Source organism: Bidens hawaiensis, unplaced genomic scaffold, assembly GCF_021521415.1.
Source record: "Bidens hawaiensis isolate Kalapana, Puna unplaced genomic scaffold, B.hawaiensis_p1.1 tig00000905_1, whole genome shotgun sequence".
NCBI classification, from domain to species: domain Eukaryota; kingdom Viridiplantae; phylum Streptophyta; class Magnoliopsida; order Asterales; family Asteraceae; genus Bidens; species Bidens hawaiensis.
In genome coordinates, this window is record NW_027491053.1 from 2,949,148 (window position 1) to 3,021,236 (window position 72,089).

Genomic DNA, 72,089 nt, shown 5'->3' on the forward strand with positions numbered 1-72,089 from the left:
GTGGAGAGGACCTTACTTACCCGTACTAGTTATAGGTATTTAAGTCTTTAATTAATTGTTTTTTAGTAGGCTGCAACAACCTACGTCAAAATGGCGCCGTTGCCGGGGACTCAACGCGCTTAGTGTTAGTTTAGTTTAGTTTAACTTAGCATAATTTAGCTTAATTTAGTTTAGTTTTAGTTTTCTTTTCTTCGTTGATTTTACACGGGATGTGTTTGTTTGGTGTGTGCAGTTAATCTTTTAGGTTGATGCATACGAGATTTGCTCGAGACAAGGAAGTGTTGCAGTTTGATCCCGAGATTGAGAAAGCCGCGAGAAGAAACCAAGCAAAACAAAGGGGCAAAACTTCGAGACCGAAAGTAGAAGATATGAGTCGTCAAGAACACAACCCGTACCCGATACCACCGGTGTTTCAACCTGATGATCTTAACCCACCGCACAATCAAGAACAACCCATTCCACATAACATTCCACAAAACCCACCACTCGATGACTTACCACCGAACCCACCACTTCACCAAAACCAAAACCGTAGAGCTCATAGACAGTACAATATGAGAGATGATCGGTCTATACGGTCTGAACCGCCAAACAACCGGTTTGATTTTGAATTTGAAAAGGTAGCTAATCGGCGGAGACTATTCGACGAATTTGATGAGTTTGAGGATGAGGAAAAGATGGAGGATGCTCAAGGGGGTCGGTACTATAGAAGACAACAACAACCCCCTCGAAACCGAACACCCGAACCTGTTCAACAGCCGAGAAACCGTCGAGAAAAAAGAAGACAAGATCCCCCCGAGCCACAGTTTCCCGAGTTTGAATATGACGATGGAGTCCCGAGGACATTCATTCCACCGCCCGCTCGGGGGGTTCAAAGCCACTTCATTCCACAAGTGGCCACGAATCCGCTTCCCATTATGATCCCGGTTAGAGAAGGAAGAACGTTTTCAGTAAGGCAAAGTAACTTGACCGGGATGCCTACTTTTCATAGGAAAGCATCTGAAGAGCCATATCTACACTTGAGCGAGTTTAATGCGATTTGTGCCACCATCTCGAGTCAAGGGTTTACTGCTAATGAAGTCAAGCTAGTTGTGTTTCAGTTCAGCCTTAAAGATCTAGCAAAGCAGTGGTTCTTATCTTTATCGTCAGCGAGTATCTATATGTGGCAAGACCTAGCTCAGCAATTCTTAAACGAGTATTACACACCGCAAAGAACGTCTGAAGCCCGAACCTCCATCAGAAATTTTCAGCAAGGATCGGGTGAGACTTTTCATGAAGCTTTTACGAGATTCAAGAGGTTATTGAGAACTTGTCCACATCACGGGATTGCACTGTGGGAGTTGATAAAAGCATTTCATGACGGGTTATCGAGTGATGATGTGCGTGATCTTCAGTCGACCACAAATGGGTCGTTTTTGACTAATGACGAGAATGAAGATTGGCAACATTTGGAAAGACATGCAATGAACTCGAAAAGGGCGGTTGTCAAAGCCGTGGATAGTGGTTAGTTGGATGATCGAATGGCTAGGTTGGAGAAAAAGTTGGATCAGTTGATGGGTGTGGGAGTGAAAGATAAAGGCAAGTCAGGAAAGGCATATCTAGTTTGTGAGGGTTGTGGTGGAACAGGCCATGTGGTGGCGACATGTGGAGTTGTGATGGAAAACGAAGAAGAGGAAGAAGAGGAGGTGAACTTTGTTCAGGGTGAGAAGAAATACAATAATAATATGAATTCAAACACCTATCACCCAGGCCTCCGAAACCACCCCAACTTCAGTTATGGAAACCCGAACACGCAACAAAACCCGAACTTTCAAGGTAATTCCCAAAAAGCAAATTATCAGTCAAATCAGCGTCAATATGGGAACGAGAAGGGTAGCAGTCAAGGCGGGTATAATCAAAAGGAGTTGGGGGTAATAACAAGAATTATCAGAAGAGTTATCAGCAGGGTCAGCAAAGTCAAGGGGCGGCTCAAGGTCAAAGTTCTTCGCAAGATTCGGAAATCCTAACATTACTAAAAGATTTGAGACAAAGAATGGAGATTCAATAAAAAGCGAATGCCGCAAAAGATAAGCAAATGAGTCAATTGGCAGAGGAGATGGCCACCTTGAAGAAAGACCCGAAAAAGCTAACAAGTGACACCTTGAAAAATCCGAGCCATCAGAGTAGTAGTTCATCAAATGGTACAAACTTACACGTGAGTGCGATCACTATTGAAGATCATGGGGTGAACGACACGGTTGAAGAATTTGAAACAGGGGCACCACTTATTCCCATTCAAATTGGCGAGTTCAAAACCACTAAGGCGTTAGTTGATTATGGTGCGAGTGTAAGTGTTCAACCGGGGAGTGTTTATGACCGGTTTGAGTTTGGACCTTTACAAGAAGTTGACACCACATTGGTGTTAGCTGATTTCACTCGAAGACGGCCCCGAGGGAAGTTGATTGGAGTTGCAGTAAAGGTTGGTGATTTTTACTATCCCGAAGATTTTCTTGTTCTAGATTATGAGCCGGTAGAGAATGAAGAAGAGCCGAGAGTGATATTGGGTAGACCGTTTTTGGCAACATCAAATGCTCAAATCAATTGCCGAGACGAAAAAATGTGCATTGCCTTTGGTAATCGTAAGTTAGTTTTGCATATCTTTTCAAATTCATTTGATTATTCTTGTGAAAATAAATCTTTTAGGTCATGTGCTACTAACATGTGTCTTCCTCATGTAAGTGAGGATGACACCAAAGAAGAAAGTTTTGTGTTTGATAGGTCGAAGCCGGAGAGAGAAAAAGAGGAGCTAAATGCGGTAGAGATACGTGTTGTAGAGGTGGCAAAGTCAGGTGATGATTTCAAACATGCAAGAAAAAAGGTGGTTCATGATGAGACAGGTAAGATAAGTAAGGAGAAATCGCCAAAGAAGGAGAATGTGAGGAAGCCACGGGGGTTTGAAAATGAACAAAGAAGATTGGCATGCTTCGGGCCAAGATGGAGTGTCATGGACAGTGTACCACTATGTTGGAGGAGTAAGAAGAACGAGGTGGAGGAAGGTAAGCATTCCATTAGACCACCATAACCGCCAAATCAGGTAATGGTCCGGCTGAAGACCTTAACAAAAACTTAGCGCTAACCGGGAGGCAACCCGGCCTTGTATTTAGGTACATGTATATTTTGTAGTTGAACTTTGTGGGTGTAGTTCACTATAAACCCTCACGAGACCATACTCGTCCACCCGGGCTACCGGGGGTTTTAAAGGGCTTGTTGCATACGCTAAATACAATCGTGATTCCTACGAAAGTGAGTTAGGTCTTTAAACATTTTTACTCGTTTAACAAATTTGGTTATGAAATTAATTAATATTGGTTGGTAGTTTAACATTAATGGTTTTGCAAACGGTTTAAAAGGCCTATATTTTTAACAATTATGAGAAGCTTGCTTCTACATGTTTGAGAGTTTGCAGATTTTATTTTGAGAGTTGAGGAGGTAAGTTCACCGAGAGATCACCGAGGGCACGAGAGTTGCATATGAGAGTTATATTTTCTATCAGGTGATTTCGTTTTCATAACCTTCTTTGTTTTATTAGTTTTTGTGTTGAAAGTGTAATTGTATAAATGTATAACCACCATCACATTAAGCCCGATTTTTAATTGTCAAAATGAATTTAACCCTGTCCCTATTTTTATGTCTTAAATTTTAAACATTGAGGACAATGTTTGCCTCAAGTGTGAGGATGGGAGAGAAATTGTAAAGTTTAAGATTTTTTGCATAATATGGAAAATGATAGAAAAATTGGGGGTTATTTTTCAAAATTATTATATAATATGAGATAAATAAAAACGGGAACACACGTAATTTGAGATGTATTGGTAGACTCAGCCTTGAAAATGAAAGGATAATTTGGTTGTAGACTTAATTGAACTTTAAATGCTTGATTTTTAGTGGGAAACGCATTCAGAGTTTTGTTTGTTTAGCTAAGCCTGTGTAAGGACTGGAATGAAAGATTAGGCCATACTCAAGCCTTACTATTAGATTTGATCACCAAAAATATATTTTAATATGAATAGTCTATGTACAATGGTTGGATAGGCTTAACATTAGAGTATGCTAAATGACTTGTGATATAAACATAAATGCAAAAAACTGCTAGTTAAGTGGCTAACATTTCATAGGCATATGGTTTTATGGCCTTAAATCCTGTATTGATGGGATGCCCCGGGAACGGAGACCATGGGTCGGTATGCGGTTTATCATCTGGTATGCGTAAATCCTAAGTGGATTTATTCATATTAAAAAGCTTAAAAAGAGCAAACCTGCAGTTTATCTGCCAATTTATAAGTCAATAAACATGATCACAAAAAGTGCTTTAAAAGTACAAATTACTACTGACTTGATCATCTACGCTCTTAGTCATATGGGGTCCCCGTGCTCGCGTCTCATTACCATTAAGAAACAGACCACACGGGACACATCATAGTAAGCCCTACAGATGAATTCGTGCCTACTCACGTATGGTGATGGACTTCGGGGTATTGCTTGATAACAGGGGTATGTCATGTAGTGGGGGCTATTTACTAGTTGGTTACCTAATTGTACTTTAATCATATCTAATGGCCATTTTGGTAAACTTTAATGCTTGAGTTTAGGTTTTGGTTCGATAAAAATATCCAAGATTGTCTTAGCTATTACATATGAGCTTGAAAATTTGTACAAATGTGTAAAATTTTAATCATCTAATTTTAAGGTTTAAGTCAAATTGGGGTGGTCTGGTACGGTAAAACTATAATGAAGCATGGTAAGGCGGCTTCAGGGCTTTGAGGTGAGGGTTCCATTTTAATCATATGAACTAATAAAACTGTCGCACCTTATTTTTCCCGGTAAGTATTAAGGTATGGGTTTAAGTGGACAACAATATCGGCAATCGTGGTTTTTGTGTTCTTTGCGCTTAATTAAGATAATCTATGAAGTATTTTGAGAATGATCTCTGATTCTGATTCCATTGTAAAGTCTTTTTCAGGACGAAAAAGGATAAGTGTGGGGATGTGATGGTTAGGTAAAAGTTAGTTAATTTTATATATTAATTAGTTATATTTAGGTAAATAAATGAATGAACATTGGTACTTCAAGCATTGCTATGTGCTTTCAGGACATTGGAAGTTAAGGAGCTTAAACGAGCTAATTCAGAGTCATCCAGATGAAGATTAAGCAAGCCTCGAGAAGATGGAAGCATGGGGAAACATGTATTGAGGGTTAAGAAAGATTCGGGAAAGGATTGGATGAGAAACCTGAAGCCGAAGTGAAAACAGAACAACATGGGTTACCAAGAAAGTGTGTTTTAGTAAAACGGGTGTATTTTGGCCTAAAAAATGAGTTACGGAATCCATAATATATGAATTTCATGTTTCTCGATGAGAAAAATTCGAATATGAAGTTAGTTGCATCTTTGCGTATCGCGAAGATACAGGACATGCAACTTCGCGATACGCGAAGATGCTCAATGTCGGCAAAAATTAGGGTTTTTCACTATATAAACGATTTTTCGACCCTTTTCGGCATATTACGACTTCCAGATGCAGAAGACGTGTTCTAGGACGATTTTCAGCCATCCTGAAGCTTCCGGTTCTGTCATTGATCATATGTTCATCAAGATAAGTGCTTTAACGATTATGTCGATGTCCGGCTAGTCGTGTGTTTTCGTTCTAGGCTAAGGTTTTGTGTGAAATATTGTTATGATCAGATTCCTATGCTTAATGAATATAGCTTGATTGATTTTATATGAATTAGTTATTTGGTTGATTAAGGCTTGTATTTGCGATTATTGATTCATGTAACGTTTGTTTAGTTGTTCATCAACATTTAGGGTTAAGCTATTGTGTCATTGGACTAGAATCATCAAACCTTATCATTGAGTTAGTTGTCCTAGACATAGATTTGACAATTGTGGAGTTCGGGTTCATTTGTGTCAACAATTCGGTTATGGTATCGTTTGTCATTATAAATCAAATCATAGGACTAGCAATTATTATAAAACCAAAGACTAAAGAATCTGTGATTGACGTATGGAACACATAACCCGAACCTAGAATGAATGTTTTTTAATTAATATTTTTTACAAATCTTTTTAAGTAATAATTAGTTTTAATTAAGTCTTTTTATAAAAACCGTTTGACATCGTGTGTCCGCTTAGATTAAATAATTAATTATAAATTAAATAAACTTGCACTTTCTTTGAATCTCTGTGAAGACGACTTTACTTACCCGTACTAGTTATAGGTATTTAAGTCTTTAATTAATTGTTTTTTAGTAGACCGCGACAACCTACGTCAGTGGTGCCAACTGCCAACAATGGTGGTGGTGGTGGTACAATCTACCACTTAAGCATGACTTCGTGACATATATACCATATATAAGTTTTTTACAAGTAAGCATACCACGTCATCAAAAACCTATCAGCGTTAGGATTCCATTAGGTTGGGATTGTTTGACCAAAACTTCATTGGAGATATTAACCGAAATGGGATCGAATTGTAACACTCTCAAAAGAGTACCAGTTCACCATGGTCAACCGAGCCCTTTTCAGTTTGTAGCCGAAATAATTTAACAATGACCGACTCTAAAATCTAGAAACAAAACATCAGTTGTGCATTTGGTCTTTAATGGATCTGGTCCATGGTCACTCCTATACTGGAAACATAACAGTTAAAAATTATTAACAATTTCGTACCGACTACCGAGGCAGTATCAGCAATTGTAACCCTAACCCATTTCCAAAAATTAAATGTTAAACCCCTGGTTGAAAAGTTAAATAAAAACTACACAATAACACCTAATTCAATAAGTAAATTGTATAGACCAATGTGTTCTTTCATGACAACTGTCTGTATATACAAATATTAACCTAGACCACAAAATCTGTGATGCAATGAATGCCTGAATCCGTGTTTACTCTTTCGAAACATCTGTTTCAATCGGAAACGGACTTAAAATCCCAAGTTTAATGCAGAAATCCAAACCAACAGCAGCAAACAAAAAAATTAAAAGATTCTCTGATACATAAACCGCACCCGTGAAAGCATGAGACGATACACTACCAACTTCCAATACCATAGGCGGCCCCCCTCCCAGAGTAGCAAGGCCTGCATTACAAATCAAAACTAAAATATGCTAGCGCGTGCATTTCCATGCTGTAATAATCAGATAATCAATTGTTCCGGTGTTTTTACAGTTCTAATTATTTCAGAAGCTAATACATAAAATGTGACGAAAATAAACATTTTGTGAGAAACAGAAGATGTGTCTTGTGACTTGTGAGACGAGTAGAAGCATTAATTCAGGAATGTTTTCATAATCAGGCCGAATACATAACCGATCTAGTCTATTTGAATCAGCCAAGGAACCAGACGGGGTGATCAGATAGGATTCCAAAATTTTTATCATTATTTTTTGTTTTTGTCCTTCCAGAATCTTGTAAATGACCCCTCGTGACCCACTCAAGATCGGCTCGCTAAAAGCTCAAATCGAGCTGAGCTTGAACGACCTTGAGCCAAAAGTTAAGCTTGTTTACTAAAAAGCCCGAGACAAAGCTTCAATTATCGAGTTCAGGTCAGCTCGCGAGCCTATCGAGACTATTATTTATATAGCTTTTAATTTAATACATTAAATATATATTTATTATAACGATCAGTATAGATAAAATGAAGATAAAAATAACCAAGTATATATATGATGTTATATATAAAATTTATTTTAAATGTATAAAAGTAATAAATAAACAATAAAGGAGCAGAGCCCAAGCTCTCGTAAGTTAAACAAGCTCGGGCTCAGCTCGTTTACACCCCAATCACGCTCCATATCGTGTATGTTTACGGCTTCATATTTTAGCAACGTTGCAAATCCACTCCAAAAGACAAAGCAGATCCATATTAGTCATACTTTATATTATTTATAAACTCATCCAGTTTTTGAAACTAGACTGACAGTGAACCCGAAACAGTAAAGTCATCCGGATAGATGACCGGTCCAGTTATAAAAACATTGCAAACTAGGCTAAATAACAAGATAATCAGAAGCAGAAACTATTTATACCTTTGACAAAGCCAAAAGCAGCCGAAGTTCCATTTTTCAGCTGAAAATTATCCAAATCACGGCGAACAGCATAACGGAAGGTGACACCAAACAAGGCACAGCTAATGAGTGTGATCGCTGAAGGGAGTATTAACTGGGAAGTATTGGCGGCCTGAGCTAAGGAAATAGGTAGGCCCGCCAAAGTGCCCACAATGGCGGAGATAGAAGCCGCCTTTATTGACTCAAATCTCTCTTTGTTTTTGTACATTTCTTCTCTTTCTGTTTCGGTCAACGTTGACTTTTTGTCTTCGACTTCATCTTCGAGAGATCGTTCGGCTTGTTCAACCAGTGCTCTTGCTTCTGATATCTCCTTCTGGCATTCCTCAATCTTTAACATACAAAAAATGTATATCTGTTAGTGACATATATAAAGAAACATGATTTGCAAATCCAATTAATCGGCCCTTTTAGATATGAGCAAAAGCATGGATAATCGAATCCATTTAAGTTTAAACAAGATGTTAAAAATCAACAGGAACAAGAAAGAGGAAATACTATGCATTTATAAATGAGAAAGAAGTCTGACACCTTAGGTAAATCCTACATCGTCCTGTCCACACGAGAGATACCGTCCTACTGAGTTATAAGGAATGCTAGACCTTAAAGTCCCTAGGAGTGTAAACGAACTAAGCCGTTCGTAAGCTACTTGAGCCCGCATCGCTGAAATTGTTTGATAACCCAGCCCAAGCCCCAACTTCACTTATTGAGCTTGAGCCGACTCATGAGATTAAAAGAGCTTATTATATATAAACTTTTATTCAATATATTAAATATATAGTTCTATAACAATTCTTATTATATATAAATTATGATAAAATAACTAAATAACTAAAAATATACAGAAGTTCATTATTAAATAACAAACTAGCCACTCTCAAGCAGGGGTGGATCCAGAGTGTAAATGGGTGGTTCCTCGGAAACACCCGAGTTTCAAAATAATAATGTGCCGATATATATAAAATATTTGAGGAACCACCTTATAACTTAGGAAGGAACCACTCTATTCCACTACAAGAGCTAGACTAGCTGGTAAATTGCTGGTTTTGTAAACAGAAGGTCATGGGTTTGATTCTGCGCAGCAAGCTTTTTTTTTTTTTTTTATTTAAGTTGCTGGCTCTCCCCCTTCCTCATACTCACCTTTGCTACTATTCCTAGAATTCTCCCACTGTAAAGGTAAGTTTAGATTCACTTGTTAGATATTTAATTGTTCTTGATGTTGTTAATTATTAAGTTACTAGCTTTAGAAACCCGTGTATTACACGGTATAAGTTAATGTATAAACTACAATGAATAATTTTTAATACAAATAAAATAAAAGATAATTAATGTAAAAAATGTATTACAATATAGTTGCCTTATATCATCCAATGTATTTGAATTTTAAATCGAGAATGGGTTGTTCTACCATCGGTATACAATAATGAAGCAATACCAATGGAAGCAACATTTAAAACAATGAGGCCTTTAGATATGAAAGATGTAGTTAAAGTCTTTCACAAAAATGTTTTTCACTCCATACCCTAAACCTCAAACCATAAACAAAAAAAGACACCAGATTTTCCTTTTTGAACAGCTTTCATGATGCCCTTATAAACACACTGTTATTCAACTGTCACAATAGTCTTATACTAAATATAAAAAATGGAAAATTTGTCTATGATTTTTAAGACTTATTAAACATTGGATATTTGTAAAAAGTAAACAAAATTATTATAGTTTTCTTCGATACGAAGATGTCTCAAAAATTAAATGTTAGTGTACTCTTTAAACACAAACTCTTTTATATACTTTTTAATTTTAAAGAAAATATTTTTATGACGCGTAATTATTATATATATTAATATTTTTTTATATTAAGTATGCTTACAATATAATTTATAGCATTAATAATTCCATCAATGAAGATTGACCAATTAATATGTTATGTTGAGTTTATAATCAATACTATATTTAGAACCAAGATATTTTTTTTCTTTTCCATTAATAGAAGAGAAATGATTTGGGCAGGAATTTGGCAGTGATGATTAATCTCAGAATGCCATGTGTCCATATTATTTTCTTTTATTAGTATAGGTAGATTTGTTAAATTTTAGTTTTAAATTTTTTAGTTTTTGTTAGTTTTAATTTGTTAGTTTGTTAGTTTTTAATTTGTTAGTTTGTAATGAACTTTGCCCGAACCATCGAACCGATCCGAACCTCGAACCGACCCGGAAGTTTTTATACCCGATTCTATGAAATTAAAATATATAAAAGTAGTGCACCACCTGAAAAAAATTTCTGAATCCGCCACTGCTCTCAAGTAGGGCTGTCATAACATGTTGGACACGACACTATAAGACACAATGACATGAGATTCTAGACACGAACATGACACGATAACTTATTGTGTCACTTTTTCCCAAGCACGATCACGAACCTGTTTAGTTACAGGTTAGCATGTTAACACCTGTTAACGTACCTGTTTAAAGACACAATGAAATATGCATGTGTAAGGTCATGCTAAAATCTTTAAGCAATTTCAATATATCTCATTTTCTTTCTTTTGAGTTACCATTTATCATTCAAAAATATGCATCTCGTCATCTAAAATAAATGTTATTGATGGAAGGTGAATTATATATTTATATATACATATTTAATCAGTATCATGTCTCAAATACAAATATACATTGATGGAATTTGTAGTCAACTATGAAAATAGTAAAATAATTTAGGTATATGCATACATATAGACCTGTAATAAGGCTAGGGTATAGTGTGTGCGTCCAAGGTGGGTCCGCTAGATATATACCTTTTTCAATTTAAAAATAAAAACAGGTCATTAACAGGTTAACAATTGTTTTAACCTGTTTAGACACGAACTTAATCGTGTCTTAAACGTGTTGACATGTTTAAGACACAAAACATGTTAACTTTGTGCCCTTTTGTGTCTTGTTTTAACAAGTCCATGTCATAAATTGCCGGCCCTACTCTCAAGCTTAAAAAACTACTCACGAGCAACTCGAGCCTTGGAAATGAAGCTCCATCAAGGTCGAGTTTTCGGAACTCAAACGAGCCTAGTCAAACTAAGGCTCTGCTTGGTGCGTATACCTCCTTGAAAATTAGAAAAAAAAAATTGCAAACAAACCTCAGCTGCTCTGATTTCAAGCTGATTAATATACTCTTTGATCTTATCATTTTCAAATTGTTGTTGCTCAATCTTGGCAAGCTCTCTTTTTGCCATTTCAACTCTCTGTGTGGCTTTATCCAAACCATCTAACAAAGCCCTGTTTTCCTCCTTGTTTAGTAACTCATCTACCTGTCCATCCACCATACCTGACAGCAAATTCTTCAATCCTCCACCACTGCCATTGTTTCTGGCTTCAGAGCTTGCATTGCCATTAATATTATTATTATTACTACTATTGTTAATGGGGGGGTTACTGCAATTACTCTTGAATGAATCAGATTTGAAGGATTTGTGGCAAATGTATAATTGAAGTTTTGTGAATTGGATTGAAGGGGTTGGAGAGTAAATGAGTGTGGGATTGGGTGTGGTTGTCATCATTCTTGGATAGCTTGGAAAATAATAAGGGCTTTAGGAAGTCATGTATCTATGTACCCAATCTATGTGGGTTTTAAAATCAGGTTTTAAACACGACCCAACAAAGATTTCAAGTCTCAACCATTGTCTTTCACGTCATTGAACTAGAATAATAATTGTACGACCAAGGCGTAAACTTTTCGTTTTTGCTATATTTGTTGCTATAAATGTAAAAGAAAACCCAAATTATTGTTGTAATATAATCAAAATGGTATCGAAAGGTGTTTGTTTATTTTGCTTTTTTTACTATGCAACGTTCAAACCTATGTTTTGCGACGGATACCAATTAAAATAATAAACTCAAAAAATATGACGTGTTCAGTTAATTAGTTAGGTTAGTATGTGATTTAATTGAAAAAATAAAAAGGAATTTAAAAAAAGGATGGGGGGATGTTCCAAATGAACCACTAATGGGAAAATACATTGACAAAACTTGAAAACGTAGGTATTCGTAATAGAATAAATGATTATACAAAGAATCTTATTTTATCAAAATCATTCATTCATCTCTTTTTTTTTAAATGTGAGGGAAAATACGTCAGCACACAGCCGGTGAATGACGCTGACTCTGTTGTGAAATGTTTTCAATACCATTGTGAAATCAACAATAATACCTTTGTGACAACTCATTAGGAACCCAACTATATTGGGGTGCAATTACCCTAAGTGCATGTATAATTAAAATATAAACACAATATCATTTCTCTGAACAGTCTCGTAGACTTCCAAAGGTATGTTTGATGATATGCATGGCCTCGGGGAACTCCGAGTCACCATGTATGAATGGATCCAGACACGTGCATACTTTTAACCAGAGTATGCCCGTTTCTTACTATTTTAACACAAGGTTTTAAGGATTCGTAGATCCTATGCAAACAGTCTGACTCTAAAAGAGTTTGTAAAAGTTTAGGGCGCATTCACCTTTATGATTGTAATCAGTTTCTAATACTGATTCTTATTTATGATCAGTTTCTGTTACTGGCCCCTGTCTGTAATCAGTTTCTGTTACCGATCCTGTTTTTGAATTCTGATACTATTTTCTGCTTCTGATTTCTGATTGGTTGATTGTTATTTCAGACCTATAGTACGAGAATAACATTTGTATGAATATCTATATCAACGATCTAGCTTTAGACTCGTAGTCTGTTTTCTATAGCTTTAACCTTGACAAATCATTTGTTTCTATAAAGCATTTGGACCTTTAGTCCCTTGTTTATTCATCAATTATATGTTACGTTTCTTCTTCAGGAAGAAAAATCTATACTAAGTTTCTTCATCAAGAAGAAACATTATTTTAACTATAACCTTTATGAATGAATATTATATTCCTTAGGGGATGGTTCAAGAGAAAAATGAGATTACTGCGAGAAATGCGATAAATGAATATGGGCCACTAGTTTTATTTTAGATTTTAAATGATTAAAGATAAATGTGGAAAGTATTAATGCATGGTCATTTTTCAATTAATATAACTAATAAATATAATAGTTATCTATTCAATTAATATAACTAATCAAATTATTATAATTGGAAAATATTAATAATTCATTTATTTTTATAACTTATTTTTTTTCTCTTGAATTTTTATCCTACACAAGTACAATTTATTCATACATTAAAATTTCTTTCTATCCAAAACCAATTTTTTCCAACTCAATATATTAATATCCATCAACACGTAGTTACATTGTGATGAATAGTACAAAAAACGATCTTACACGTGTTTGCATTAAATATCAACAAAAAGTACACAACCTACACAAAAACATATAACCTACACTTATTCTAAGAATAAGAAAACATAAAACCTACTGATATAATGCTTAATATATATAAATCCCTTGTATATTTTATATAATATTTTATTAGTTTTTGTTTGGTTTTTATTAGAATTTGTATATTACTAATATATTTGAATAATGTAGGTTTCGGAGGTTTATCGTGGTTAAAAAGGGTGAAAAACGAGCTAAAACAAGTCAAACCGGTGAACTGGAGCATCAGAATTGAACCGGACCGCATCAGAATTGAACCTGACTGGTCAGACCGGCCCCTCCCACTTTGTCGAAGCGCTGCGCGGCCAACAAGAGCTTCCCCGCCGCGCAGCGCGGCGGGGATTAGAGTCCAGAAACTTCGATTTTTACCTATTTTGGGCCCAGAAAATCTATTTAAACACCTCTAAACTCAACCTTAAACATAACCTGAATACCCTGGTCGTTTTGGACAAATTTGGGAGCTCAAAAGAGAATATTTGGTGGGTTTGAAGGCTACGAATCAGCCAGCGAAGTGCTTATTATTCAAGGACGAAGACTCCGGATTTTATCGCCTTTTATCCTCCGTTCTTATGTATTTTCGCCACGATTTCGTTTATCATTGTTTTGTTTGATTTTATGATGTTAGGCTAACCATTATAGACTGCCTAGGCTTATGATGAACCTACTTTAACGTTGTTTTGATTTGAGATTTATTTATCGTTATGGTTTTATGATTTAGTAAAAGGTTTAATTATATTAAATTGATGCGTATGTATATCTAGGATTGTTTGATTAATTGTTATTATTCCATAGTTGCCTTGATTATTGTTTGTCATTATGATAGGTTGCTATTAGGTCATCTACTTTGTATTTTTGACTATTTTATGATTGATTCGCGATTAGATCATAGGAATAATAATTATTAATTAAATAAACCTAAGTGTGCTACTGACCTAAATCTGTAAAGTGCTAGGTTATTGATAGATCTTTATTATTTGATCTTGCTAGATTTAGTTCTTCATAAGGAGTTCGTCTATGTTTGATTATTTAATTTTTGTCTATTGAATTAATTAAATATATTACACTGTCTTTGATTTCCGCACTGTAAGGTAGGATTTCGTATAATGGAACTAAGTCATAAATAATTAGGTGACCGTAAGGAGACTTGATTTTTAATACTGGTGTGTGTTAAAACTTATTAGAAACCCATAGGTGTCTCTTAAAAAGGGTCAGGGGTCCTGTTCGGGTTTTCTCTTAGGCGTCTATTTTACGATCCCAGTCCATAACTAAATATTTTCCCGATTAATTAACAACTGAAATTTAGGGGATTCTAGCCTAGGTAGTTATCTCATCATCATCTGAATTAAATCCAAGTTCTAAGTTTAGTCGTCTTTAGTTTTCTTAATTAGTTTAAATTAGTTTAAAATTAGTTTATTAGTAAAACCCCCCTTAAAAAAATAATAAATAGTCGTGTCTGTAGTCGAGTCTAATTTAGCTAGTTTACGTAATTAAAAGAGTCTCGTGGGTTCGATATCCGGACTTACTTAGTTGTACTAGAGTTGACCGATTCACTTGCCGGTTAGTAGTTTAGTTAAGTTTAAGAGTCTAGAATTTATTACTTAGTGTCTAGATTAGCGTAATTTTAGTTAATAATATTAAACTTCTTTAAGCACATCACCTACACACGAAGAACATATAACCGACACACGAAATTCAACATCAATAAACTACACACGCACACGAAAATGTATAACCTACACACGAAAAACATATAACCTACACTCAAAAATTTTATCCTACACAAATACAATTTATTCATACATTAAATTTTTTTTCTATCAAAAACCAATTTCTTTCAACTCAATATATCAATATCCATCAACACGTAGGTACATTTTGATGAATAATACAAAAAACCATCTTATGTATGTTAGCATTAAATGTCAATAAAAAATATACAACCTACACAAAAACATATAACATACACTTGTTCTAAGAATAAGGAAACATATAACCTACATACGAAAAACATATAACCTACACATGTATAGGATATGTGTATCTTTGTCTAATTTATATAATTGTTGATGTCGAATTACATATGGAAGTTGTATACTTTTTTGTATACTGTACGTTTTTATTGCTTAAAACAAGTGTAGGTTATTTGACATAATGCTAAATATATATAATTCCCTTGTATATTTTATATAATATTTTATTAGTTTGTGTTCGGTTTTTTATAGAATTTGTATACTACTAACGCGTTTGAATAATGTAGGTCCCGGGATTTATTCGTGGTTAAAAAGAGCAAAAAAACGAGCAAAAATGAGCTAAACCGGCGAACCGGACCGCATCAGGAAATGGCCCGGACCAGACCAGACCGGTCCCCCCTCACATTTGCCAGAGCAACGCGTGACGTGGAGGGACTAGGCCCACCGCACGGCGCAGTGGGCCATTTTTTCCAAAATCTTTGATTTTTATTTATTTTGGGCCGTGGAAACCTATTTAAACACCTCTAAACATAACTTGAATACCCTAACCAGCTTGGACGAATTTGGGAGCTCAAGAGGTGATATTTTGGAGGTTTTGGAGCCTTGGAATCATGCGGTGCCATGCTTATCAATCAAGAACGAAGACCACGGGTTTTATCGCCTTTAATCTTTCGATGTTATTGTTTTTCACCATGAATTCCTTTATTATTCTTTTGTTTTATTTTATGATGCTAGGCTAAACATTATAGACTGATTAGGCTTATGATGAACCTATTTTGACGTTGTGATTTGATTCGGGATTTATTTATCGTTATGGTTTTATGATTTAGTAAAAGGTTTAATCATATTAAATTGATGCATATGGATACTTAGGATTGTTTGATTGATTTTTATTATTCTATAGTTGCCTTTATTATCGTTTGTCATTATAATAGGTTACTATTAGTTCAAATACTTTATGTTCTAGATTATTTTATGATTAACTTGCAATAAGATCATAGGAATAATAATTATTAATTGAATAAACCTAAGTGTGTTGCTAACCTAAAATTTGTAAAGTGCTAGGTTATTGATAGATCTTTATAATTTAATCTTGCTAGATTTAGTTCTTCGTAAGGAGTCCGTCTAGGTTTGATTATTTATTATTACCTATTGAATCAATTAAATATATTAAATTGCCTTTGATTTCCGCGCTGTAAGGTAGGATTTCGTATAAAGGAACTATGTCATAATTAATTAGGTGACCGTAAGGAAACTTGAATTTTAATACTGGTGTGCATTAAAACTTATTAGAAACCCATAGATGTCTATTGAGAAGGGTCAAGGGTCCTGTTCGGGTTTTCTTTTAAGTGTCTATTTCACGATCTCAGCCCATAACTAAATATTTTCCCGGTTAATTAACAACTGAAGTTTAGGGGATTCTAGCCTAGGTATTTTTCTCATCATCATCTGATTTAATCAAACTTGTGATTTTGTTTATTTTACTTTTTTTTCATAATTAGTTTTAATTTAGTATTTTAAACAACCCCCCCCCCCCCCCGCCCCTAAACAAACAAATAGTCGTGTCAGTATTAGTTGAGTCAAATTAGCTAATTTACGTAATTTATAGAGTCTCGTGGGTTCGATATCCGGACTTACTTAGCTGTATTAGAGTCGACCGGTTCACTTGCCGGTTAATAGTTTAGTTAAGTTTAAGAGTCTAGAATTTATTACTTAGTGTCTAGATTAGCGTGTTTTTATATAACTACTTTTAGCACATCAGTTATATAATTTTATGTAGGTTGTATATTTATTGTTTATATTTAATTGACACATTTGTATGATATTTTTTTTATTATTTATGACAATAATTTTTCTAAGTATATCAATTGAAAAACAAATATTATGTTTTGATATTTATTGTTAAAAGTTATGTGCTGATATATGATAATAAATTGAGTGGAAATAAATTGTTTTTAATAAAAAGAAATAGCATTATATGAATACATTGTATTTTTGTTTGAAAAATGAAGAGGGGGTAAATAAATTATATATAAAACTAAATTAGTGGTTTTATCTTTTTAATTATTATAGTTAATTAGTTAAGTATATTAATTAGAGAGGAATTTATTATGGTTATATTAGTTGTATTAATTGAATAGAGAGAATGCATTTATTATTGCATTTACATTTTTTTTATTTATTTTTAAACATTTAAAACCTAAAATAAAACTAGTAGCCCATATTCATTTCTCGCAGTAATCTGATTTCTCTCCTGAACTTAAACCATATTTCTTAATCATAAAGAAATACCATTTTAGCTATACCCTTTGTGTGTGTGAATGCTTACATTTCTTAATCATGAAGAAACCATAATTTGCCAATAACCTTTTCTTATGAAAAGTTATATTATTCTTAACTGTGATCAAGGTTCGGGCTATACCCTGACTATGGTCTAAGCCATAATAATAAAATAATAACACTTAAGCGGAACCCCTACCTCACACGAGTATTCGGAGTTAAATGCCTAAGAATGGTCGAGCAGCACTTCTACTCTATATCGCGTTTTAGAGCTTAGACTGTCAGACATTCGGAGCTTGGCATGTATTACAATCTTGGCACGCTTCCCAAGGTAAAACGTGTGAAAGTAGTTTGTCGGTATGAGTTGGGAAGTGCCGTGAACCCTCCTATTTATAGATGATTTTCTGCTCCTTCGCGTAGCGCGAAGGACAAATATCATGGCCGTTCGCGTCGCGCGAACCGGCAGTATACTGATGAGTCATCTGGCGAGTTGCCACGTGGTACCATGTACTACCATGTGTCCTCACGTGTCACGCATGCAGAATCATTACTTCGCGTAGCGCGAAGGGATCATGTTTCGGTACTTCGAGTAGCGCGAAGCAACTCAATGTCGGTTTATGTACTTTGTCTTTCGCGTAGCGTGAAGACCTTGAACCTGATCCGCTCGCGTAGCGCGAAGGATTAAGTTTCTAGATTTTCACTTTCGGTCCTTGTACTTTTCTAAAATAAAGCGGCCCTTATGCGGCGATGCGAGTGTGTGAAACCATCAAAACGCCATATTAGCCCCATCGCTCGTGCGCATGCGCTTGCGCGTATGCGTCGGGTGCTTCGCACCCTCTGCTAGGACTATGGAGAGTGGTTAGCCACATAAGAATATTACTATGGAAATACTCTTCCTTATAAAGAGCTTCCATTTTCTTTTCTCTTTCCATGTGGGATGAAGTTCTCCTTTTTATTTATACCCATGTAGAGTGATTCAACTTTCTTCCATCTTTCCATGTGGGATGAATTTTCTTACTTCCTTAATATGAGATGCCTTATTTTTCTTATCTTATTTTTCCCATTACTTGTCTTGAGAATATTTTTACTCCCTCATCTTTTAAAGTTGACATTTTTAGCCCAAAATAAATATGAGATTTTCCAGAATGTTATATCCTCCCTACCTTGAAATGAATCTCGTCCTCGAGATTCGCTGTCTTAGGTTTGGATGTTTTTATTTGTTGATCTATGATTAGATTCTATCTAATCTGGTTCTCGAGTTTAACTGTCAATGTAGTGTGATTAAAATTTCAAATTTGTTGCTCACTTTTTACATATGATGTAATCAGTTAATAGTTTAAAACATCATAAGTAATTGTAAATTGCTAAACACAGTGATCAGTTTTGTTTAATTATTTACCTTATCTTTTGTATTCTAAACATTTACTAATGTTAGCTCTATTGTTCCCTCGATTCAGTCTGTTGAATCTATTCCATATCCTGATTATTGATTTTCTTTGTAGTCTGACAATACCTTTGTACTTTTCCTCTATCATATTTGTTATGCTATCGATTGCCTTTCTCGAATATTCTCGAGTTCTTTTTCTTTAACCCTTCTGATCGTCTTTGGTTGATATTCTATCAAATATATTGAATGTCTTTAATCGAAAATTCCTTTCCATGATATACTATTCTTGTATATTTTTGATGTCTCTTGACATTTAATATATCTTTTCTCTTCTCGTTATCTCTCGAGATGATAAACATAATATCTGTTATAAGTGTCGGACTTTCTGTTTCAAATTTAGACACTTGATTGTCTTCCTTTAAAGATAATGAATATAAACATTCTTGTGTATTGACACGATCTGCATGCTAATATTTCATTTATAACATAGGGAATTAAATACCCTTCTTCAGTTTACAAATTTATTGTTTCAAAACGAGTTACAGCTTAAGGTACAAAAATTAACTAATCTATCCGACATTCCTTTGATATGATCTTGTTTGTTCTTTTCTTGATTGTTGTCAGATATCTCTTTTCCGACATCAATACCTTGTCATATGTTAGTTTTGATTATCTTTTCTTTTCGGACAATTTGTTTTGAAATGGCATGTTTCTCCACATATGAAACATACTCCTAGTTTCTTCCTGCATTCTTCTATTGAGTGCACTGCTCTATTGCAGTATGCAAACTTATCTGCTCCTTTTAGTCAGCATTTTCCAACATATTTTCTTCCACAAGTTTTGCAGGCTGTCTTGGGAGTATTTTCTTCTTTTTCTATCTTCTTGAAATCTCTTGTTTTCTTGGATTCTTTTTCTTCTTTCTTTTCTCCCTCTTGATTTCTTATCATACTATTTATCAAGTATTCGGCTACTTCCATGGCCGACTAAATTGTTTGTGGCATCTTGAATCTTACCAAATCTCTTTCTTGGTAACCCGTATATATAAAGGGTAATTTTATTGCATTCCAGAGTAACCAGATGTGGAACCAGTCGGCAGTATTTAAGGAATTTGGTATTATATCCCTTTAGATTTGTACCAATAACCTTGTGATTCCATAACTGAGTTTGAATCTGATCAATCTCATGAAGTGGATAAAATTTCTTTATAATAAGATTGTTAAATGCTTCCCAGCTTAGACTGTACATTGTCTCTCGACCTTTATTCCAAATCAAGTTATTCCACCATTCAAGAGCTTCTCCCTTAAACATTTGTGTAGAATATTGGATAGCTTCTTCACTTGTGTACTTGCTAATGAAGACAATTGCTTCTTGCTCTTCTAACCATCTTAGAGAGGCTATAGCATCTTTGTCTCCATAAAATTCCTTAGGTTTGTAAGCTTGGAAATTTTTTAAGTTGCATCCTTTTTGAAGCTTTAACTTCTTTCGAGGTTTGTCTCTTGAATTACTGTCAGATGTAGAGCTATATAAGCTTTTTCCTTTCTTAAATGAACATATTTACTTTGACTTCTCTTGTTAGATTTTGATTGGTTTTAACTCGTAGAAATGTCCTTGATAGCTTCAAGAACTAGAATCATAGCCTCCTTGATCATCTTTTGGAATTTATCTTTATATTGGGCGGGAATTTCCTTGTTTTCATTGTTAACATCCTTCTCACTTCCATTTCTCTTGGAAAGATTATTCTGAGAATGTGCACTTTTTTCTCTTAACATACTACAATAAAATTTTAAAGATAAGTTCAATATTCGGGGAATTTAAAACATATCTTTTATTTATCATATTGTAGTTTACAAAATTGCACAACATTATTATAGCTACACTTGTTTACAACTACTACGGTTCTTATTTTTTATTTCTTCAAGCAGACGATCAATTTCTTGATCTTGTTGTTTTTCTTAGTATTCTCGTTGGCCTCCCTTTCTTTTTCCTTTTCTTCCATCTCTATTTCTTTCTGAAGCATTGCTTCAGCTATTTTGGTAACATCGATTTCATAACGAGTTGAATCATCTATGATGTGATATGTTCCTTCTGAGGAATTATAATCTGTGCTTCGATGTTCATCTTGAGTGTAAGCAAAATAAGGATCTTGATTTATTGGATAATTAAAATATTCCTATCCTTGAGGAAAAAAGATAAAGGAAATAGACATTGCTTTTTGATAGAAATGATGATGAGGACAAAAGTTAAAGAGGAAAGATGGGAAAGAGAATAAAACAAACTGCTGTCAACATTTTTCATATATTCACTCACACCAACCATCCTTTATATAACAACCTATTTCTCACAATACGATTAATAAACTAATTCAATGACGTGGCTCTATTACTTGTTATCTTGCAATTTGATTGAGATATTCCTTTCTCTTTGGCTTATCCTTACTTTTACCACATTATTGGATGTGACATTCACAAATGAAGCTGTATTTAAAGCTAATGTCAAAAAAAAAAATCTTATATTGTAGACGATTACTCATTATTCTTATCTTTGAATTCGTAATATGAATAACAAGGTTAGTTTTGATGGGAATGAGTGGATGAAAAAACCACTTTAATTTGTATATGTAACTACGTTTTTTATTTTGGTTAGGGTTAAATCATTTTTGATTGTTTTAAAATATAATTTCATTGTTCAAGAAAAATTGTGTTCGATAGTGGCATGCCTCTAATTGATGGATTTATTTACTCATTAATTTAGCACTTTAATTGGCTAATCAAATGTCCTCTTTGCCTTGCTCAGTCGTTCACAGTTACATCCTTAAAATCGTATCAATATCAATTACAACAATGTCACAACTTTTCTAAATTTGAGCACACTATTAAAGATAGTATTGTCACCGACATATAAGCGCTTGTCAATCCCAGTTATGCCATTGTAGTAACTTTTGTAATTCTAGATGAACAAGCAAGGATGTTAAAAACATCGTCACAAACTTATGCATCAACTGCAATTCAAACACCACAAAAACTTTGCAAATCTGGATTAGACCAGTCAATTCTTACCCAAAGGTATAACTTTTGGACTGCATATAATAATGTTATGGTGAGATGAAAAGTATTTACGGGCCAAAATGGACATCTTTAAAAATATAGTAAAGGCTTTGCGACTTGTTTTTTTGAACTTCATTATGGGCTGAAAGAAAACAAAAGCGAGTTGTTTTAGGTTAGCTTTGCTTTTGATGGGAAAGAAAGGATCATTTTTGGTTGGTTGTCTTTCACTGCTCACATTTGGTTGAATCGTAATAAGATGGAGTAGAGTTCGATCAGGTGCGTAGGCGCATCATGATCTATTCAAAGAATCAAAATAACCATTATTTTTAAATCAACCCATTATGATATGAACTAAAAACTTTTTCTTAAACACTAGTCAGTTTTAAACTGCATTTATTATGATCCACACCCGTTCTAACTAACAGGCTAATTTGGATGCATTATTTCATATATGTATGTTCTGTATCGAATCTTGGTGTGCTGCTTTAAGCCTCGCAAAGGCTTCACCCTTAATTCTTATTTTTTAAAAAAACAACATTGTAACTACGTTAGATGATTAGATGTATCCATGTATAACACTAAGTTGTAAATAAAAATTGATATTAGTGATAGTATAGTACAATCGATTGCTACATCTTCTTTGTGAATTCTGGATGAATCAGTCCATGAAGGACAGGTGTCGGAGGAACCTCACCGGAGCAGCAGAACTCCGGTCTTCAAAAACAGGACCAGAGAAGTTCCAAGGTTTGAAGACTTTGCACCACGCAGGAACACCAGAACCCCGGTCCGGGAAGACTGGACCGGAGAGTTCCCGAGGCACAAAGTCACCGAGATCCAACGGACCACTCAAACTCCGGCTCCGGAAGACGAGGCCGGAGAATTTCCCAGATACGATGGGATGAAACGAGAGCTTATCAGGCCAGATCTGGTAAAAGCATTCTCACCCCAGAAGAGTGGTACCAACAGGAGAAACATCGTTTGAAAGAGGAATATGAGCGAAGAGTGAGGCGAGATCAGGTCCAAGCCAGGACGCTGACGTACGATTCGCCATCTCCGCCTCCGCCACCAGTGCGACGCACTCAAGATCTAGAGTTAGAAGACAACTCTCGATCAGTTGGTCGTTCACTGGCAAAAATCCGCGAAAGAAGTTATCACACCCAGCGTACTCTATCCCACAGAACCCCACGAGATACTCGGTAGAGAGAAACGTTTCAAGAGGAAGATTACGCAAGTGATGGTAGTTGGGACTATGGCAAGGAAACCTCCAACCATCCCAAGCCGTTAGTCAAACATGCTGAATACTTCAGCGATGAGGAAGAAAACTTCACCAAGCCATACCGCCCCGCTGCGTTCGCGGAAAAGTCGAAGTTCATTCCGTGGATAGCAACCGCTCCTTTCCCAACCAACATCAAGATCCCGAGCAATTTGTAAAAATACAATGGGATGACTGATCCGAGGGATCACCTGTTGAACTTCACAGCGGTTGGGCGAGTAAGCGGATAGACCCTGCCTTATTGGTGTCATATTTACGCATTGACACTAACAGGAGCAGCCAAAGAATGGTTTGAGAAACTACCGGACGGTCAAATTACCAGCTGGGACGACCTGGTAGCAAAATTTTCGCAATTCAGTCAGCAGCATAAACATACCAGAGACGCGTCGGAAATCCTGAGTGTTATCCGACGAGATAATGAATCACTGGAAAACTTCATCCCCAGGTTCAACAACGAGAGCTTGAATATTGGTGGAATCAGTGAAGACATGCTGCGGGGAGCGTTCCGAGTGAATGCAAGGAGCCCTGAGATGGTCAGATGTTTGACAAGCCGGGATGGCATGCCCCAGACTTGGGACGCCATCATGTCCGCGACCAAAGTTTTCGCAGCTATTAAAAAATTGCTAGGGCGAGAGGCACCCAAACAACACACGAGAACCGAGCCACGGAACGCCCAGTTGAAAAAAGAAGAGAAGGGTTCAATATGGTCAAGGATACAACCCCCGGAAAGCTCTACTAAACAGTTCAATGCCAGATCACTGATCGGGCAGAAACAAAAGGATAGAGCAGCAGGCAAGTCCGACCGACAACATTGGACACCCTTAAAGAAGACCCCGTCTGAAATCTTAACAACAGAGAATCTCGAATTCAGGAAACCCCAACCGTTGATCAAGAGGGTGAACCTGAATCCGAACAAGCATTGCATGTTCCATGAAGATATTGGACACGGACACGAACGAGTGCTTAAGCTTGAAAAATGAGATCGAGGCCGCTATCAAGTCTGGAAAACTTGATCATCTGCTCATAAACATGCAACAAGGTCCGCGGAAGAACGCAGCTCCCACAGACAAGGGTTCCCCGCGAAAGCAGATTAAGGATTTGAATGTACACATGATCCAAGGGGGACCCCTCGGAAGTTCAAGCGAAGGGGTGCAGATGAAGATGAGTGGAAAAATGAACCCGTAGTTTTTCCAAGAGTAAAAGAAGGGCCATGTATGAAGCAAACCTCTAATCGTCACGGCTTTGTTCGGTCACTATCGGTCTCAATATGTCTTCTTCGATACTGGAAGTAAGTCTGATATAATGTACGACCAGTGTTTTGAGCAGTTAGATGAAGAAGACAAGGCCAAGTTGAAACCTATGCACGCCCCAGTTTCTAGATTTGGGTACGAGGTTATACACCCCAAGGGGGTCATAACATTCCCAGTCACACTGAGTGACGGGATCCACTCAAGGACCGAGGATGTTGAGTTCCTCGTCCTACCCGCGAGATCTAAGCATGACATAATCCTAGGGCGGGAAGAAATTGGTGACTCCAACGCCAATTCCTCCACAGCACACGGTGCAATGGGTGTTCCCACGTGAACAGGAGTAGCAATCCTCCGGGTCAACAAACATTGCTACGCAACAGAGGGATCGAAGCCCGCGAAGGTACCAAAGAAGGCACTGCGGTCAGAACCCGAAATATGTGTCGTCAATCTGGAACATCCGGAACAGACCGTCACAATCGAGGCCACTATCTCCGATATGGTGCGCGTCTTTCTGAAACAATTGCTGATAAAAAACGCAGATATTTTGCCTGGAAGCCTTCAGATATGACAGGCGTCCCACGAGATATTTCAAAACATCGGCTGCGGGTTAACCCGGCGTATACACCGATCGTTCAGAAAAAGAGGAAGATGGGTCCCGAACAAACAAAAGCTATGAACGAGCAAGTGCAGGACTTGTTGCATGCAGGCATCATCCGCGAAATTCAATATCAAACCTGGGTTGCAAACCCGGTGATGGTCCCTAAGAGCAACGGTTCATGGTGGATGTGCATCGACTTTAAAGACTTGAACAGGGCTTGCCCCAAAGATTGTTACCCGCTTCCAGAGATTGACCTCAAAGTAGACGCAGTGGCACACTTCAAATTCAAGTGTTTTCTAGATGCTTACAAGGGTTACCACCATATACGTATGGCAGCCCGCGATGAAAATAAAACCGCTTTCCGAACCGATCAAGGCACATTCTGCTACAAGATGATGCCATTCGGTATAAAAAACACGGGAGCCATGTATCAGCGTTTGATGGACAACACTTTCCGAGGTCGGATCGGGAAGAACCTGGAAGTGTACATGGATGACCTGGTCATCAAAAGTGTGGAGGAAGACCAAATTCTTTGAGACATCGAAGACGTTTTCTCCACACTCAGGAAGATAAACATGAAACTTAACCCTTTGAAATGCTCTTTCGGCATGGAACAAGGAAAGTTTCTAGAAGTAATTGTCACCGGGGAGGGTTTCAAAGCAAAACCGGAAAAAGTTCAGGCCATCTCCCAGATGCCCTCCCCGTCTTCACTAAAAGAGGTCCAAACGTTGAATGGCAGATTAGTGGCTTTAAACAGATTTCTGGCAAATCATGCGGCTAAATCTTACCCATTCGTGTCAACGTTACGAAATTGCCTGAAAAGGCACATTTCAAATGGACACCGGAAGCAGAGGCGGCGTTCCTAGAAGTGAAAAAATGCCTCATGGAGCTTCCAACATTGACCGCACCCCGAGAAGGAGAACCTCCCTTTTGTACCTGTCCACTTCGGATATTTCAATTGGGGCAGTCCTTCTAACGAATCGTAAGGCCATCTAAACGCCGATATACTACGTCAGCAGAACGCTAGCAGATGCCGAAACTCGGTACTCGATGCTTGAAAAACTCGTGCTAGCGCTAGTTTATGCGGCACGAAGGTTAAAGAGGTACTTCCAAGGTCACCCAATACAAATTTTGACAGACTACAAGTTGAAAAACGTGTTGGCGAAACCTGAATTATCCGGGAGATTAGCCAAATGGGCAATCGAACTAGGCAAGCACTCCATAGAGTACAAACCTAGACCCGCGATCAAAGGCCAGGTTTTGGCAGATTTTGTCACAGAGGTACCCACAAGCAAAGTCCAGGAATGCTTGTCTGAACAGCAACCCCCCGTCCTCTCCGATGAAAGCTAACAATGGACTCTGTTTACAGATGGAGTATCCAGCGGGGAATGATCGGGTGCGGGTCTGAAATTGGTCAACCCAGACGGCCAAGGGTTCACTTATGCCATCAAGTTAAACTTCAAAGTACAAACAATGAAGTTGAGTATGAAGCATTCTTGGCCGGACTGCGGATTGCAAAGAAGCTGGGCGTGAAATTTTTGGAGGCTCGGGTCGATTCAACGCTTATTGCAGGACAGGTCTCAGGGACTTATGAAGCAAAGAATGATGTCATGGCTTCATATCTGTCCCTAGCTAAAGACCTTATGCAACAATTCACTTCATGTAAGTAGTGCACATCAAAAGAAGTGAGAATCGGCCCGCGGATGCCTTGAGCAAACTGGCATCCACCAGCTTTGAACACATGGGCAGAGAAGTCAGAATCGAAGTTCTAGATGCTCCGTCCGTTCCTTAACGCCAAGTCTTGGTCATCCAAACCGGAGCAACGTCCTGGATGGAACCAATCAAGACTTACTTGTCCTCCGGCATCCTCCCGGAAGATAAAGCTGGGGCTCGAAAGATTCACGACAAGGAATTATGCTACCAGATCCAAGACGGAATCCTATACCGAAAATCTTTCCTTGGTCCGCTGCTCAGGTGTGTAGATGTAGAAGATGCCAATTATGTAATTCGAGAGATCCACGAAGGCATCTGCGGATTGCACGCCGGACCAAGGATGGTAGTGGCAAAAATTATGAACGCGGGATACTACTGGCCAGGCATGCATATGAACGCACTCAAAGAGATCCAAAAATGCGATGCCTGCCAAAGACATGCACCGCGAACATTGCAGCCACAGAACGAACTTGTCCTAGTCACCGGAGCATGGCCTTTCCAAAAGTGAGCCATAGACATCATGGGACCGTTCCCCGAGGCTCCAGGATGAGTAAAGTTCCTACTGGTCGCTATAGATTATTTCACAAAGTGGGTGGAGGCCAAACCACTGGCCCATATAACAGCAGAAAATGTGAAGAAATTCCTATGGGAATACATTATTTGTCGATTCGGCCTCCCCTGGACATTGGTCAGCGACAATGGTACTCAGTTTGCTGACAAGCATCTCCAGGAATGGTTATCCGAGTTACAAATCAAACAAGTGTTCACATCGGTTGCCCACCCGCAAGCTAATGGACAGGTGGAGCAAGCCAATCGCAGCATCAAAGAAGGCATCAAAACCATACTGGGAACCAACGAACAGGATGGGTTGACGAGTTGCCTCATGTACTGTGGGCACATCGTACCAGTAAAAAAACCAGCAAATCGGAAACACCATTCAGCTTGACATATGGCACGGAAGCAATGATTCCTGCCGAAATTGGCCTACAATCTACAAGAATCCTCCTGATAGAAGACAATGAAAAAGAACTCAGGATGAACTTAGACCTCTTGGAGGAAAGACGTGAGCTGGCAGCTATACACGAAAGCAAATACAAGAGCCAGCTCCAGAAATACTATGATGCGCGGGGCAAAATTTGTGCATTCCACAAAGGGGAGTACGTCTTCCGGAACAATGAGGCATCAAACGCCGAATTAACGGGAAAGTTAGCCCCCACATGGGAAGGCCCTTACCAAGTCGATGAAGTGTTGGGAAAGGGTGCATACAAATTGAAAAAATTAGACGGCACTCCTATTCCCAGGACTTGGAATGTTGCACAACTACGAAGGTGCTATATCTAAACTACATAATTTTCTTTTAGGCCTGCGTGCCCCTACACTGGCCTGCGTGCCCTTTATATTTCGGTATGCGTATCGAATTTCGTTTATCCTGAGCTGATAATTAATGCAAATATAGTTTATGTGCAGTTACCTATTTTTAAGCTTAGAATGTTAGTTCCTGTACGGATAGGCCTGCGTGCCAATATTTATCCTAATCCTATATTTTGGATACACGACAGATTTAGTTCACACACATTTATATTGTAATCATACAAGACAAAATGTAAAATCCATGTCATATATACATTCAAAAAAGGGATTACAGGAACAAGAGAAAAAAATATATACAACAATTATATAGTCACGGAGTTGTTGAACGCCATCCGACGCCTTAGCAAAATCTCGGATAGCGTCCTGGATGGGAAAATGCAAATCATCGAAGGCGTCCATCTGCGCATCATATTTCCCATCCACATCCTCTCCGTGGAGCTCAAACTCTTACAAAGAGCGGTCTTCCCTGACAAAGGTTACGCCCTCCTAAAAACCTGCCTTACGACCAGAGTCGCGGGATGCACAGAGAAGATCAGCAAGGCAGTCTCCTAAAGTAGACCATCCATGGATATGCGAGATAACCTGTATAAATGGAATCAAAAGGTTAGGAAATAGCACAGGAATGTACTAATGATTAAATCGTTACCTTGGGAAGACCCTCCGTCATCAACCACGCTCGATCAGCAGACACCTGCTCGGCTTCCAACTTCAGAGTGCCTAGCTCGCCAACAAAACAGACATTTTCCTTGAGCAGGTCCTTGATAAGATAGTCCTTGTCCGCAGCAACAGCACGGAGCCCGCTGATGGTATCCTCTTGGGAGACGAGACGGGCCTCTAAGGCCTGTTTTGCCTCTTCTGCCTTCGCTAGGTCAGCCTCGCGGACACGGGTTTGAGCGCGTGTGGCTTCGAGTGAAGCAGTCTGGCGCCGACACGCCTCTTCCCAATCCTTGGACGCAGAAGCCTGGCGGCTCCTCTCCTCTTCCAGAGTCCGTTCAGAATCTCTCATCTTCCACCTCATGGTGTTAGCCTTGATCCGATATTTTTCCTTTTCGGCCGGGAGCTCTTCTAGGAGGTTGTCCTGTAACCCCGAGTCCTGGCCCATGAAGTTCCAGTCCCAGTACATCTCCTGGGTCGTGGAAACCAAGTTGGCCAGATGGTATATATATGAATTACCAACTGACACCCGCGCACGGTTGCGCAGATACTCATGTTCTGCAGGAGGCACACCTTCGTGAAGGAAATCAAAACACACCTCCCCATCCGAAAATCGGGAAGAGGGGGTTAGATTCCACTCAGGAACATGCCGGGAAGCACCGCTCTACAAGGTACGACCCCCTTCCTCACCCTCCAAAGAATGAAGAGGCAGAGGAGGCACCGACATCCGCCCAGCTGGTTTTTCAATTTCGTGAACTATGGGCGGAGGCGAAGGCGGTGACTTCGTCGTGGACAGCTTCCAGACAGTAGCGGAAGCAGTACCCTCCTTGGACTTCCCCTTGTCAGCAGCAGAGGATCCCCTGGGGTTACTTTTAGCAGGCGGGCTGTCCAGAACAATGACGTTGCCTGCATGAACATATGCTAAAAATCAATCTTTGGAAGACAAGAACTTCCCAAAGAAAGTAAAGTGAAACGTGGTCACGAAGGCGGACCGCAACGCAGTCACGAAGGCGGCTCCTCTTCGCGGCCGGAGGAGAAGGAGGAGGAGAAGAGTCCATGCTCTGATCTCCACCAGCAGCCACCAAGGGAGCGTTACTAGAAGACGCCTCCTTCCTCTTTCGACTAAAGGCTACATCAGGGTCATACGTTAGCAATTCGATCACAAGATCAAGAAAGAAGAATGGGTTACCTGACGCGAACAAATCTTCAAAAACCACAGACTCCTGACGGGTCTGTTGAGGAAACAAAAAGATATCCTTGGTCTTATCAAGAATAGGAAGATCCTTCTTGTCGTGGGCAGCAAGGTGCATAACCCCAGGCACACCCACGAGGAGAACAGACAGCAGAAGGCCTTCAGCTGCACAATAAACCAAGGTTAAAAACCGCGATAAGCCTAGAAAATGTTATAAATGTACTTACACCCATCTGGCTTCCGGAAGTATGGCACCTCGTCCGGATCAGGCCACAGGCGGCTCATCCCAACCCTCACAAGGGCATACTCAGGGATGTGATGCATTGGGGTAGGGGTATGGGTCAATTGCTGATACCACCCATGCTTTTCCGGATGATCAATGAACGGCAGAGCAAGCAGTGGCTGGTCCGCCCAACGCCAGTACCCGAATCCAGAAAAATTTCCTTGCCTAATGTAGGTCCAGGAGAGGCGTGTCCACCGCAACAGCCTTTCGGTCAGTCGGAAGACAAACATATCGACCACCTCTACCGTGAAAACGGTAGAGGATAGTGGGCACGATGCCATGCGCCCAGCAGCAAAATTCAAGATGGCACATACGCATCATGGCCGACGCATGAAGCTGGGAAATATGAATCATATTCCCAGTTATTAGCTTATCCAGAAACCGAGTAACCGGAAATCGGAGATTCCCAAAACTGAAGAATTCGGCGAACACGGCCATTTTCCCCACCATAGATTGGCTCGTCGTTGAGCCAGGAGCCTGAAATTCCGGCTCCCATTCTGGAACTATACCGTAAACGTTGACGACATCTTGAAACCCTTTGACGTCCCAATCAATAGTGACAGAGTCAATAGTTTGATAATCGGGTTTTGTCGACGCCATATAATTGGCCAAATATGGATTGCAACGAGCTATGGTTACTAAAAATCAACAACAGAAACCTTCAGTGTTGAAGAAGATGATAACTTCAAGATCGCTGGAAAAGATTATCCAGTTCGTCAATATAAAGTAAGAGAAAAGAAATGGAAACGATGGATATATATAGAAGCAACATTAAATGCGTGAAACAGTACGAAACAGCTGTCCACCAGTCAGATCGTGACACGTCAGGCGGGAAAACCAAAAGTCGGGAAATTTAAAATCCCGAGATATGACTGACGCCAACTGACAGACCTTTTTCGGGACAAGACAGACATGTCACATCTGACAACCCCAAAATAATCGGTGAATTTCTAGTTCTGCAGTAACTTGGTAAACTGAACGCTTTGGCGGACACGTCAGACATTATCGGATTGCAAGTTACGAAAAAGAACAAGAAAAAGACAAGTCATAATTATAAGCGGAAGGGTCATCAACAAAGAAGCCATCCACGACTTGGACAACCCTTCAAACAAAGTTGGAACATAAAGACGATAAATTCAACACAATAAAAGAAAAAGATGGTTTCATTTCATTTACAAGGTTTTACAAGGAAGGAAATACAATAATCTTTCAACCTATTCCTAATCTTCCTTCGGAGCCTCATTCCCTTCAGCTTCTGCAATCAGCCGGTTCACATGGAGACGTAGCTCCCCAACCGCGGTAGGCTCCCGACGGTTCTCCTCAATATACCTCAGGATGTCAAAAGTAAGGTTATCAAAGGAATCCATCCGTGCTTCATATTCCTTTTGACAATCCTCGCCATGAAACTCAAACTCGGAGGACGCACCTCCCTCGCGAGCCATTGAGTAACCCTCAGCAAAACCAGCCTGGCGACCTACTCGCGAAGAGCTGACCAGCAGGTTAGCAAGGCAATCCCCAAGCTCAGGCCCATCCTTAATAAGCCTGAAAATCTGATCCAAGGAAAGTCAGAATAATAATCCTAATATGAGATAAAATCGAAATATTTACCTTGGGGATGCCAAACTTGAGAAGCCATCTCCTCTCATCAGAGGCATCGGTGAAGGCCTTCTCCAGACCTTCCTTCTCTTCAGAACCAGAGGCAAGGTGGTCATCCTTCTCCTTCACCTCCGCCACAAGCCTCCGGACATCTTCGTCCCGGGCAGCGAGGAACGCCACCTGAGTAGCTACCCTCTCCTTTAAAAGTTTATTCTTTTCCTGAATAGCTAGGAGGGCAGCCTCTCTCTTCTAGGCCTCCGCCTGGGCAGCATCCCGGGCCACCTCAGCCTCGACCATGCGGCTAACAGCACGCTCAAGGTCGGTCTGCCCGACAACCCAACCCTTAAATACCTCACGACTAGTCGACAACACGTTAGCCATGTGATAGCTAAGTGCTTGCGCCAGGCTAGTCTGAGTTTGGGAATGTATCCTATTACACTCAGCAGGTGTAAGGCAGTGTTCAAAGAATTCCTGGCACACACGCGGATCGATAAATAGCGCGTCCGGGCCAAGATTCCATGAAGGGCGAAAGAGGGAATCCCCCTGCTCCTCAGACAACGGATTTGAGGATTCCCCCTTCCACCCATGGAAAATGGAGGTGGCTCAGTCGTATCCTCAGGGGGCACAACCTCAGTTTCCACCACTACCTCGGAAGGCGGCGTTATAATGCCCTGGGGAGACACATCCTCACCACCCCCCGCTTGGAGGATCTCTGGAAGCAGAGAAGGCGGACGTACAGCGGTCGTAACTGCAGATCCAGAAACAAAGTTAGAAGATACCTACAACACAAGCCCATAAATACAAGTACAGTTACCTGCGGGTTGTCGTACAGTAGTCTGGCTCTTGACCCGATCCTGAAGCCGGGTCAGCTTGATCTTCTTTAGAGGTGGTCCCTCACCTCCAACTTTGGAAGCCTCCCCACCGGCAGGATCATCGGCGTTCCTAGGTGCCTCCCCACCAGCGGGATCATCAGCAGCCTTGGAAGTCTCCCTGTCAACGGGATCCTCATCTACGTCTGCCTCCCCACCAACGGGATCATCAGCAGTCTTGGAAGTTTCCCTATCAGCGGAGACATCACCCTGGGTCTCCTTAGCAGCCTCACCACCGGCAGGTTCATCGGCGTCAAAATCCCTATTAAGGCCGGATACGCCAGCGGTATCCGCCGTACTCTTGCGACGGCGTATCATATCTTCAATAGCACGTAACACGCCGGAATGGAAACTCTCCGGAGTACCGGACGGGGAACCCTCGCTAAATGAATCTTCGCTAGAGGACTCATCGCTAGAAGAGAGGAGTATCGTCCCGTCCGGATGCATAACGGTAAGAGGTTTAGGGTTCAGAATGTACACACCTTGGGCCACCGCAGACTCGTTAACCACCGGCTCCGTGCGGCTAAAGGCAGGAAAAAGGAAGCGACCCTTGAAGTGGTCAAGGATGGGCTCCTGATACATCTCCAGGGGCATCCTGAACATATTCCCCACAACACTGGGAATAAGAACTTCAGACAACGAACCATCCCCTGTAACAAGAACAAGGAAATCAAGTATACGAAAAATGCAAAGACATCAAAACGCAACGTATGGGTGGAACTTACGCCCATCGTCACAGGAAAAGTACGGTCGCTCCGCTGGATACCGCCACAGGCGGCTCATTCCCACCTGAACCAACGCGGATTCAGGAATCAAACCCATCGAAGTGGGAGTCCGCGTCAGTTTCTGGTACTACTCTTGACCCTCTGAATCAGCAACTGGAAGGGAAAATTTGGTAGTCAGTGAGCGGCGGGTCATTGCCAACGGAATGACATCCGCGCTGATCCACAAAAATTTATTTGTCCACTCGTGAGCACTCCTCGGAGGCTCAGTCCCAATTACCTTCCCCTGCACGGCGAAGCTAAACCAGCTCCCGCGAACTTGGATTTTGTATATCGCAAGGAAACGATCCACAGTAGGCTCTATCTCCAGAGCCCTACAGCAGAACTCAAAGTGCCGAAGCCTCATAATACCAAATGGATGCAACTGAGAGACATGAATCCCAGATTCGCTCAAAAAATCACCAAAAAACTTGGTGATAGGCAACCGGAAATTGCCTGTAGTGAAGGATTCACCAGACAAGGCGATTTTTCCGGCCGGTAGCTGATCAGCAGTGGAACCCGGAGAAGGGGGCTCCGGCTCCCACTTCGGCGCTAACCCATACTTATTAACAATATCTTCAAAATCGGCGACCTTCCAGTTTATACAAATGTTCTCTACGAGCCCCTTAGATAAGTCTTTCTTGCCCTCCCGACCTCTCTTCGTACCTTTCTTACTACTAGCCATGGTTGATCATAATGATAACAGTCAGAATGAAGAAGATGAAGGGAGAAGAAGATTAGGAGAAATTTTGCAAGTGGTTTCGGAAAGTGGAACGCCTCCCCCTATATATACACATCGCAATTAATGCGAAGAGAGAGGGATCCAGCTCACGTACCGAAACCATCCAACGGCAAGGCGACACGTTAGGCGGGAACTGAGAACAAAATAATTTTGAATCAGACGCCTAAAAACTCATGCACCAACCTCGAAGACCACTCCTGACATGACTCAGACGGGAGACGTCACATCGCAGACGCCTAAACAGTACCACAGTTCAAAAGCAACAGGAATCCTAAGGACTAATAGTTGCAACCCGCGACAAAAAGACAGAAGTCCATAATTCCACCCGCGACATCGACTCACGGAAGCAACAATGGACTGGGGGGACTTATAGAGGGAGGGTAGTAAAACTACCCACGGATTCCTTATCCAACTCGAGGACCACTAGAAGACATCCGCTACCTACGGATCTCTTATCCAATCCGCGGATCGCCAAAAGACATCCGCACAAGGAACACGTGGAATGGTAAACCCATCCACAATCCAAAACACGCTTTGCGGATCTCCACCATAACCTGCGGACTGCCACACGAGCATCCGCGGAAGGAATCCACAAAATGACTCAAGGGACTCATCACACGTAGGATCCCCACGTGATATGGAAAAGCAGTTGTAACAAACTACTTCTAGAAGATTCCCTCAAAACCTCCTGATAGCGACATCGGCCAATGGAAAAAGGACACCTGGACACGTAATGGCCATCCCACGACGTCAGAGATAATGGCTATACCATAAACGGTCCAGCCTGTCGCATCCAATAAAGGCCTGACACGTGTCCATTCAGGTAGAGAAGGAATAACTTGATAGTGACAACTCCACAAATCACATTCCCTCCACCTTCGGCTATAAATACGAAGATCATCTCTTCAAGGTATTCATTCACACTCTCAAGCCTTAAGCAATTACATACTGTGTCTTACTTTATTCCGATCAAAGTACGATACTTACTCTCACGCCGGAGGGTGGTTACGGGAAGCCCCCCACTCTGTCCTTCCCGTAATGAGACTTAACGGTGCTCTGTTTTGCAGGCATCAGCTTGGATCTATTCTCATCGCTTCAGTGTACCCACATCTGGGGAAATACCTTATCGGACTATTTAGTTTGATCTAGTGTTTCTACACAAAGTTTTGTTATAATGCTATATGATATGAATAAAATAAATCTAGTCGTTCAATTACCATCAAACACTAATTGACTGTTTAGGAAAAATTATAATATCGCAATCAACCATGTAAAGAAAATAAATATAAATAAAAATAAAAATGATTTGAAAACAGACCCTTATACCTTACCGACACCCTTTGGCTCGATTTGGATCGGCTGTTGATATATTCTTCTCATATTTATTATGCACTACAAACAGCTTGTGCATTGTGGTTTCCATTTCCATTTCCATAAAGATGGAGGTTTTCTACTTGATAGTGTTTGGGGGGGTTAGCTGCTATTGTTGCAACAATGGAGCTCAGCAAGACCAACAAAGATCGAATCAATACTTCTTCTGCTTTCAATTCTTTCAAGAACAATTACCTCCTTGTCTACTCCCTCATGATGGGTAGGTATTTTTTTTTATAATTATTATTTGGCAGGCATTTTATTATGAGGTGTGAATTGATTAGGGGTTTTCATGATTTGGGTTAAATGTTGTAACTTTAATGGACCTAGGCTGCAGATTATTGTGAATCTTTATGATCCTTTGTTCAGTTTAGTAAATAATAAACTTATTTGGGGCAAATTTCATGGTGGTTGTAGCCGGTGACTGGTTGCAGGGACCGTATGTGTACTACCTTTACACGACTTACGGTTTTGATAAAGGTATGTGTACTACCTTTATTGCTGGATTTGGATCATTGATGCTGTTTGGGACTATTGTTGGATCTTTAGCTGATAAACAGTAATTTCCCATATCCCTTGATCCGTTTTTACTAATTTCGTTCAAGTTTATATAATTGCTATTGTAATTCTAACTGGAATTATATTATATTCTTCTAAATTCAGTGGTCGTAAAAGAGCTTCGGTTACTTACTGCATAACTTACATTCTGAGTTGCATCACTAAACATTCACCTGAGTATAGAGTTTTGATGGTGGGGCGTATATTGGGAGGGATCGCAACTTCTCTACTGTTTTCAGCCTTTGAATCGTGGCTCGTAGCTGAACACAACAAGGTGAGATGTGTATTTGGATGATATGTATGTATGTACGTATATATGTATATATGTGTAAAATATATATGTTGTGCTTTTGTTGTTTGAGGTTGTAATACTGATAAGATGTTTAGACTATAGAGTGTTTTGGAAAAGTTTGATTATTTAATGACTTAGGTAAAATGACCAAAAATGACATTTTTTTGTGAAAAATGAGTAAAAGTACTCAAATTGGGTCAAAAGAAAGAGTAAAAAGGTAACTCTGTTACCCTTAGATGATAAGATGTTTGAGTGTTAAATGTCATTATTATGCTTTTTGGTTCTAAGTTGTTTCTGTGACATTGTAGAGGGGTTTTGAGCAACAATGGTAGTCAATAACATTCTCGAAAGCAATATTTCTTGGGAACGGGCTCGTTGCCATATTGGCCGGTTTATTTGGGAATCTGTTAGTTGGTACATTGGCTCTTGGGCCCATGGCTCCTTTTGATGCAGCTTCCATCTTTCTTGCAATTGGCATGGCTGTTATTTTATCGTCTTGGACCGAAAATTATGGTGACCCGTCAGAAAGCAAGGATTTAATGACCCAATTCAGGGGAGCAGCTGTTGCAATTGCATCTGGTCTCTCTCTCTCTCTACACGCGCGCGCGCGCCCACACACACACATTACAGAACACTAAATTATTGCGAGAACAAAAAGAACAGACCTTTATTATAGTTTTTTTTTTTATCAATGGTTTATTATTTACAGAGCTGTACTTCTTACATACAAATGCATATGCTATGTACATAAAAAACTATTAAACTAATTTGTTCATATGTTTTTCTAACCTTTAAACGCTTACCTACATATGTTTAGGTAACATAACCTACAATGACTTGCACATGTGTAGGTTCTACAAAAAAAACAAAATTTATTATGTAAAAAAATTCAGGAGTGAGTTATAAATACACATTACATTTCAACCGCTATTATTTTTAAACATTTTAAGATTGAAAAATGAATGATTCTTTTTGTTCTATCTAACCGTGTTCTGAACCCCCTTCTCTCCACCCCCAGCTACATATAGTATACTTAAATAACTAAATTTCCATTTAAATACTATTTCTTTTCTTTTTTTTTTCTTTTTTTTTGTGATACCAGATGAAAAGATAGCATTATTGGGTGCAATTCAATCCCTATTTGAAGGTTCAATGTACACATTTGTGTTTTTGTGGACTCCTGCTTTGAGTCCAAATGGTGAAGATATTCCACATGGTTTCATTTTTGCTACTTTTATGTTATCATCAATGTTGGGAAGTTCTTTAGCTTCTCGCCTTTTGGCCCGTGCAACAATTAAAGTCGAAAGCTACATGCAAATCGTTTTTGTCATTTCTTCGGCATCCCTCTTGCTTCCCGTCATCACAAGCGTATGTCATACAATTTCTTTAACCTCACTTTATATTTAAATACAAATCAAACATGTCGGGTCGGGTTGAACTGTCAAATTTGCTTCATTTTCTTAAGATTCATGAATAATAATATTATCATGATAATAATCTATAAATTTAAAATAGAGAATTTTAGAAGAAGCTAACAGATATATACACTTCATATTGACCATTTTGACCCGTTAGACCAATTTGAGCTTATAGATATAAAATATTGACCCAAGTCAACTCATTTTTAGGTAGGTCACCATTACTCTGATTTAAGTTTATTTGATTTTTATATATTTTCAACAGTTTTTGGTGGCTCCGTCTAAAGAAAAGGGTGGAAGCATAACATTTGCAGGGTGTATCCAACTGCTTGGATTCTGTGTATTTGAAGCTTGTGTTGGTTTGTTTTGGCCATCAATAATGAAAATGAGGTCCCAATACATTCCTGAAGAGTCTAGAAGCACAATTATGAACTTTTTCCGTATTCCCCTCAACATCTTCATATGCATCGTGCTTTATAATGTGAGTATTATCTATCTCTTTATATATATGCACATATATGCAATCACACAATTATTAATATTTTTTCTTTTTGATTTTTTTTAAGGTTGATGCATTCCCGATCACGGTAATGTTTGGAATGTGCTCTGCTTTCCTCTTCATTGCATCTATGTTGCAAAAACGCCTTTTGGGTGTTGCAGAAAGATCTAGTAAGTTCTATACAAGCGTTTCTAAGATCTTAACTCTGTTTTGTTTGCAAATTTGGATTGAAAAAGTTGTTGTTTTAGGGCAAGATAGGGTGAGGGAATTGGAGGCTGAACCGCTTAATATATAGTGCATCAAGATTCAAGATACATATTGTCTTTAATGGTCAAAGTCAACATATCAGTTCTTGTTTAAAGTTCTGTGTAATGTGCAATGTGTTTTATTTCTTGGAAATCAGATGATTTCAGGGGCCATGGGTGCTGCTGCTGCTGCTGGTGAAGAAGATGAATGAAAGATTTAGAAGTTGTTTTTGATAATAAGGAATTTTGTATACCATTAAGATAGAGAGTATTATTATTACTACCACTACCACTACCACTACCACTACCACTACCACTACCACTACCACTACCACTACCACTACCACTACATTAATGATGTTCATATTTTGGTTTGTATTTCCAGTACCCAACTTTATAACTAGTTTGATGTATTATGCGTGCCAAATCTTTATATATCATATTTTCTTATCTTGTGACAGCTTGAAGGATTAAAATTCTTATGAAAGTAATCATTTTAACATGTATCTTATATTCAAGACAGTTACAAAACAAACATACATGTCTTGTAAAACTTTATTCATAGCGTGGTCATTGATAAGGCTTGTTTTTAAGTTTATGACTTCAAAAACCACTTTTTTATACGTGTACATGGTATATTCAAGACCGTTAATGTGGATGCAACATTCGAACAATTTTGATGATTATATATAATATACATATCACTTCACTTGTAACTCAAAATGCTTTACCTTAAAACAAATCAAGATTCGAATAACGAGGATAAATATACCGAAAAAACAAAGAAAGAAAAGGAAAAAAGAGAGAGAAATACATACCGGCAAACAAAAAATTGATGAAATTTAGATCCGAGCCACAACCAGAAACAAGAAAGCCAACCCTACCCTCTCTTTGTTTATAATATAATAATCCTCAAATTCACATCACGGATTTGAAAGCTAAATCTAGATAACACATTTATTTAATCCATAAATTCAGAAGTCGAATGAATTCACACTTGAGATCCTCTTCTTCACTTCCAACTTCCTTCAGTTACTTCTGGGTACACTTCTTCATCTTACTTTTCATTTTTATTTTTGAGTTTATTATTATGTTTTAATTACCCATCTCGATTTTTGTCGTCTTGTGTTATAAAGTTAACTAATTTGGTCAAAGAAGTCACCTATCAATCTTTCTTGTTAATATTATTATTTCAAGAAAATTGGTGCCTTTTCTTTTTGGAAGGAATGATTATTATCTATCTAATTTGGGTGTTTATCTAATTGTGCTATAACAGATTTGATCTTGACAAAAGGGTCTTTTAGTAGAAATTTGATCAATGGCGGAAATGGTGGGTCCCAGGTTATACAGTTGCTGTAACTGTAGGAATCATGTTGCTCTTCATGATGATATTATTTCTAAAGCTTTTCAGGTGATATGTTTGTAGGCTTTTTTTTTTAATGTGATGAAATTGTTTGAATGGTATTGTTGATTTTGGTTCTTTGATGCTGAATAGTGGATGTTAATGACATTTTATTATAACTGTTTGGATATATTTGTAATCTTTATGTTGATGTTGAATAGATTATGTGATCTGTGAGATACATAAGGCTGTTATGTTTCTGTACTTAAAATGGTTATGTATTTAACATTAACGCATATGTGTTTTTGGATAGGATGTTAAGCAGTAGATAAACTTTGTGGATGCAATTGCGTTTTGAGAGCTCTACTTTTTAACAAAAGTTTGCAAATTTGTAAATATTATATGCATCATCCTTCCTTATTGAGAGATGGAATTTAATGTGACAAACTTTAAGCTTTTTTCTAGTTAAGGGGTGTTTGGATTTGGATTTGGATTTTTTTTAATTGATTATCTTATTATTTCGACTTAAAGTTGCAGTAATGAGTGTTTAACGTTTGGATAAACTGATTCTGCTTCTGATTATTTGAGTATGTTGAGGCTAACTAATCAATATAGAAAGACACTTCTTTTGTCACAAAAATGTCATTTTTTTTATCATTTAATCTACTACTTATAATTAATAATAATTTCATTTTGATGTCAGGGGAGGAATGGTAGAGCCTTTTTATTCTCTCATGCAATGAACGTTTCAATGGGAGCAAAAGAAGACAGGAACTTGATGACTGGACTCCACACGGTTGCTGACGTGTACTGCTCTGATTGTCGTGAGGTTTTGGGTTGGAAATATGAACGCGCTTACGAGGAATCACGGAAATATAAGGAAGGCAAATTCATTCTTGAGAAGTCCAAAATTGTCAAAGAGAATTGGTAACTAATTAATTTATTGGTAGTCGTGTTTTATGTCTAGTTTCTTTTTTCATAAGTTTATGAGAATGTCTGCCTGCTTAGTGTTCATGCAATCCAATAATTTCGCGTTGATTCTTCTGTTTCATGGAAACTTGTATTTAAGATGATGGGATTTATGAACAGGTTTTGGTTTTCAGGTTTTATGTAAATTAATTGGTGTAAATAATCTTGAATATTTTGGCATTTGTGATTCTGTGTATATGTTAACTTGATTTTATATTTTTGTTTGATTTTGTTGATCGTTGCTATAACAGTGGCCATGTGGGTTAATGAATTGAATTGAGGGATTGTCAAAAGATTTCAACAATACCTGGATTAGGATACATATAAAATGGTTGATCACATATTTTTTCGTATAAATAAATGATACGTGAAAAGATTAAAAAAAGAAAAGAAAAAGAAAAATGGAATTTGAAACGACAGACTACGCTACTCGTAAATTACATCATTTTCTAAACAAACATCATGGCCACAAATCGAACATGGGACTTTCAACTAGAGGTAGGCAAAAAAGACAGGTTACTTGAACCGACCAGTTATCAAACCGAAACTAAACTGGTTTAAAATCAATTATGTAGAAAGAAGTTTGGAACTGATTGAAACCGTAAGTTCAGAACCGATTTGTAATACTCTCCACTGAAACAGGTTCCAAACCGGTTTACGGAACTGAAAACCGGTCAAAAACCGTTGGTAACCTAGTCAAGAAATCAATATCAACCCAAACCGAAACTGATCATAAACCGGTTTTGACTTGTGTTGACCAAACCAAACCGGTTCCAATCCGAAACGGTTTAGGATTTTAAACCGGTTTGTGCACCTCCTCTTCCAACCAGGAGGTATAAGCCTCACCATTGGATCAACTAACCATGAGCTAACCAAATACTTTAAGTAATTAATTAGAGTTAAGAACATTTTGCACCTCTATGGTCAACGAGCGAATGCCCCTTGCAACTCAACTTTCGAATTTTAAGCCACATGCAAATGCACCCTGACATTGTAAATTTGATGCACTTTGCAACCAACTGCCACCCACTGTTTAAAATTCGCGTTTATAATTTTTAGACTTGGGGGAATACATGCAAATTCACATCTAAACCCCCCTGCCTACATTATCAACCCTTATTTGCCACACTTTAGACAAACATAACCTAACCCCCATCATCAAGCTTGCCGAGCATCCTTTTAGTCGTTTCCCTAACTAAAGGGCTGTTATAATTGATTCGTTCATTGACGCCCCCAATTATAGAGGTACCCGTGAAATCAATCGGTTAACAATATGATTAACAAATTTTTGTTTGTTTTCATTTGATTAAAAATATGATTATGAAATCGAATTTGTAGCCGGACTTTGGGTGGATGCGACCCTTACCCACCCACCGGTGGACTTCAAACTCATTTTGAGTGTTGGCCGAACCTGATCTTCTGGTTCTGGTTTGCATGTGGACAACACTTAGAGCAGGTATTAATGGTGAAGTATGTTTAATTTAGTGTTTTGTAGCATACTAGTAGAGAGTCCACGCTTCACGGTGGATGTAAAATATAAGCAAAACGCATTCAAAAACAAATTACAGTCAATTACCTCTCTAATTATGGTCAACGCAGCTTACCACTATAAAAAGAATCAATAACAAGATGAAGATCAGGATCATAATCCACATTAGAACATGCCTTCAATAATTTTTTTTCCATAAACCAAATTTGTCAAAGTTAACATTTTAAACATCTCTTCATTCATCAAGATTAAACATTGAGCTATTGCTTCTTGCCAATAACAAAGCAAATGAGCCGGCATTACTTTCTTCGCTCGTATTCCCACGAGATGGTCCCACGGTCCGTGCCCGCGAAAGATTCCACAAAGCATCACATCTTCGTTCCCATCAAATCCCTACAAAATTAACCAACATCCAACAAATCATACACACACACATACTAAAAAGTGAGGTGTGTCTAAAAAGTGTAGGAAGTGATTAAGTCTATTGGATCAAGTCTTTTAGTGGCTAAGATTAAATGTGGGTAAAAAGGATGGTGTATTATATTTTTATACTTATTTTATAACTCTCCAGGGACATAATCGTCTAATGTGTTATATTATATACGAAAACATTATCAATCTATGATTATCATATTTTAATCCAAAATTAAATACAACACCAAAAACATTGTAATCTATATTGCAGTGTGTTTCAAAACACAACATCAATTTTTAATCTAAATTTAGAGCACAACATCAAGAACACCAAGAACAAAAACACATTTATTTTTTAGTGACAACTTTCATTAATAAAAAAACAATATACGAGTTAAAACACATGGAACATGGAAACACGCGGATGAATAACATAGTTTGATGAATAATAACACGATGGGATAAACTAGAGGAGTTAAAATACAAAACACAAATTTTACTTTACACATAATAATAATTAAATACTTACAAGACAATTATCCACTATTTAATTATATTGAATTCAAGCTTTAGAACCCAACTATATATATTTATATTTATTTATATATAGTACAAAAAATTCATAAGTAAATTATATTCAATAGTAAAATTAATGCATTGCAAATATGATAAAATAAGCCGTGCATAATTTTATATTATATATTATTATATATGCTTCTGCCATCAGGTGGTGGTGTTGTCATATATATATATGGTTATGGTTGTAATCTTTTGAATTTATTTGACCATTATCACCCCGACTTTATATAATAGTTCCCGACATGTCTATTTGTTTTCTTGTCAGACTCCACCGGCATGGTGTTGGTGCGGCGATGGTTTCATTTCTGGCCACCGTGACAATTACCTTCTTGTTGTTGTCATCGGCTCCCATGGTCACAAATGAGGGCAGTAGATATGACAAGCGGTTTACATCGGTGACTTCATAACAATTCGATCCGATGATCATGATTAGGGTGGAGAATGATGTACAATGAAATTAAATATGGTGGTTTGGTCCGACAGCTGTATTGGTAAATTTGTAAATCAAGATTCAAAATAATATGTGCTATTAACTACCAAACATATTTCTTAATTTGTAAAAGTTTTTGGACTAAAATGTCCCCATGCGTTTTACACAATCCAATGGTCCAGATCATTTCTTACCCTTCTTACAAAATTCTCTCTTTTTATTCTAACCTTCACACACACACACACACACACACACACATATATATAGGGGTGGGTTAAAGTAAAAAAGAGAGAGTTTTCTAGGTATGGTTCTAGGATCTAGTTGTTGAAATTAGTAGTTTTCAAAATACCAAATAGTTTCCTAGGATCTAGAATTTAGGCTATATAGCATGGCATTCGCATGGCCCAGACAACGATGCCAAAGCATGGCATTTTGTTCCGACACTTTTGAAAATAAACAAGTAATTTGTTCAGGAACATTTTGGTTCATGTAGATCACGTATGCATTATTTTTCTTTGTGATCAAACAAGAACCCAGTCTTCTGGTATGACAATGCCCGGCTTCAAAATAAGGCATTCTTTGTTTGTAAAATGAGTTGAAAACCTCTGTCACAAATCTGAGATACACTTAACAGATTGTTTCAACTCAGAGACATAGTTCATTGTCGAACTTTAACACACCATTACTTACAGTACCTTTTGAGTGATCTTTCCCTTCTCCCCTCCCGCAAAGGACACACACCCTCCATTAATAGTTTGAATGTCATGCAGTTGGGTGATGTCTCATGTCATGTGCCTAAAACAGCCACTATCAACATGCCATGGTCTAATGATTATCCTCCATAGCTGTTCCTGCATAAAGTGCAGAATTAGTTAGATTTGGGTACCCAATCCATAGTAACACTTGGTAAACCTGAAGTATCTATACAAGGAACATGTTGCCATGTTATATCTTCCCTGTTCTCAAATAAATTTCTAGAATTATCACAAGGAATTTTTAGGGACTGGTCTGTTACAGTTTTAGGAAACCATCAGCAGTCGGGTTTGAGGACCTTGTGACTAACACAGATGGTTTTTCTAACTTCGGCTTTGGGAACTAATGGTAAATGAATTCTTAGTCCCTTGGCCGATTTTAGACTCAGGTTCGGTTTTTGGGCCGAACCTTGCCTTTTATCAGGTTTCTTTGCCATTGCTGGTTTATAATGTTTGAAACCCTGACCTGCATGTTTACGAATGTTCCAGTCATCCTCAGAACTAAAATCTTTTGAATTCACAGGTTCCATCGTTCCCATCGCTTCTTAATTAATGGTTAGGTCTGAATTCTACAACGGAGCTATTAGTTTTTGAGTCAATATTCTTAGTCTTTATTGGCTCGAAGCTCTTTATTTTTTGTTCGATGAGCAGATCCATTTAATGATGAATCCGTATTTGTAACGATTCCGGCAAATCCAGGTATACCCTAGCCGGAATATACTATTTACGTGTCATTTAAATATTGATTATATGAGTTATAGTACATATATACGAGTATATATGATTCATAGTACGAATCATACTCGATTATATAGCGAATCGTATTGGAATTACAATTAACCAATGAACGATTATTGAAAACCCGAATGAATCGGGAATTACATTATAGACGAAGTATATAATGTTTAGTGGTATTTACGAGGTATTAATGCTTCGGGATAAGTAAATTATAGCACAGAAAAAGGATTTCGATTTAATGGTACGTCGGTACGCTAAACGAAACCTTTATCACCAAACCAAGCAAGAGACGATCAATCAAGCCGAAAAAGATGCGTAATTATTAATAATACGATGTCTTAATGTCATGGGTTAAGTTTTTAAAGTTTTTAAATCAGTTTTATATAAATTTTATTTTAACCCGAAAAACGACCATTTTATGCTCGTTTTAAGCCGAATTACGAGTATTAAACGAGAAACGAACTGAACCAGATTATCCACAACGTTATCCGGATTACACAATCCAATTTTGTGGCTATTATTGAAGATGTGGGACCCACCCCCACACCACAAAGGGGCCGGCCACCCCTCCTTTGATATTATCTTTCATTTTCTTTTTTTTTCTTCATACAAACACACACAAACTCTCTCAAAACTCTCTCCATCTCTCAAGCTTTTCATCACCCATCACAAACCCTTGATCCTCCATCCATTTCCATCATTTCTAATCAAGAACAAAGGTATAAACATGTTATAATACATGATCTTTGGTGTTAATTACTTAGTTTGAGTTGTTTTTGCAAGAACAAAAAGGTTCCAAATGAAATATGGGTGAAAACCCGAGATGGAACCGGTTCTTGTGTGATCAAAGGATGTATACAAGTTATACAAAGGATCTTGATCCAAGTAATTAGTTAAAAGTGTTTAGAACGAATTTTTACGGTTGAAATCGTTGTTTTGATGTTTTAACCGACTCTAGGAAAGAAATGGCTTGATTGTTGGTATAGTTTGCTTGGTGTGGTGTTGTTGTGCTTGAAAGTGTTGTATCTAGCGGCTAGCAAAGGCTAGAAACCGAGATCCTTGCGATCTAAAGCTAGAAAACACGAGATAGTTCGGTTTTCGGGTGTTTATGAAAAATGGACAGATTTCCGTGTGCTTAGAGTTGGGTCACGAAATTTCACAGAGATGATCTACACATGAAAATATGAGATCTGTGAATTTTTGGTAATTTTTGGATAAAAGATGAATATTTGGTGAATTTAATGCTCGGTTTTGGCCAAAAATAGTGAAAAATAGCAAAACATGATGAAAAATTCCGGAAAATTTAAGATAAGCTTTTTATAACATATAAAAGTCACCCACAAAATTTGAGCTCAGTTGGAAAAGTCTAAGTAGGCTTTTCGGTGATACGAGTTCTAGGGCTTTCTAGCTCGGTTTTGGGTGAAAATGGCTTGAAAAATAAGTTTTAAATTCTGGAAAAATTCCAGAAAGTTATGAGGATGATAAAGATCATCCCAGAAAAATTTGGGATTTTTCTAAAGTGTTTTGGTATTTTTGATATATTTAGTGTTTTAACAAGATTTAAAAATAGATAAATAAATGTAAATATAGGAAAATAAATCTGGGAAAATTCCAGAAAGTTATGAGGATGATAAAGATCATCCCAGAAAAATTTGGGATTTTTCTAAAGTGTTTTGGTATTTTTGATATATTTAGTGTTTTAACAAGATTTAAAAATAGATAAATAAATGTAAATGTAGGAAAATAAATCTGGGAAAATTCCAGAAAGTTATGAGGATGATAAAGATCATCCCAGAAAAACTTGGGATTTTTCTAAAGTGTTTTGGTATTTTTGATATATTTAGTATTTTAATAAGATTTGAAAATAGATAAATATATGTAAATTTACGAAAATAAATCTGGAAAAATTTTATAAAATGTTCTTACTGTCAAATTGAGTTTTGTGCAAAATTTCAAGACCCGAGACTAAACGGGTAATTATTTGTGCTAAAATGAACATAAAAACAAGTTTTTTAAAGCTTAAAACGTGTAAACCGGCAAAACTCGCATAAGCGAGCTGACTGGTACACGAAAACATTAAAAATAGACTATTTTCATAAACCTAAGTAAATTAAGTAAAAATAAATCATCCGAAAATAATTCGGATGATTTGGGTAATTTTACCCGATTTTTACCGTTTCCGGCACCGAAATACCGGAAACGGGCCCCGTGGCCAAACGGGGTGTCAAACCGAGCTATAATTTCATCACCTTAACTAGGTTATCAGTGTTCCCCGATGTACAGTTTACATAGATTTAATTTGTGGGAATTATATAGTAACGACTTAGATATCCTATTACAGATCCCAGCACGTAGCTGTTCCTCATATTACCCCGACTCCCAAAAAGGTGAGTTTTCACGAGCCCCTTTTAATGAATTGTTTTAATTATATTTTCCCGGGGCGGAAAACATGTCTTATTTAAAGTATTTAAGTACATACCGATCGTATGGAAATACTTGTACATTTATATATATATGGGCTGATGCATAGAATATATAAAATGTTTATAATGTGTTATTGTTCTGGGGTAACATAGTTCCCAGGGGTTATATTGTTCTGGGGTAACATAGTTCCCAGGGGTTATTATTGTTCTGGGGTAACATAGTTCCCAGGGGTTGTTATTGTTCTGGGGTAACATAGTTCCCAGGGGTTGTTATTATTCTGGGGTAACATAGTTCCCAGGGGTTATTATTATTGTTCTGGGGTAACATAGTTCCCAGGGGTTATTATTGTTCTGGGGTAACATAGTTCCCAGGGGTTGTTATTATTCTGGGGTAACATAGTTCCCAGGGGTTATTATTATTCTGGGGTAACATAGTTCCCAGGGGTTGTTATTGTTCTGGGGTAACATAGTTCCCAGAAAGTTATTGGAAATGTTCTGGGGTAACATAGTTCCCAGCATGATTATATTGTTAATAAATGATTATTAAAATGATTTGTCAGTGTTTATTCAAATTAGTGAAACTCACCAACTATTCGTAGTTGACCCGTTTTCTTTACATGTTTTCTAGGTATGCCCAAGTTGGATTGATTGATGTTTGCTTAACTATCTGTGCTACCTGTTGGAAGCTTGCTGCTCTTTGTTTTGTAATGAATTTATTAATGTCTTATCGGTAAAATATGTGTGTAACACCTAGACAGTAATGAAACTCGCAACAATGTAATATATTATAAATTAATGTAGTGGTATTTTCTTTATAAGCAATGCTGTTGATATCAGATGTGTCTGTTGCATCCCGTGTACGTTTCCGCTGCGGTTACGGGGTGTTACAGAACTTGGTATCAGAGCCATTGGTTATAAAGAATTAGGATGTCTGAAAAAGATACCTAAAATATAACCAGTAGCTCAAGTATTATAGGATCTGAATATCAACTAATAATATATTGTGACGAGATCGGGATGAACTTGGATGGACAAGTGGGTTATTATGGTCCGGAACATAATAACAGACTTGTCTGCACGAGGGAATTCAGGGGAAGTCACGGGGGACTTAAATAGGTAAAATTGGCAACATATGTGTAAATGTATAATAATACTATTATGTGGCAAAATTGTATAAGTAAGTGCATGATTAATTTAATTATGAATTACACTACGAAAAGGACTATATGTTTGTTAACTTGTGTGCAGGTATAATGGCAAGAACACCTAGTGTGTCGACGGAAGAGGACCCGGAAGAGGCTAGTTCCGGGGCCTCTGGAAGCCCAAGTGTAGCACCCAGCTCCGAGCCTTCGGAGGCTAGTCATAGTACTTCTAGACAGACCACCCCAGCTAGGAGTGCTAGTGTACCCTCCCCTGCTAGGGTTACCAGGTCTCCTACCCCGCCCGCACCACAGACTGCCCCGATTCCCCTCAGGCGCGGTCCTCGCCTCACGGCGCGGATCAGTGCCCCGTATGTTCCGCCCACTGCTACCCCACCCAGATCCACTTACCACCAGGGCGAGTCTTCCCGCCCCCAACCCGAGCCTGCAACCCTACCTGTGTGGGGTCTGCCAAGGCAGGAGCGGGACTTGGCGGCGTGGCTACGTGTTCTCACCGAGCAGGTGAACGAGCACTCTGCCGCCCTGGTCGTGGGGGTACAGAGGCGGGCGTACCTCGGGGACAGCATACTGGACCACCAGTATGCTATCAACCAGTTAAAAAGGGAGTGCTCATACTCCCACTGGCTGATCGACCAGATGGAAACCCGATTGCGGGTTATGATGGCGGTGCTGGTGGTGCTGGTGGCGGTGATGGTGGGGTTGGTTTACCACCATGTGTAGACGTGTTGGATGGTAGGATCTTGAACCGCTTTTTGATACTCCGTGTAAGTAGTTAGTGGTGATACTAACACGGAGTGAATCTTGTTTAGTTATAGTACAACCACTGGCCCATGGGGGTCTCTTGTAGGGCATATCATTATCGATACTTTTGGGTATCATTCAAGCACTGACCCCTTTGCGGGTTATGTCGAGATGATACCAACATAGGGCCCTTGTAATAAAACTAGTTATGTAATGTTGACTGAAAGTATGTAAATTGATGTTTGTGTAATATGAATCAATGTTTACTAATGAATGAAATATGTATTGTGTTTTATATTTTGAGATGGTATTGATTATATATATTTCTTTGATGATTGTGTAGAATGGCACCGAAACGATCCACGAAAATATCGGAAGTAGATGTGAGCCGTTTGATTGCTCAACAGTTGGAGGCGGCGATACCGGATATAGTATCACGCATCGCCGCCAGTATTAATAACTCGACCAATCCAACCCCTCCGAGCAATCAAACGCCCATAAATAATGACGGGGAACAAAATGCTAATCCTCCAAGGAATGACAACACTATGCCTAGTAATGACGCACCGCCTACGGTGGTCGCTACCGACAGTAATGGCCCTATCCCTTCTGTAGAGACCAACCGCACTGGACCATCCAGGGGTTGTTCAATCAAGGATTTTATGTTATGCAAGCCTTTAGAATTTAACGGGTCGGAAGGACCGAATGGGTTAGTGAAATGGTTAGAGAAAATAGAATCAGTGGTAAATATCAGCAACTGTCCCGAGGATTGTGTCGTTAAGTACGCCACCTGTACGTTCACAGACCATGCCTTGACATGGTGGAACACCATAGTACAGACTCGAGGTCAGGCGGCGACAAACCGCATGACCTGGGCAGAGCTTAAGGATCTTGTTTTGAAACATTTCTGCCCAAAGAATGAATCGCAGAAACTGGAACATGAGTTGTGGAACCTAGAGATGCATGGGGCGGACCACTTGGGATATACCAACCGGTTTAATGAACTGTCACGATTAGTGCCGTGGTTGGTCACCCCAGAGTCAAAAAGGGTGGAACGTTATATTTGGGGACTTACTCCAGTAGTGAGGAGCATAGTTAACGCGGGAGGGCACCAGACGTATGAGGGTGCAGTGACACAGGCTGGTATTGTCACATATGATTTCTTAAGGAGCGGATCGATAAAGGCGACGGGAGAGTCGGCTGGGGGAAAGCGAGGTACGTATGACAATAGGATCCGAGAGAAGCAGCAAAACAAACGAGCTAGGCCCGCTGCCCAGAGCTATGCCATGACTAGTTCGGGCGGAAGGCAAGAACCGCAGAGGGGAACGTTTCCTAAATGCGGGAAATGTGGTTACCACCATAGTGGTGTGTGCAAGGAGGTGGTGTGCCACCGGTGTGGCAGGGTTGGACACTACGCACCAAATTGTAAGACAAATCTGAACAACCTGAACCGTCAACCACAACCTATTCGGGCGCAACCATTTAGAACTCAACCAGCCCGACAGCAGAACCCGCAAGGAAACCAGATGGTGACCACTAGCCGTGCTTGCTACGAATGCGGCAGCACGGATCACTTCAAAAGGAACTGCCCGAAACTGAATCAGGGAGGAAACGGGAGACAACTCGCGGGTCAGCCATCGGCGTCCAATCCGGCGCGAGGCCGGGCATTTGTGATGGGAGCGAACGAGGCGCGCCAGGACCCCAGCGTAGTGACAGGTACCTTCCTCGTCTCTGATCATTACGCTTCTGTATTATTTGATACAGGCGCCGATAGAAGTTTTGTCTCCGTTAGATTCCTTTCGATAGCAAACCTTCCTATTGGTGAAACCATAGAACCCTACACCGTAGAGGTTGCTAACGGTAAAACCATGATAGTTAATCGGATTGTTCGGAATTGCCCTTTTATTCTAAGCGAACAATCCTTCCTGATTGACTTGTTACCGGTAGAATTGGGTAGTTTTGACGTGATAGTGGGAATGGATTGGTTGGCTCGTAATAGGGTAGAAATAAACTGTGAAAAGAAAACCGTCAAGATCCGGGTGTCGGATGACGAGGAGGTATTAGTGCAGGGAGAAAAATCCGGCACCATGATACCATTTATATCCCACCTCAAGGTGTTGAAATATATACGTCAGGGATGTGTGGCGTATCTAGCGAGCCTGACGGCCGCTGATTCTGAGGAAAAACGGGTGGACGATATTCCCGTGGTGCGCGAATTTCCACAAGTCTTTCCAGAGGAACTTCCTGGATTACCGCCAACCCGACAAGTCGAATTCAGAATCGACTTATTACCTCAAGCCGGCCCTGTTGCTAAGGCCCCTTACAGACTTGCACCGTCCGAGATGCAAGAACTATCCAACCAGTTGCAGGAATTGTTGGATAAGGGGTTTATACGTCCCAGTTATTCCCCGTGGGGTGCACCTGTACTATTTGTGAAAAAGAAGGACGGAAGCCTTCGAATGTGCATTGACTACAGGGAATTGAACAAATTAACCATCAAAAATAGATATCCTCTTCCCCGAATCGATGATTTGTTCGACCAACTACAAGGTGCGAGCTATTTCTCAAAAATTGATCTTAGATCGGGATACCACCAAGTTAGAATTCAAGAGGAGGATATCCCAAAAACCGCGTTTCGGACTCGCTACGGCCACTACGAATTTTTAGTTATGCCTTTTGGGCTAACAAATGCGCCAGCGGTGTTCATGGATCTCATGAACCGAGTCTGTAAACCCTATCTCGACAAGTTCGTCATTGTATTTATTGACGATATTTTGATATACTCGAAGAGTGAAGAGGAGCACGAGCAACACTTAAAGTTAGTTTTAGAGCTCCTGGATCAGGAGAAGTTATATGCAAAATTCTCCAAGTGTAACTTCTGGTTACAAGAGGTGCAATTCCTCGGTCATGTTATAAACCACCAAGGAATACACGTTGATCCGAGTAAGGTTGAAGCTATTAAGAATTGGCAAGCGCCTAAATCTCCAAAGGAAATCCGCCAATTCTTAGGCTTAGCTGGGTACTATCGTCGATTTATTGAGAATTTTTCCAGCATTGCCCAACCTTTAACCCTGCTGACCCAAAAGGATCGAAGGTATGATTGGGGTGAAGAGCAGGAAGCGGCGTTTCAAACGCTAAAGCAAAGATTGTGCCAAGCGCCAATCTTAAGTCTCCCCGACGGAGACGATGGATTTGTTGTATATTGTGACGCATCCCGTAGAGGGTTAGGATGCGTGTTAATGCAAAATAAAAAGGTCATAGCCTATGCGTCTCGACAGTTAAAAGTTCATGAGAAAAACTACACTACCCATGACTTGGAACTGGGAGCAGTCATCTTTGCACTTAAAATCTGGAGACACTATCTCTACGGTACAAAGTGCACCATATTCACTGATCATAAAAGTTTGCAACACATATTCGATCAGAAAGAACTGAATATGAGGCAACGAAGATGGGTCGAGTTGCTGAGTGACTATGACTGTGACATACGATATCACCCCGGTAAGGCTAACGTTGTAGCCGATGCCTTGAGTAGAAAGGATCGAGTTAAGCCACTACGTGTGCGAGCGTTGGGGATGATAGTCCAGTCAAACCTTTCAGATTTAATTCGAGTCGCTCAACGCGAGGCGTTGAAAGAGGGCCAATTGGATAAAGAAGGACTTTACGAGAATGAGAAGAATTTCGAACAGCGTGTGGACGAAATTCTTTATTTCAAAAATCGGATTTGGATCCCGACCCTCCATGACCTTCGTGATTTGATCATGGATGAAGCACATAAATCGAAATATTCCATACATCCGGGATCAGATAAAATGTACAAGGATGTGAAAGAATTTTACTGGTGGCCAGGTATGAAAAAGGATATAGCCACATACGTCGGCAAGTGTACGACGTGTGCGAGAGTTAAGGCGGAACACCAGAAACCCTCGGGAATGCTACATCAGCCGGAAATTCCCGAATGGAAGTGGGAGCAGATCACAATGGATTTTGTGACACATCTCCCCAAGACACCCCGAGGTCATGATGCGATTTGGGTAATCGTGGATCGATTAACCAAATCGGCACATTTTATTCCAATTAGGAATACTTTTAACACTGAGAGACTTGCGCAAATTTATATAAATGAAATAGTGTCTCGTCATGGCATCCCCATCTCGATCATCTCCGATAGGGATAGCCATTTCACCTCCAAACTTTGGCAAGCTGTCCAAGAAGCATTGGGAACACGTATTGACCTAAGCACAGCTTACCACCCTCAGACCGATGGCCAGTCTGAGAGGACCATTCAAACTTTGGAGGATTTGCTTCGTGCCTGCGTACTGGACTTTAAGGGAAATTGGGATCAACATCTCCCACTCGTTGAATTTTCCTATAATAACAGTTACCATAGCAGTATAAAGGCAGCACCTTATGAAGCATTGTATGGGCGGAAGTGCCGATCACCACTTTGCTGGTCTGAAGTGGGGGACTCGCAGGTCATTAGATCGGATCTGGTCCAGGAGACGACCAGCAAGATTCTTGAAATTAAGAACAACCTGAAAGCCGCGCGGGATCGGCAGAAGAGTTATGCCGATACCCGTCGAAAACCGTTGTCATTTGAGAAGGGTGAAAAGGTATATTTGAAAGTATCACCCTGGAAAGGAGTGGTCAGGTTTGGAAAGGCGGGGAAGTTGGCCCCTAGATATATTGGACCATTTGATATTACTGCAAAGATCGGTCCGGTAGCTTACCGACTAGAACTGCCTGAGGAACTAAGTGCAGTTCATAACGTGTTTCATGTGTCGAATTTGAAAAGATGTCTGGTGGATGAGACATCGGTGTTACCCTTAGAGGGTGTTCAAATAAGTGATAGGCTCAACTTTGTAGAGGAGCCTATAGAAATAGTAGATGGGAAAATCAAGCAACTTAGACACAATAAGATCTCGTTGGTCAAAGTTAGATGGAATTCGCAACGAGGCCCAGAATTTACTTGGGAACGAAAGGACGAATTTCGGAAGAAATACCCCCACCTGTTTCCTCAAAAGGAAGTAGTTGTCGCGTAAAATTTCGAGGACGAAATTTTTATAACGGGGGGAGAATGTAACGATTCCGGCAAATCCAGGTATACCCTAGCCGGAATATACTATTTACGTGTCATTTAAATATTGATTATATGAGTTATAGTACATATATACGAGTATATATGATTCATAGTACGAATCATACTCGATTATATAGCGAATCGTATTGGAATTACAATTAACCAATGAACGATTATTGAAAACCCGAATGAATCGGGAATTACATTATAGACGAAGTATATAATGTTTAGTGGTATTTACGAGGTATTAATGCTTCGGGATAAGTAAATTATAGCACAGAAAAAGGATTTCGATTTAATGGTACGTCGGTACGCTAAACGAAACCTTTATCACCAAACCAAGCAAGAGACGATCAATCAAGCCGAAAAAGATGCGTAATTATTAATAATACGATGTCTTAATGTCATGGGTTAAGTTTTTAAAGTTTTTAAATCAGTTTTATATAAATTTTATTTTAACCCGAAAAACGACCATTTTATGCTCGTTTTAAGCCGAATTACGAGTATTAAACGAGAAACGAACTGAACCAGATTATCCACAACGTTATCCGGATTACACAATCCAATTTTGTGGCTATTATTGAAGATGTGGGACCCACCCCCACACCACAAAGGGGCCGGCCACCCCTCCTTTGATATTATCTTTCATTTTCTTTTTTTTTCTTCATACAAACACACACAAACTCTCTCAAAACTCTCTCCATCTCTCAAGCTTTTCATCACCCATCACAAACCCTTGATCCTCCATCCATTTCCATCATTTCTAATCAAGAACAAAGGTATAAACATGTTATAATACATGATCTTTGGTGTTAATTACTTAGTTTGAGTTGTTTTTGCAAGAACAAAAAGGTTCCAAATGAAATATGGGTGAAAACCCGAGATGGAACCGGTTCTTGTGTGATCAAAGGATGTATACAAGTTATACAAAGGATCTTGATCCAAGTAATTAGTTAAAAGTGTTTAGAACGAATTTTTACGGTTGAAATCGTTGTTTTGATGTTTTAACCGACTCTAGGAAAGAAATGGCTTGATTGTTGGTATAGTTTGCTTGGTGTGGTGTTGTTGTGCTTGAAAGTGTTGTATCTAGCGGCTAGCAAAGGCTAGAAACCGAGATCCTTGCGATCTAAAGCTAGAAAACACGAGATAGTTCGGTTTTCGGGTGTTTATGAAAAATGGACAGATTTCCGTGTGCTTAGAGTTGGGTCACGAAATTTCACAGAGATGATCTACACATGAAATATGAGATCTGTGAATTTTTGGTAATTTTTGGATAAAAGATGAATATTTGGTGAATTTAATGCTCGGTTTTGGCCAAAAATAGTGAAAAATAGCAAAACATGATGAAAAATTCCGGAAAATTTAAGATAAGCTTTTTATAACATATAAAAGTCACCCACAAAATTTGAGCTCAGTTGGAAAAGTCTAAGTAGGCTTTTCGGTGATACGAGTTCTAGGGCTTTCTAGCTCGGTTTTGGGTGAAAATGGCTTGAAAAATAAGTTTTAAATTCTGGAAAAATTCCAGAAAGTTATGAGGATGATAAAGATCATCCCAGAAAAATTTGGGATTTTTCTAAAGTGTTTTGGTATTTTTGATATATTTAGTGTTTTAACAAGATTTAAAAATAGATAAATAAATGTAAATGTAGGAAAATAAATCTGGGAAAATTCCAGAAAGTTATGAGGATGATAAAGATCATCCCAGAAAAATTTGGGATTTTTCTAAAGTGTTTTGGTATTTTTGATATATTTAGTGTTTTAACAAGATTTAAAAATAGATAAATAAATGTAAATGTAGGAAAATAAATCTGGGAAAATTCCAGAAAGTTATGAGGATGATAAAGATCATCCCAGAAAAACTTGGGATTTTTCTAAAGTGTTTTGGTATTTTTGATATATTTAGTATTTTAATAAGATTTGAAAATAGATAAATATATGTAAATTTACGAAAATAAATCTGGAAAAATTTTATAAAATGTTCTTACTGTCAAATTGAGTTTTGTGCAAAATTTCAAGACCCGAGACTAAACGGGTAATTATTTGTGCTAAAATGAACATAAAAACAAGTTTTTTAAAGCTTAAAACGTGTAAACCGGCAAAACTCGCATAAGCGAGCTGACTGGTACACGAAAACTTTAAAAATAGACTATTTTCATAAACCTAAGTAAATTAAGTAAAAATAAATCATCCGAAAATAATTCGGATGATTTGGGTAATTTTACCCGATTTTTACCGTTTCCGGCACCGAAATACCGGAAACGGGCCCCGCGGCCAAACGGGGTGTCAAACCGAGCTATAATTTCATCACCTTAACTAGGTTATCAGTGTTCCCCGATGTACAGTTTACATAGATTTAATTTGTGGGAATTATATAGTAACGACTTAGATATCCTATTACAGATCCCAGCACGTAGCTGTTCCTCATATTACCCCGACTCCCAAAAAGGTGAGTTTTCACGAGCCCCTTTTAATGAATTGTTTTAATTATATTTTCCCGGGGCGGAAAACATGTCTTATTTAAAGTATTTAAGTACATACCGATCGTATGGAAATACTTGTACATTTATATATATATGGGCTGATGCATAGAATATATAAAATGTTTATAATGTGTTATTGTTCTGGGGTAACATAGTTCCCAGGGGTTATATTGTTCTGGGGTAACATAGTTCCCAGGGGTTATTATTGTTCTGGGGTAACATAGTTCCCAGGGGTTGTTATTGTTCTGGGGTAACATAGTTCCCAGGGGTTGTTATTATTCTGGGGTAACATAGTTCCCAGGGGTTATTATTATTGTTCTGGGGTAACATAGTTCCCAGGGGTTATTATTGTTCTGGGGTAACATAGTTCCCAGGGGTTGTTATTATTCTGGGGTAACATAGTTCCCAGGGGTTATTATTATTCTGGGGTAACATAGTTCCCAGGGGTTGTTATTGTTCTGGGGTAACATAGTTCCCAGAAAGTTATTGGAAATGTTCTGGGGTAACATAGTTCCCAGCATGATTATATTGTTAATAAATGATTATTAAAATGATTTGTCAGTGTTTATTCAAATTAGTGAAACTCACCAACTATTCGTAGTTGACCCGTTTTCTTTACATGTTTTCTAGGTATGCCCAAGTTGGATTGATTGATGTTTGCTTAACTATCTGTGCTACCTGTTGGAAGCTTGCTGCTCTTTGTTTTGTAATGAATTTATTAATGTCTTATCGGTAAAATATGTGTGTAACACCTAGACAGTAATGAAACTCGCAACAATGTAATATATTATAAATTAATGTAGTGGTATTTTCTTTATAAGCAATGCTGTTGATATCAGATGTGTCTGTTGCATCCCGTGTACGTTTCCGCTGCGGTTACGGGGTGTTACAGTATTGATGCTTTATTACGGATAAAAGTTACTCTAGGGATAACAGGCTGATCTTCCCCAAGAGCTCACATCGACGGGAAGGTTTGGCACCTCGATGTCGGCTCTTCGCCACCTGGGGCTGTAGTATGTTCCAAGGGTTGGGCGAACCTTGATGGGTTTTCTGCTAAACTGATTTTGAAACCCCTGCCTAGGTATACTCTTTTGTCTTAGTCCATAATAAGGAACATATGGACGATGTGGACAATTTCTGGTTATGTGACCAGGAGTTCCATGGTTGTAGCAGGTTTGCTTCTTTAATTGTAACCCATTTCTGTAAACTCCTGGTCTCATATGTTTGTATGAACCTGCTTGATCTTTATCAACCTGTTGTATTTTAGTTGTTTTCCCACAAGAGCATTTATAGGTTTCACCTTCTTTCACAACAGTTGGAGCAATATATTTGTTAGTTTTCATAGGTCAACCAACATTATTATCAATCACACCAATATTAAAAGCAGTAACAAAAGGTTCAAGCACACAGTTTTTACTTTTAAAAACAGAGCCCGCACAAACATCAGTTTTAATGAAACCAGAATCACAAACGGTTTTAATTTATTTATTTTTATTAAAGCAGGTAAATCATCCTCGTCTTCTGATAACCAATCTTCAACTAATACTTCATCTGCACGTGAAATAGAGGCGTTAGAATCACCCTTATTCAAAAATACAGGCTCAATGGGTTTGAGCGAGCCCTTTCCCATCGCATTTGTTGCAATTGTTGTTTCCTCTCCTCTTCCTCTTTTGTCATTGGAAGAGACGTATAATTATGGTTAAAAAGAGGGGGACTTTATCAAACCCAAAACCTACACCCTTATTATCCTTATATTTCAATTGACGTTCAATTATATTTTCAACTACCGCACTAGACACATCAAATTTCTTAAAATTGAAATTAGTATTTTCAAATTTAGCATTTAGTTTTACAATTTCTAATTTAGATGTGTCTAGTTCAGCAATTATAGTTGCTATTTTCTTCTTAGCATCAAGATAGATGCATCCTTGTTGACTTAAATCAGCTTTTAGTTTAGCATATCTCTTCTACTCTGCTGCATATCCTTATTTCCTTTAAAAGTATCTATGATGGCTGATCATAGCTCTTTAGCTGACTTTGCATCTCGAAGACCAATGGCAATATCAGGGATAGTGCCAAGGTGAGAGCAGAGAAAGATCTCTCATCGTCCTATACCAAAGAAAAATCTTCATCAGTGAATAACTCCTCTAGTTTAGGCACCACAGTTCTATTTGCATCGTCCAACATATAGGTGACCACAGTTGGATCTCTCAGAATGCTTCTCTAACCCTTGGAGTCTTTCATCTTCATATACTTCTCAAACCGATACTTCCACTCATTGTATCTATCAGCAGACGGTAGATGGGGAACACGAGTGGTGGTTCCCATCACAGAGTTAAGCTCCCAATGGATATTTTTTGAGGTCGACGTGTCTTCCTTTGAGTCCATTTTAGCCGAAAACTAGTTTTACCGAAAATAGTAACTTTAACCGAGAACTGAAAAACACACCGGAATCCCAAACCAATTCCGAGAACATTGATGAACCGAGACCTCCTGACTACCAAAAGCCCTAAGGCCGATAACCCAAAACACAATCGAGAACAAACGGTTTCCGAGAACCACCCCTTGTACCGAAAACCAGAGTGAGCCGAGAACACAGATAATCCTAAAACTCTATTTGACTTGATCAATACTCTAAATCCCGATAAACACAGGATTTCAATATCTTCGAATTTTTAACAAGATCTTATCTTAAACTTCCAACCAGAAGGCCTAAAAACATGATGAAGATTAGTTCTTCGTGTTCTTTGGTTTCTAGTAGGCTTCAACAATCGGCCAAGCAATAATACTATAAAAACTCCAAAATCTAAGTTTCTTTAATCTTTGATATTACAACCGAGCCTAGAATAGGTCTATAGGCTCTGATACCACATGTAAGTCCCGAATCTGGATCACTACAATTAGAGGTGGTCAAAAAAACCGGTTCGGGAACCGGTTTGCCGGTTTAAACCGGAAACCGGTTTTTACAAAAACCGGTTTTTTAAAAACCGGTTTGACCGGTTTACAAACCGGCGGTTTGTACTTCGGTTACAACTTTTAGATCCAAAACCGGTTTTCAAACCGGTTAATGAAAAAACCGGTTTTTTTTAATAACCGGTTTTTATAAACCGGTTAACCGGTTTATAAAAAAACCGGTTTTTACCGTTGGAAAAAAACCGGTTAACCGGTTTCTTTATAACCGGTTAACCGGTTAAAAACCGGTTTAGACCGTTGTATAACGGCTATATAGCCGTTTTTTTTTTTGACCGTTTTTTTTTTTTTTTTACCATTTTACCCCCACAAACATCTATATATAGTTTAGGTTGGGTATTGGTTAGATCACACTCGATTATACAACTCCAAACTCTCTAAACGTTTATTTCATACGCGATTATTTTGTTATCTCACGCTCAATTATACCACATTACCACTCCATACGCTCTTATTTCGTAGTCGATTATCATGGCCTCCCAAAGTGCTGCTTCATCCGTCAACATGGGTGCCTCGAACACGGGAGAAACGGTCGTTCGGGTCATCCCCACGAAACGAAACCAAGATGTTTGGCAACATTTCGACCTATGCGAAATGTCTAACGGTAGCCAAAAAGCTCGATGCAAACATTGTTTGAAGTTTTATGGCAAAGATGCAAACTCCACTTTAAAAGCGCATGTACAAAGGCCCTTTTGCAAGGCCTTGAAGGACGAATCGGGAAGTAGTTCGCAGCCGGAGATGACGAATCAAGGAACGGTGTTTACGTACGACCTTGAAGCGGTACGTCAAAAGTTTTCAAACTTTGTGATTCAACAAACACTTCCTTTCAACCACTTCGACAACCCTCAATTCACGGAGATGATGCAAAAGTATGTTCAACCACGCTACCAACACGTAAGTCGTTCGACCCTTAGAAGAGATTGTCTTAAAGCATGGAAAAACGCTAAATCCGAACTAATTTCATACTTTTCAAACTTACAAACTGGTGTAAACTTAACAACGGATGTGTGGTCGGTACCTAATGGTTCGCCAGACTCATACATTTGTGTGACGGCTCATTGGGTTGACCCCGAGTCATGGCAAATGATGAAACGAACCGTTGCGTTTCAATTGTTTGATTACCCGCACACGGGTAGAAATATTTTTAAACTCTTGGATAAAGTCATTCGACAATACAAGATTGAACATAAAATCTTTTCAATTTCGTTTGATAACGCGTCCAACAATACGGCCGCGGTTGGCCATTTAAAATTAAAGTATAAACCTATTTGTGATGGAGCGTTTTTCATAGCCGATGCATTGCACATATTATCAACTTGGCCGTGCAAGATGGGTTAAACGTGATCGAAACGCAAAGAAACAATTTTAAAAGAATGTTACGAGATGTTTTCAGCAACAATAAAACATTTTCAAGATACAAAAAATTTTGTGTAGAAGCTAGTTGTCAATGGTTGGGGCCAAATTGGGATTGTCCAACAAGATGGAACTCGACTTGTGATATGTTTGAGAAAGCCATCCAACAAAAAGAATCATTAATTGCGTTTCATCAAATTTTGTCAAGTAGGGGTAAATGTGCACCGTACGATCCTAGAAACTGGTTATTGATTGAGATCGTTACAGAGGTCCTTCAAATTTTTAAATCTTGCACAACTAGTTTATCCGGGGTTTACTATCCAACAAGCCCCATTGCTTTACCAAAAATTGCTGTCATGTGCACAAAGTTGAGTGAACTTCATTGTAGGGGTGCACCTTATTTTGATATGGGTGTAAAAATGAAAGAAAAATTTAGAAAATATTTTCAAGAACTACCCGCTGTTTTGACATGTGCTGCTGCGTTAAACCCTTGCATCAATGTTGGTGGTGTTGAAGCTTTAATAGAATAAATTTGTGATGAGCTAGAGTTAAACGACGATCAAACCCCCTATTATAGCCAAACTTTAAAGAATGCTTTCAACACCACCTTGTCAAACATGTATGATGTTTACCTTACAAAATACGGGTCGTCTTCCCAAATTCATGACTCGTTAAGAGCTGTTGCCCAATCCCAATCCCAAACCGACCTTGAAATGGGGATGTACTACATGATTTGGGAAGACGCCGGTAAACGTCAAAAGGTAAACACCCCAAGCAGTGAACTTGGAAGTATGGTGGTACCAACTTTGTGAAACACATGACTCCGGATGAATTTAGAAGTCTTGATTTGCTGGCTTGGTGGAGAGGTAAGGAGGATGAGTTTCCGATCCTCGCCGCCATGGCCAAAGATTTACTAACGGTCCAAGCTTCCACGGTAGCTTCGGAGTCTGCTTTTTCTGTTTCTGGCAGGGTTATATCGATTAGGAGGACTCGACTCACTCCACCAGCTGTAGAGATGTCGATTTGCTACAAGGATTACTTGGACTCTTTAGATAGGGCACAACATCAACGCTCACTCGAGGGGGAAATGGAGTATGAGGCGGGCTTGTATGAAGACGAGGTCAATCAAGGACACACTCAACCAATGACCGATGAAGAAGCCGCGTACGACGATTACCTAAGGAATAGCTCGGGATCGGGTAGCGAAGAAAATTAGTTAAAGAAACAGCAAACATGGAGGCAAATAATGAGTAAGAAACAGCAAGTTGTTCATGTAATCGTGTCTAAGCATTCTTTAATGTTTGTATTTTTGAGTTACGAATATGCGATAACGATTTAATGTTTGTATTTTTAATATAAAAACTATAAATGAAAGTTATGTGTTTTTAATCTTCCAAGCAAAGAACCCTAACAACGAAAGCAAAGAATGGCTTCGGTCTTCCAAACTAAACCCTAAACCCTAAACCCCAAAAAAAAAAAAAAAAAAAAAAAAAACCGGTTAACCTAAAAACCGGTTATTAAAAAACCGGTTAATAAAAAAACCGGTTTATTAACCGGTTCTAACCGGTTTCTAAACCGGTCCTAACCGGTTAGACCGGTTAGGGTTTTGACATACAAAAACCGGTTATTAACCGGTCCGGTTATTAACTGAACCGGTTTTTTTCCGGACCAAAAAAAACCGGTTCGGTTATTCCGATTTGTGCACCTCTAACTACAATGTAATATCAACTAAATACGTGATTGAGCGGAATCCAAACACGTGATGAATCAAGAAACAAATGACAAGAACACAAAAACAGGATTCAAAGCACACGTTTATTATAAACGTCGGGTACTTAATCCTGTAATACAAAAAACTGATTACACCTTAAGAGAGAATTATAACTAGCGTCTCCTAACAGATGATAAACCTAAAGCTTGTATATGCTAGTACAAGCCATATAGGCTAAGCCCAAGCCCAACCCATCAAGCCCACCAGCTACCAGCTAATTTTGCCAAACATACCCCCTAATAGAATTTAATCCCTTAATTACTACTTGCAAAATCATTCAGTAATGTTCTTTAAACATCTCTGATATATCTAAATAAAATAATTTGAAATTTTCTGTTAGTTTTATTGGTAGTGTTTAATTAGTAGGTGTTAAATAAAACATTACATATAAATTTATATTTTAAAAATTAAACTACATTATTTAAAGAACCAAATCTAGTTGAGTTTTCTAGATAGAGTTATTATACATTGTGTTAAGTTGTTTTAAAAAATGCATACATTTAGTTACATTTTATTCAAAATTAATATAAAAAATACAATATTATAAGGTTTGCTTAAGGAACCTGATTTTGGAGGATAAATATAAAGAAAAAAATTTAAAAGTTAAAACAATTAGATGAACCGAAAGTTACGTACAAATTGCAACTTTGAAGTTTGAAGTTTGAACTTGAAAATTTGAAATAGCCGATATAATCGTTCGAGGTTCTATAAATCTAAATGATTTGAATGCTGGTTCCATAATTCTTTTCTTCTCCAATTTCAAGATCAAGAAATTTGATTCTGTTCTGTTGAAGACTACACACGTTATTAGTAATGTATTTTTCTGGAAATTACTTGCGAATTCGATTATCAATCGATTCTTTCTACGCTGCATGCGAAGCCTTTTCTGAACATTGCGAATAACTCTTGTTTTCATCCGTCCAATTCGAAGCTGTTGCCACCATCTTCTACGTTCACTCAATGGCGTCTGAATTAGGGTCTTCGGTGCCTCTCGATGATCCCGATATTATTGAAAGTTGCCCGAATAATCGTTACGTTCGGGTAAGATTGAATTTCAGTTAATAATCAGATTCTTGATCGAATTTGTATTAAATTATGTATTTATTGTTTTCTTTCTTGCAGTATGATGAATTGCTGGGGAGGGGTGCCTTCAAGACAGTGTAATTAAGCCTTAATTCCTTTTATTTAAATTTGTATATCACATACTTATTTATTGTTACATAACAATGCTTTTAATTTGGTATCTGCAGATACAAAGCATTTGATGAGATTAAAGGAATTGAAGTTGCATGGAACCAAATTATGCTAGATGATGGGGCCCACTCGCCTGCACAACTGGAGAGGGTTTATTCAGAGGTTCACTTGTTAAAAATGTTAAAACACGACAACATTATCAAGTCATATGTTTCTTGGGTGGACGACAAGACGAAAACAATTAACATGATAACTGAATTGTTTACCTCCGGGGATTTGAGACAGTAAGTAATTTGCCATTTTGTACTTGCATTTAATTATTTTATTTAAGTAGCCTTTAATGTTTATGTTTTAATTTGTGCTTAGATACCGCAAGAAACATAAGAGTGTCGATTTGAAGGCGATCAAGAACTGGGCCCGACAAATCCTTCAAGGCTTGGTTTATTTGCACGGTCACCAGCCGCCTATTATTCACAGATATTTAAAATGTAACAACATATTTGTCAACGGAAACCATGGTCAAGTGAAGATCGGTGATCTTGGATTTGCAACTTTTATGCTTCGGCCGACTGCCAAAAGTTTGATTGGTAATTACTCATTTAGATCATGCAGTCCAAAGTGTCACATATTTGATTTATAGCAGAGTTTTGATGATTAATTGTTTACTGGATTGCAGGAACCCCCGAATTCATGGCTCCTGAGCTTTACGAAGAGGAATATAATGAACTTGTTGATATATATGCATTCGGGATGTGTATATTGGAGTTGATTACTTGTGAATATACGTACAGTGAATGCAAAAATCACGGACAAATATATAAAAAAAGTTATTAATGTAAGGTTTTCTTTAACTGACTTATCTCATACTATTATATGACATGATTTGGAATCGATTACCTAACTAACCTGATTTCGGTTTTTTGCAGGGGATCAAACCGGCTGCTCTTTCAAAAGTCAAAGATCCAGAAGTCAAAGCGTTTATAGAGAAGTGTTTGGCCCCGGTATCTCAAAGACCATCTGCAAAAAATCTTCTGAGTGATCCGTTCCTCACCCCTGAAAGTATTAAAGAACATGTACACGAGTGAGTCGAAGCCAACTTGGCCAACCGGTCATCGTTTCCCATGGATATTGACCATAACCTGGTTGAAGTCAACTCGGTCAGCACTAGCAGCACGTGCTTTCAGTCACTTGAACTTTAGCGTCTCAATGAGAGAAGTGACATCCGATTAAAAGGCGAAAGAAATGAAGAAGACATTGTCATGTTAACCTTGAGAATAGACGATTTTAACAGTAAGAACCATATATTCGTGGTTGGGTTGACCCATTTGATCTATTTCTCTTTAGCTAAATGTTTTCAGTTGACCTGATTTTTGGTTATTAATGTTAACAGTCGGTTGCTTTTCGTCTTAACAGGTAGCGTGAGGAATATTGACTTCCCGTTTTCCCTCAATGCCGACACTGCACATGCAATAGCTCAAGAAATGGTTGAAGAACTCGATCTTTTGCACGAAGATGTGGTTGTTATAGCCGAGCTTATCGATGACATGATTATAAAATTTGTGCCAACATGGAAACCATCATTCGATAAGACAATATACGGTACTATGATTGTTCAAAACGGTCAAATCGCATGCAGGCCCGCAATGTTTCCCGAACTAGAAGATTACAGTTTCAAAGGGTCTCATATCTCAACATGGTTTATACATTCAGGCGATTTGATGAATAGCTCGGAAGTGTCTTATGATTCTGTACTATGTGAAGATAATGGTGAAAAAGATATGGTTGAAGATTTGAAGAAAGAGATTGATAAAATTGAAGCCCAATATCATTATTTGAAGAGTGAATTGCAGAAGAATAGAGAAGCTGCCATTGAAGATGCAAAGAAGAAATGGGATTCGAAAAGAATGTGCCATTTTTATGAGTCTGGAGTAGAAACTAATTTACTGGATACACTTCAAACTTGTTGTATAGTTTTTTTATTACTTTTGTACATTTTTACATTTTCATTAGAAATGATAATAGTAAAGGTTGTGAGGAGATAATGTTTATATGCCTATGTGAATGTTTCATTGTCATACATATTTTGTAGATCAGATCTAACTTATATCATATGCATATGTGTGTCTGTGAGCTATATCAGTAAAATAAAATAAAATGAAATAAAATAAAAATAATAAATGAGTTCAACCCGAGGCGAGCTCGAAGTTGAACAGAACAGCTTATGAGCTGAACATGAACTCTCTTTTAATTAATGAGTTGAGCTCAGACTCTCTTATGCTAAGGAGTTAGAGCTCTCTTAAGTTAAACGAGCTGAACCGAGTCTAGGCAAGCTTGGGCACAACTCGCCTCGGGTCCTTAAGCTGAACCAGTGGTCCTGGGCCGAGCTCCTTAAGCTAAATGAATAGTGCCTAAACTCTCATAAATATAACCAGCCAAGTGTTTTTATCATCGTATATGCATAGTGTGTGCCTGAACGTTTGGGTTTACCGGCTAGCCCTCGTTCTCACTAGGTTAGACTCTAACGATTTGTAAAGTACACGTGCCCATATTACATCTAACGCACCGCTAGTCGGGACTTGTGACCACTCGCCTGACAAGTCAACAACATACGAAACCAGTGATCATTATCATAAGCAAAACAGCTGGCTCCCAAGCAACTTGGAGTGCCGCACCACATGTAAAAAGACGATCTCATGACAGAAAGCTCTCTTAAATTAAACAAGTGAAGCTTAAGACTCAACGGTAACCTAAAAACGCTGAAGCATGTACAAAGGACAAAAGATAAAGATTTCATTGCCTTTTAAGGTTTAATCGATGGGATTTTTCGTTTAAATTGCTGCTGCAAAACAAGAAACAAAATTATAAAGGGTGGATCCCAGTTGCACAAATGTTAAATATAATAAACCAGTTCTAAAACACAATCAGTCTGCATGACATGATCAACAATCATTAACAGCATGGTGTTCCTAAACACATTACTGGTCTAAACATTAATCCGCACATAAAACTCCCATTATTTCATTTCAACAAAAAGACTTGCTTGAGGATGTAATCCAACTTGTTCGAGTGATAACAATGATAGTTTATCCCGATCATATACAACACGTGGAAAATTGGTGACAAGAGTGTAGTTTCCAATCTCCAAGGTCCCTGAAGAGTCAACAAAATCGTATACAGATTGTATTGTAGCGGTACAATGAAACCGCCTTCCCTTTCTTTCTCCATTCGGTAACCTTACCAATACCTATATAATTTAATAAATAAGATCACATGAAAATAAATCAGGTTGAATTTAAATAAAAGTTTTTCCACAATAATCGAATGTTATCAATCAATTAAAATAAAAGTTTTTCAACAATAATATAAGGTTATAAATTCATGATTCAGGAGGTGGAAAAAAAAAATTGATCATCTCAAATCAGTCAATGGGTCAATTTGGGTCTACTAGTCAACGGGTAACTATTAAAATTTTTTTAACTTAAAAGGACCCAAATGGGTTTCCACCACCAACTCTTTGTCGTCGACACCATCGCTGGTGCCAGCGACACTCCACCACGTTGTGGTCATTGACGCTGCCACCACCCCACCATTCCATTGCCCTACCACCACCGCCGCCTCCACCTCCAACCTGCCTTGTAGTCGTCCCCACTCCCCACAGCCACTAGCCACCATAAGAAAATATAGGTAGTGGCCCGTTCTGTCACTTCTCTCTAATACAATTCATTTTAACCCAACTATCTTGGCCAGAACCCATTTTGACCCGAATCAAGCTGATGTTTTTTAAAATGACTCGTTTTGACCCAAACTCTTTTGCCAGGCCTAACGGCTAACATATATTAGCATAAGGAAGTTATGACAAGAGTATAGAATACCTGAGTAACATCAGGCCCTTTTTCAGGTTCTAGGCCCAAAGATGCTAATTTTCCCTCTCGTAGTTTTATTAACTTAGCTTCTCTTTCAGCAGCTTCAATGGTTGCTCTTTCATGCGCCTCTTCTTCTTCCATTCGTATTTTCAAAGCTTTAGCAGCTTCTCTTTCTACGCGTTCTTCCTCTTCCTTCTTCTCGCGTTCCCGAGCCTGATTTCGCATATACATGTTAAACTATATGGTTCGCATATTATATTAATTCTATAATAATTTGATATTTTGATTAAAATACTATAGAAGGTTCTTGTAAACGAACAGAATGTTCGGCGAACCGTTCTGCGAAAAGTTTGTTCTTTTAATAAATGAACAATATGGACAACATATCTGTTCATTTAATTAAACGAGCGCATGACCACATAGGTAAAATTACAAGTTCAGTAAAAACAAGGGTAAAATAGTCATTTTACAAGTTATGTTTAATAAAAAATATATTAATAGGGCATATATGCAATTAAAATTTTGGTTTGGGTATATTTGTAATTTGACCAAGTTTAGAAAGAGGGTATATACGTAAGTAAATGTTTGGGCTGGACATATACATAATTAACCAAGTTTACAAAGAGAAATACGTAACTGTCGCTTATATATTGAATTTTTTAGGTCCTTACATGTTACTCTGCTTTTATGAAATTATAAAACATCACCCATTAAAAATCTAGCCTAGTTTTATTAAATGTTTAGACCAATTGCACACGTTTACTTTGAATCGGTGTTTGTTCAATTATATTCGGTTATATTCGTTCATCTATTTTCAGTTTACGTTTGTTTGCATTCGTGAACCGTTATTTTATACTTTAACAAAGGAACAAATATAAGCGAGCACGAACACACTCATTTTCTTAATGAACGAACACGAACAAGAAAAATCTGTTCGTTTAACTGTTCGTGCTCGATTGTCGTTCGGTTAAAGTTAAACGAACGAACATGAGTATGCCCCACTCATGTCCGTTCAGATTGTTTACAGACCTAGAACATTTTATACATTAGGTGTATACTTTGGCAACTTTTGACCATCTGGCCCGTTTCATTTCTAGGATTAAAAAGTAAACAGAAAACATGAGAGCATACTTGATCAGCTTCAAGTGCAGCTTGATATGCAGCATCTTGCTCCTCTCTCAATCTTATATTATTTCTGCGTTCCTCGGCATCAAGCCTTGCTGATACAAGAACCGGGCCATTTTCTTCCAGAACGCTTTGCAATACCGTAAGCATCTCTTCCGGTGACTTAGGTCCCTCGACCTACAACAAACACAAATAACTCATTCAACATTATATAAGTGTAAACAATTAAGTTGTTTAGCATAAGTTACTACACACCTGTTGAAGCAGAGCAATTGTATTACTAGTACCCCCCATAGCAACAGCACAAAAAGGAAACCTAAAAGCCTTCAAACTATTACTCATTCTAAACCCTTCATTTCCCCTAATACTCCCACCCCAAGCCACAAAATTCTCGTTCACAAACTCTAACAAAACCTCATTACACAGAGTGCTTTCGCAAAATGACTTCGCCTCCAGCTGATCTGGCGAGTGCAAATACACAAACAACAGCTTAAACTCGCACCGCGACCGCTGTAGCGCGTCCATAAACCCCTCGGTAACAAAATTCGGACGCCTGTCGCCAAATTCACATGTGAACCGCGACACGAAATCCATCGCCTCATATTCGGGAGTAACTAACCGAACCGAAGACGACCCGGAACTCGATAACCCGATCATGTTTAACGCGTAAGAGTAAACACTGGCAACGAGTGCTACAACACCGGAAACTAATCCTAGGCTTGTGGAAATGATGGAAAAAGGTAGTGTGATAAGCTGCTGCTGCCATGGTAAACCTGAGTGTTGGAACGTGATGGGTGATGGTGAAGTGATGGATGAAATGGCTCGTTGGAGGTCCCAGTTATGGGCAGAGAGGATTTGGGTGCATAAGTTGGTGTCTTGGAGGCCTGTGATATGTTGGAATTGAGCTACTTTGTTGGCTGTGTTGCTCATGGTTTATGTGTTTGGTCGGAAGACTGATGAGGTTATGATGTTTTGGGGAAGAAGATGAGTTTGTGATTGTTGTCTGTCGGTTATGGCGGTTTCGTATTGGAAATTGGAACTTAGGATAAGCGAACTCACCACATAAAACAAAAGTGAGTTAAGTTTAGGCAATACACCAAACTACCATATTATATTCAAAAACCATTAAAACTAAGAACATACTTAAATTCGTCTATCTATTTTACTCATTTTTAATATTTCTGTTGAATTTCTTTTAAAACATTCCCGTCATTTTATTCTCTTTATTTTAGACCAATTCACTAACAACGTTAATTATTATGTTAATTTAATGTAAAAGTACTAGAAAGGTTCTTAATAAAAAATAGTAGTATTACACTTAATTGAGTAAACTATCAAAATTGCCTATGTGGTTACGTAAACATGAACTTGCTTAAACACCCTATACGCCAGCTGATGTGATCGTTTTTTCTCTAAATAGTACTTCATGGTTCGACTTATAACTAATTTAATTATTTTATATATTCATTATTATTGTAAGTTATTAATAAGTAATAACATAACTAGATTGTTTACTCCAAGCATTACCCCGGGTTTGAAACGTAGATAAAAATAAGAAATTTGCGATGGAATATTCTACAAAAGACAACAAAGCAAAAGGGGAAAAAAAAAGAAAGAATTGCGAAAAAACTTATAGAAAATACCTAAAAAGTAAGTATATTAAAATTTCTCGTTGAAGGGTAACTTTATTAAAGTTTACGGATAGTAGTGTAACCTGGCTTAAACTTTAGGGTAGTTATTAAATCATTTATAAATTTTTGAAAAAAATGCTAAGAATCGATCCTTGGCAAGAGTCAAACCCGCATTCGATGGGTTGAAAACCACCCTACTTTCAACTTCAAGAAAAAAAAACATGAAAAAGAAACTTAGGGGGGTGGGGGTGGGGGTGGTTTAAAAACCATCACTTGCTCCCACTAATTACGGTGTGCTACCTCACCCCATCACTTTCCATCACTAATGATGGAATTTTGGTGGGGGTAGTGGTGTGATGGAATTTTTTTTTATTTTTCTATTTTTTTACAATAAATATTAAAACAAGGTTAAATTAAATAAAAAATAAAACAAGATTAAATAAATATTACAAAGATAAATAAATTAAAAAAACCGACAAAAAAAAACCTACGGCGCTTCCCAACCCCACTTCTCGCATAGCTCGCGTTTGCGTTGAAGTAGGATCGATCTAAAGGGTTCGTTAAGATGTTCGTGCGATTGTACGATGAATGTTAAATCGGCGTTTTTTTGGTTTTCATTCAAATGGTTGATATACGCCTCGTCACGTTTTAATTTTGAAGCAAGAGCTAGTTGCTTTCGCTCCTTCGACTCGACCATTTCCGCCAACTTAGCCGACTTGTATTCGTTGAAGTCCTCGGCCACCGTTTCCTTTCCTAAT

At 38.4% G+C, this 72,089-nt stretch overlaps 3 protein-coding genes and 2 pseudogenes across 4 annotated transcripts; 3 read left to right on the top strand and 2 right to left on the bottom strand.

The window, feature by feature from the left end:
- Positions 1 to 6,924: 6,924 nt before the first annotated feature.
- Positions 6,925 to 11,669, bottom strand: LOC143546792 (uncharacterized). The gene is made up of 3 exons (XM_077038379.1): positions 11,234 to 11,669; positions 8,068 to 8,434; positions 6,925 to 7,118 (listed from the first exon to the last, which is right to left on the bottom strand). The coding sequence occupies exons 1-3, from the start codon at positions 11,651 to 11,653 to the stop codon at positions 6,925 to 6,927; spliced, it is 981 nt and encodes a 326-aa protein (XP_076894494.1). The 5' UTR covers positions 11,654 to 11,669.
- A 24,214-nt stretch (positions 11,670 to 35,883) lies between these two features.
- LOC143547454 (uncharacterized) lies at positions 35,884 to 39,086 on the top strand (annotated as a pseudogene). The gene is made up of 8 exons (XR_013137773.1): positions 35,884 to 36,035; positions 36,233 to 36,374; positions 36,479 to 36,647; positions 36,974 to 37,244; positions 37,768 to 38,033; positions 38,349 to 38,564; positions 38,650 to 38,752; positions 38,831 to 39,086. The product of XR_013137773.1 is annotated as an uncharacterized LOC143547454 (transcript).
- A 1,003-nt stretch (positions 39,087 to 40,089) lies between these two features.
- On the top strand, positions 40,090 to 41,328 carry LOC143547466 (protein yippee-like At4g27745). The gene is made up of 2 exons (XM_077038887.1): positions 40,090 to 40,238; positions 40,873 to 41,328. Exons 1-2 carry the CDS (start codon positions 40,146 to 40,148, stop codon positions 41,098 to 41,100), a joined length of 321 nt encoding a protein of 106 aa, XP_076895002.1. The 5' UTR covers positions 40,090 to 40,145; the 3' UTR covers positions 41,101 to 41,328.
- Positions 41,329 to 64,478: 23,150 nt separating this feature from the next.
- On the top strand, positions 64,479 to 66,754 carry LOC143546813 (putative serine/threonine-protein kinase WNK11; annotated as a pseudogene).
- A 908-nt stretch (positions 66,755 to 67,662) lies between these two features.
- On the bottom strand, positions 67,663 to 70,647 carry LOC143547476 (plant UBX domain-containing protein 10-like). Its single transcript, XM_077038895.1, has 4 exons — positions 69,956 to 70,647; positions 69,707 to 69,877; positions 68,585 to 68,788; positions 67,663 to 67,956 (listed from the first exon to the last, which is right to left on the bottom strand). The coding sequence occupies exons 1-4, from the start codon at positions 70,628 to 70,630 to the stop codon at positions 67,726 to 67,728; spliced, it is 1,281 nt and encodes a 426-aa protein (XP_076895010.1). The 5' UTR covers positions 70,631 to 70,647; the 3' UTR covers positions 67,663 to 67,725.
- Positions 70,648 to 72,089: the final 1,442 nt, after the last annotated feature.

Bases quoted from the DNA above. Each gene is read 5' to 3' on its own strand.
- LOC143546792 (XM_077038379.1), bottom strand. From the start codon at position 11,653: ATGATGACAACCACACCCAATCCCACACTCATTTACTCTCCAACCCCT. The intron at 8,435-11,233 runs GTTTGTTTGCAA...TGTATGTTAAAG, and splicing joins TTGAAATCAGAGCAGCTGAG to ATTGAGGAATGCCAGAAGGA. The intron at 7,119-8,067 runs GTATAAATAGTT...TTTGTAATGCAG, and splicing joins TGCTTTTGGCTTTGTCAAAG to GCCTTGCTACTCTGGGAGGG.
- LOC143547466 (XM_077038887.1), top strand. From the start codon at position 40,146: ATGGCGGAAATGGTGGGTCCCAGGTTATACAGTTGCTGTAACTGTAGG. The intron at 40,239-40,872 runs GTGATATGTTTG...TTTTGATGTCAG, and splicing joins TTATTTCTAAAGCTTTTCAG to GGGAGGAATGGTAGAGCCTT.
- LOC143547476 (XM_077038895.1), bottom strand. From the start codon at position 70,630: ATGAGCAACACAGCCAACAAAGTAGCTCAATTCCAACATATCACAGGC. The intron at 68,789-69,706 runs GTATGCTCTCAT...ATGCGAAATCAG, and splicing joins CTGCACTTGAAGCTGATCAA to GCTCGGGAACGCGAGAAGAA. The intron at 67,957-68,584 runs GTATTCTATACT...TAAATTATATAG, and splicing joins AAGGGCCTGATGTTACTCAG to GTATTGGTAAGGTTACCGAA.